This window comes from Cololabis saira, chromosome 1 (assembly GCF_033807715.1).
Source record: "Cololabis saira isolate AMF1-May2022 chromosome 1, fColSai1.1, whole genome shotgun sequence".
Lineage (NCBI taxonomy): Eukaryota > Metazoa > Chordata > Actinopteri > Beloniformes > Belonidae > Cololabis > Cololabis saira.
Window position 1 is genome coordinate 8,871,962 of NC_084587.1, and position 71,596 is coordinate 8,943,557.

Sequence of the window (71,596 nt, forward strand, 5' to 3'; positions counted from 1 at the left end):
ACTCTACTGCCCTTATTTTTAACAGCTTGTGCTTCTTATTATTTTACTTCTTTTCTTATCATCTTATCAATCTTATTTGTTATTTACTGTCTAATTATGTCTTTCCGCTTTTAATGTCAATGTAAAGCACTTTGAATTACCTTGTGTTGAATTGTGCTATATAAATAAACTTGCCTTGCCTTGCCTGCCTTTAAGTTGCGACATGATACAGGTGTGTACCGATTTTCGTGCATGTATGTCAAACCGTATTGTGGGGCTTGAGGCACAAAGATTTCTAGGGGGCGCTGTTGAGCCATTTTGACAAGCCCATTAATGCAAATTTCGTCAGAAAAAAGAAAGAAAGAAAGAAAGAAAGAAAGAAAGAAAGAAAGAAAGAAAGAAAGAAAGAAAGAAAGAAAGAAAGAAAGAAAGAAAGAAAGAAAGAAAAATTCCTACAGATACAATAGGGCCTTCGCACTGTCAGTGCTCGGGCCCTAAAAATAGATCCAGTGAGGATCAGCAGCAGGTTCCTACTCTCCAGTCTCCACGTTCAGACCTACGAGACCTGCAGCTGCAGGATGTGCTGCTTCCTCTGATGGCACAAGACAAAAATTCATGCGGACGTGTAAAGATGTAACGGGACCAGAAGCCTATCGGGAGAGAAAAAAAAATACATTGGGGGAAAATGAAAGGTCGAAGAGGCAGAAAGCAGGGGATCTGAAGGAAAAAGGGAGAAAGTGAGTGGGAGGGAAGAATATCTGTGAATCATCTGTAGTGGAAATGCTGCGATCTCTCCCTCAACCCCCGGCTGAAAAGGGCAGGACCGTCACTCCCGTCCTGTCCGTCTGCTGCTCATCTCGTGCAAGAATATGTTTTTGCGAGAAATAAATGAGGAGTATTAGAGCACCTGAGGCAGCGCTGATGAGCAGTACAGTAGCTGTCAGTGCTTCGTTACCATGGTTACGGTAACTTACGCTCTGGATGCATACCGGTCCCTGGTAATACTCTGAGGGGAAGCGAACCGCACCGTGTCAAGTAGGGTCCCAACCTGTAAAAAAAAAAAACACCTAAACAACTCCCAACCACATCTGAGAACAGATCAATGGTCCATCGCTGCACGTTTAGTGGTTTCATAAAGTGACGCTGAAGAGTGACATGGAGTATAATGGGTCTCCCCAGCTGCTTGTTACCGTGGATACCACAAGAAAAAAAAACAACTGTGACTATCATCTTCCAAAGGATGTGTTTTTTTTTTAAGTTTTTATTCCCAGGTCATCAGGCAGATGACTCTTTGGAAACGAGGAGAGCAATACGAAGTACCCCCTGATTCAGCAGCCTCTCAATCCACCTTTAGCAGCGTTAATTAAAGTCGTCACTTCCTGTACAGCGTTATAAACAGGGCTGCACATAATTATTTTGGTCTGGTGCTCAGAGGAGCCCCTGGATATGTGACTTGGGGCTCCAAAAACGCGGTGACCCGTCTCGCTGGATCGATAAAAGAGGGATGCAGGAATAAGTTATAGGCAAAATGATATTTATTCACTTATAAAGATGAATGGCTCAATATGGTCCTTTACAAAGTTAACTTATTTCAATAATTCAACTATAATATGGTGTAAAAGTTAATTTATTTCAATAATTCAACTAGAATATGGTGTAAAAGTGAATTTATTTCAATAATTCAACTTAAAAGGTGAAACTAATATATTACCTACTAGTCTTATTACATGCAAAGCATGATATGTTGAACCTTTATTTGTTACAATTTTGATGATGGAATTGTTTATTGATTTCATAAAATATTCTCTAATTTATTTTTTATTTGGGGTTTTCATAAACTGTGAGCCATAATTAGAGAGCAGCAGCTGGCGCAGGTAACTGCTGCACGCAGTGACAGACACTGGCTGATTTATGGTTCCGCGTTGCACCAACGCAGGGCTTACGGGGTAGGATACGCAGGAACGCGAACGTACGGTACGCGTCGCCGCGTAACATCATGCAGCCACTTCTCGGCGAACACACGTTTTCTGTTTCTATCCACGGGTAGTGGTTCAGTTTGGCGTCTCTTTGTAGTTGGTGGTGGTGGAACGCCAAAATAATTACTTAATGGCGCTTGCTTCTTGGACATTTTGACGAGACGTGTCAGGGTTTGTTCAGTAAAGCTGATCTTTACCTCTCTTCCTGCTCAACCCACCGCCGCAACGATCATGGAGGGGGAGTAAGGACGCGCTGTGATTGGCCAGTACCAACTTTGAGTGGCAGTTCTGGGGAAAAGCTCTCCCAATAGATTTTTTAATATTAGTATTCTGGTCTGGCCACAACCAATAATATGAGCCCCAGCTGTTGGTACGCAAAAGTGCTTCGCAGCACAAGATTGACGGCGCACTGTGGATTTTGACGGCGCATGCGCTCTGGCGGCCCACTTATGTGCAACCCTGGTTATAAAACTCTCCAGACGAGGTTTAGTGGCATCTCAGAACCAATCCACCAAAGACACGTGGCAGAGTCTGTTTTGGTCTTCAGCTGTGTCATTTTAAACACAACAGGTCGAGCTGGCAGGAAGTGGAACATGTTGAATGGGGTCAACTTTCAGATCTAAAACACCACAAGCCGCCTCTGACATCAACATCGTGTTAGTCCGTTGAAGCTAAACAATGCACTCATCTTTGTATATAAAGTAGCAGAACGGACAACAAGTGGAAAGAAACAAGCAAACTAGATTCTCACTTTGAATCACCCTTGTTGCGATAGAAATAGACTCGCCTTGCCTTGACCTTGACATCTTTGGATAAACTTATAATGCAGTAATTTCATCCAAACAGGCGGTGCTTGGAAGCCTCCCACTTCTGCAATACTCCCGGCGTAAGGAGTAAAAGGAGTAAAACGACAGCGAAGCCGGACTGTTGCCCTCACGATGGGCCCCAGAGACGAGACGTCCACTCCTCTGACCACTAACAACCGTTCCAAATGTTTTCAGCTTGTAAATAACTGTGGCATGTTGGGCCCTAAACTGTTCGATAATGTATTTTTAGGATTCTCCAGACTGATCCGCAGGAACATTAGCTTCTCTCAGGCCATAGCTTTTGTCTTTCCCTCTTGGCATTGTGTTAACATACACCAGAATGCTCCAGGCCAACAAACTTGTTGGGATTTTTTTGTTGACTCATAACGAGCAAATTACTAAAACATGAAGGGGTTTACTTCCAAGGGCCTGGATTGTTTGTCTTTTTCATTTTTGCTAAACAAATAATTCATACGTTGGGGTTCGTTAGAGGTTTGTTTGGCTATTACTTGGACTCTCTGCGATCAGATGATTGTCTTTCTTTCACTGTGTTTCTATTAAAAGCATGATATTAAAGGAGGGTGGATTCACTCGTCCACATGACTTTAATTAGAAAGAGAGCAAAAAGATGCTAAATGAAAAAACAAGGATGAAAGACGATTGTTAAGTGTTCAGACTATCGACTCGAGGAAGACGCCTATGTTGCTCATGAACTGGTCGATGTTCTTTGGATCACGGGAGACGTGCTTTGATCCCAGCAGGACCAGGATTCTGTGTCCCGGCTAATTAACAGTCCGCTGACATCTGAGCGCCGAGTCTGGCAGCTGCTGGCGTGAAACCAGCTGCCGCCTGCATGCCTCCTGTTCTTTAATGATCATTACCATGGTGATGAGTTGTACCTCCAGTTATTGTTTGCTTATTTTAGTCAAAGCAACTTTGGTTAGATCTGTGTCACACTATTTTACGACTTATTGTATAACGCTGGTACTCCTTCATGGCATCTGCCACCTCTCACCAGTCCAGCGGCTTCTGGACGACAGAAACGTTTAACGTCACCGTTTCACGTAACGAGAGACAGCTCCGACTCAGGCCTTAGTCCTTCCTCCACACCTTGAGTCTGCTCTCCATTCCTTCATCCATGCATCCCTCTCAATAAATAGGGTGGTTGACCATCTTAAGATCTCTGTGAGGATGAGGAAAAGAGAGTTGTTGTTTTGTTCTTTATTTTTTTTGCAGAAGTTGGAGTGCTGGGAACTTGTTTAGCTTTAGGTATTAGAATTATCTAATTGGGTTTTAAAATACCGTTTAGATTCAGTCCATGACAATTACTTGGTTAGGTTTTTTTCAGTTGGCAGTGAATGTTTGCTACCAGAGTTCCTGATTCAAATCTTGCCTCAGTGGCAAAATCACAAATGACTGTTGCATTTAGCCGATGCAAAGATCTCCTGCTCTGAGCTTAAGTTTGCCCCTTGGACCCTTGCTGACCAATCCACACCCAGTCGCAGTGGTCTGTTGGTGAACATCACAAGAAATCACCTAAACAGAGCCTGTCTGACAACATTAAAGGGGACCTATTATGAAAAACAAGTTTTTTCTTGTTTTAACATATATAAAGTGGTCTCCCCTCACCCTGCCAACACAGGAAAGATGAAATCCCATGAAATTCTGCAGGGTCAGTTCCCCCCGCGCGGCTGAATCTTCCAGTGTCATGTGACTTCTACGAGCCGTTCAGAATCTCGCCGTTCAGATTTCCATAGGTCGGCCTCCACGGCTGAAACCACGCCCACAACCAGCTCAGCCGGCCGGGCTTCAGCCATTGTTTAGAAGCGGTGGCTGTTTCCACCGGTTTCTACAGCGAGGGACAGTTAAAATGAGGTTTTGCATCGACATTAACCCTCATAAAAGGATCAGTAGCAACAGTACGGACCCGGCAACTGCACACGAGTCAGCGGTAGGTGACGTTACTTTTTTTATGTTATTTATATTTGTCTACAAGTATGATCTTTGCATGGGCTAAGTATTTAGCTTAGCTCCGGAGCACCGGAGGCCACACACCGGGGCCCCTCACCGGACCGGAACGGTGTGGAGCCCCGGGCCCCGGTGGCTCCGGTGTTCCCTAACGGAGTGTTAGGTAACACCGGATCTCTATTAGTACCGTAATACTTTTTTTTTTCTGTTTATGGTTTCAGATCTTCCAAGCACCTGAAGCTGTTCCGACACCTTCAGAAAACGCACGGTCCTTCCTTGAGCCAGCATACATGTTATTTATATACAACTTATGTTTTATATTTTTAACAATAAAGTTGCTATTTGTGAAAATTCAGTGTTGTGATTTCTTTACAGTTAACATGATTAATTTGTCTTGTAACATAAGAAATGAAATGATGAGGAATCTGAGTAAATAACTGTGGTGTAACTGTTTAGAATTCAATTAAATCTTACTGTGTGAAGACGAGGTGACTAAAGGCTGATTTATGGTTCCGCGTTACACCAACGCAGAGACTACGGCGTAGGTACGCGTCGATTTAACGCAGAACCGTAAATCAGGCTTTAAGATCCGTTTACAGCGTGTAACTGCATGAGAGCGTCCGACTATCGCGTCGAGCTGCGTGACATCGGACTCTCTCTGTCCACACTGAAACTGTTAAACTCGTGGCCAGTTAGGACAGTCCAATAAATAAATAAATTAGCATTTCCATAAAGCAATGGAATTTATTTTGTCGCAGAAGCTCCCTCGCATGGGACAAGCAGCCGGCTCTTCTGGCCGGAGCGAGGGTTTGTCTCCTCCCCTGCTACACGTCATTCAAGCAGCCAATCAGCACAGAGCCTCATTATCATAGTCCCGCCACCTCTCAGGATTACTCACAGAAAAAGGGGTTAGAAGCGGTAAAACTAGAGACATGGCCCACAGGCTGAATTTCTTTTTTATGTAGAAAAAACAAGCTTTAGATTGTTTTTAAGACATTCAAGGCCTGTTTAAAATATACATTAAATGCCATAATATGTCCCCTTTAAGTAGAATAAAACCTAAACATGGAACAGCGGTGAACCTTGAGTGGCCAACCTACCGAAATGACTTCAAGAGCGCAGCCACGACTAATGTAGGAGGTCACAAAAGAACCCAGGACAACATCTAAAGCACAGCAGTTTATTTATTTTTATTTACTAACCTTTATTTATACAGGTAAAATCTCATTGGGTCTCAAATTACAAGAGAGACCTGTTTCAGGTAGCAGCAGCAGCAGCAGCAACAAACACAAAGTTACAGACTAACTGAATGTACAAGAGACCAAAACAAAACAGAAATATAAGATAATTAATAATAATAAAATGAAGTAGAAAAGGATCTAGTTAAATATGCCATCTGACTGCAAGTAATTTGAAGTCCTGTAGCGAGATATAACTGGACAGCTTCAGCTTCTATTCCAGGTTCCAGGCATGGCATCAGAGAATGCCTTTTTGCCAAGTTCAGCACATGTTCAGACTGTTTCCATCTTAAGTATGTAGACAAATAGGCGGGGAGTAGTCCAATGATGGATTTATCGACAGATAGATACCAGTTCTGCACATGGAAAGTGAGGACCAGTGATGTGTGACGGGTTTACAACCAGTTATGAATCTCAAAGATCCGTGATATGCAGCATCCAGTAGATGTAGGGAGTGAGCAGAGGCGTTCATATAAACAACATCGCCGTAATCCAGGAGTGGCAAGAAAACTGGCGAGCAGTTCATGTTCCAACAATAAAGAAAGAGACTGGGCAAAAACGTCATCCATGGGAAAGCTGCAGGGTGAATACTACTGCTGACATAAAGCAGAGCAAGGGCTAGAAACATCCTGATGATACCCAAGACATCTGGGAAATTATTTTCAGGACTGACGAGACAAAAGTGAAACCTTGTGGAAGATGTTCAACCATTTACATCTGGTGTAGCTAAAACTAATACAGCATTTCAGAAGAAGAGCATCATTCTGACGGTGTGATGGAGATTGTTTTTTCACATAGGGTGAGGTTGGTTTGTGTTCTGTTTATTCCCTTAATAAATGAAAATATCCTTATAAAACAACTGAAAATAAAACCTGGAAACAGACATTGTGGCATAGAATTGTCAAGTTGGTTTAATTCACCGTACTAATTGTTACAGATTACTTTTGTAATACTGTATTTGACCCGGTCTTTGTACATTTTGACCGTATAGAAATGCAATTCTTGCCATTTTAAGAATGAGATGTGTCAAACTTAACAATAAAACTCCTGCACACCTTCTTCTCACTGTTCACTTATTTATTAGGCCAACGTTTCGGTTTCGGTTATTGCCTTGAAAAAGGTCTATGTGCGTGAATTTTATTGTTAAGTTTGGATGCTACTTTCCTCCTCCGACACACCTTTCTGCAAATCCGGTGTGCTAAAAGTTTTCCACTTAAGAATGAGATGTGTACCTACTGTACTCTACTGCCCTTACTTTTTAACAACTTTTTTTTTTTTTTTTTTTTTTTTTATATTTTTATCCCGATTCTTTCGCCATTTTATCACCGCATGCTCCTACCGAAATCAGTCCTGGTCATTTTACCTCTTTTCTAATCATTTTATTTGTTCCGTACTGTTTAATTGTGCCTTGCTGCTTTTAATGTTGACGTAAAGCACTTTACATCAACATTGTGTTGAATTGTGCTTAGGGTTGCCACCCGTCCCGTAAAATACAGAATTGTCCTTTATTTGAGAAAAAAATGTTGCGTCCCGTATTGAACTAATACGGGACACGATTTGTACCGTATTTTCATTAACTTTTACACCATATTCTAGTTGAATTATTGAAATAAATTAACTTTTACACCATATTCTAGTTGAATTATTGAAATAAAATGAACTTTTACACCATATTCTAGTTGAATTATTGAAATAAATGAACTTTTACACCATATTCTAGTTGAATTATTGAAATAAATGAACTTTTACACCATATTCTAGTTGAATTATTGAAATAAGTTAACTTTTACACCATATTCTTCACCTGTATGTATATTATACATCTGGGCTGATGTGGACATACGTAGCATAGGATGCTATTTCAGTTGCTAGTATGGTTGTCTGTCTGTACAGTCATGCAAGTTCAAAGCTATTAAAGCACTTTATTCTTTAAATCAAAGAATTTTGTTTTTTCATATAAAATAAACACTTTTTTATTCAGTTTAGAAGTTTTGGGGCTTTTTTTTTTTGGCTCCTGCGTTGCTGAAATCAGGGCGTCCCTTATTTCTATTTCTGAAAGGTGGCAACCCCTAATTGTGCTATACAAATAAACTTGCCTTGCCTTTAAAACTGCCTTTTGTATTTACTCAGGTTAGTTGTGTCAAATATTGATTTTTTGGGGAGGATTTGAGACAGGATTTTGTGATATGATAAGAAACAGAATCAGGTGAAATGTGCACCAGCACCTCGACACCTCGACACATGTCCTCGTCCAGCCGGAGTCCTCTGGCTCCCTCTGGTGGCCGAGCGGCGCCGGTGCAGCTCCGGGATGAGCGTCAGGGTGACTCTCGCCAAGTTTGGTTACACGTCAGTGCGAAACCTGTACTGGTGAGCGGACGTGTACGCGCAGCGTCAGGCGGTTCCCGGATGACATCCCGGATGACAGAAACATGGAGCGGGTGGTGGTGGAAGTGCCGATCAACAACGGTGAGATACACGCCGACCTGCGCGCCTCTAACCCGCTCACTCGGCATTACACGACTCTCTCTCTCCCTCTCTCTCTCGGCCGGTGCACGTACACGCTGCTCTTTCTCTGACGCATTGATTCAGCCTGGACGCAGCTGCAGCTGCAGCTGCAGCCGCCGAGTGGCGGCGAGCCGGAGCCCGTCCCGTGTACGTGCTGGAAACGCAGGCTGCAGGCTGCTCACTCAAGTACTCACCCCTTTACTAGTTCATGCACTCACCCCTTTACTCGTTCATGCACTCACCCATATACTCACCCCTTTACTCATTCATGTACTCACCCACATGCTCACCCATGCTCTCACCCCTTTACTCGTTCATGCACTCACCCATATACTCACCCCTTTACTCGTTCATGCACTCACCCACATGCTCACCCATGTTCTCACCCCTTTACTCGTTCATGTACTCACCCATATACTCACCCACATGCTCACCCCTGTACTCATTCATATACTCACCCACATGCTCACCCCTGTCCTCGTTCATGTACTCACCCCTGTACTCATTCATGCACTCACCCATGCACTCACCCATATACTCACCCACAGGGCTGCCCCTGACCAAATTGGGGCCCTAAGCGAAATGTTATTTGGAGCCCCCCCCCCCCGCCCTCAAACCTCTCCCCATCTCAAATGTATCATTGGTACAAAATTACTGTATCACAACATGCCATTTAACTTCACAACCCATCAATAATAACAAATGTAGACATGTAAAGATAAAGTTGTTTGACTGTATGAGTCAAATGAAATTAAAAAAAAAAATTTACCTGAAATAATAAATAAATATTAAATAAAAAACTGACATAAACAAGTCACAAATAGCGATCAATTACTCACCAAGAGAAAGTAACTTCCACCACCTCAATCCCCCACAAAAAAACTGAAAGCAGGTCTCAAAGGTCGGAAATCAGAGCTAAAGAGGCATGTGTGCCTTTACAGATGCAAATTTATCTAATTTAAAAATAGTCAAACATTTTAACAAAAGAAATTGATATAAAATTATAGCCAATTTATTATATATTGGCTAAAGTTTGTAGCTTATATACGACCAACTGGTCATTTTACGACTCTTTTTCAACAGAGGTGAATGCAGAGGGCGTTAACAAGGCGTTCAATAAATGTTAATCAGGGCTGCTGGAAAAACACAATTCTCCAGTCTAAACAGAGACTGGAGACAGATTCATATGTAATGAGTGGAAGCTCAGGTGTTTGTGATACAAAGTTTTATTTCAACAACAGACCCACTTTCCAGTGAAGCACAAGTTTCCTTGTGTTTTGCCTTTTTTCTTCTCTCGTTTGCTCCTGATTTGTGATGTCTTTTGGATGAAAAGTTGAAATCTCTGCAAGAGCCTGCCTGCACACACACCCTTCTGATTGGTCAGATTTCGGGTGCTGCCAATCAATGCACGGCCAGATTACTCCTACCATTCAGATCTCTTTTCTCCTCTCCTCCTCACGGAAGCGCATATGCGCATCCATTACACATATGCGTTGCCGAGCAAATTGCGTCCCCTTGCGCAAAACGTGGCCCCCGTTGGAAGACTCACCCATACACTCACCCCTGTACTCACTCATGCACTCACCCCTGTACTCACTCATGCACTCTGTTGGTACTCCGCTCATCTGTGCAACAAAATGCTTTCATGAACACAGGCCCACTTCGCTCCCCATCATGACCTGTTAGTCGTCGCCATGGAAATAATGTGTAATCACATAACTAGACAGACAAATATAAACTCTCTTCTCTTACACTAGTTTAATCTCACTTAACAGCTTGTACGTAAAAGTTAGATGCCAGGAATTTGAATGATAATGATTTATATAACATTGTGTGTGTGCTCCTCTTTTAAGCCTATGTTTAATCCCAATCCTGCAAATGCAGCATCAGACAAGCATTGAAATATACCTTTTACAACTGTACATTATTCATTTCGGGGGGAAAAAAACATCCCTCCCCAAGAACCAGTTTACTGGAGTTGGAAGTTGGAGCTAGTTGCTGCTGATCGTCAGCCCCCCATCAGCAGGTGCAGACCGCTATGAATACAGACATGTAATCAGTTTCCTTATCAGTTCGATTTCCGATTCATTTAAATTTTATTTATATAGTATCTATCACAACAGAAGTGGTCTCTAGGCACTTTCCAGAGCCCCCAGAACATGACCCCCGAGCAATTATTACATAAACATAAACAATGGCAGGTAAAAACTCCCCTAGTGGGAGAAAAAAACTTAAGCCAAACAGTGGCAAGAAAGACTCCCCATTAGGAAGGAAGAAACCTTGAGAGCGTCAAGCAATGGAGGAACGATTTGATAGCAGAAACACAAACACAAGCTCCTATCTGCAAAATGATCCAGGACAAGTGGGGTGAAACCTCTAATCTGTTGTAATAGACGCTATATCAATAAAAGTGAATTGAATTGTTGGTATTGTTAACACATCTGCTTCGTCTGCTGATTTCAGCTTTTCCCTTTAAGGGTCATTAGTCATTGTCTTCCACCCTCATCCTCCTCTGACACCAACAAGCTGCATGTCCTCTTCCACAGCATCCATAACTCCCCTCCTTGATCTTCCTCTTTGCCGCCTGCCTTGCAGCTCCATCATCAACATCCTTCCACCAAAACACCCCCTCTGCACACGTCCCTCTTAATCTGGCCTGTTTGACCTTTGCTCCAATGCTTCAAAAGCCATGCAACCATTTCTAAATAATATCTAGTTTACTGTTCTACAGGGAGAAAGATTGTTCACTATCAAGACTGTTACCAGTCTTGGCAGCAAATCTACCCCAAAGATAGTCAGTGGTTTGACAAAGACCCCAAATAAATATATGCAAGAGCTACAGCTGAAACCCTACAGGCATCACTGAGCTTGTTAAATGTTAAAGACCACAATGACTGAACAAGTAGAGTTTGTTTGGAAGGGGTTGACAGGAGAAAGGCCCTTTGTCTTAAAATGACGCGGAAGCCCGACTGAGCTCCACAAAACTGCATCTGAACAAGGCACAAGACCTCTGTTGACAGATGAGCTCAAAGTGGATCGGCCTTAATGCGTAGCGCCATGTTTCTTATGAACCTGCAGGCAAAAAAAAGGTCTGTTCAACAGCTAAAACTGGGTCCTGCAACAGGACGGTGATCCAAACAACCCCCATCGAATCTATATCTGAAGAGCTGAAAAAAATATAGGAATCAAGGTTCCTCCACAACTGTGGGAGCGCCTGTTAGAAGGTGCCTAGGGTTACCGCTGCTAAAGGCGGATCCACAAGATATTGAATCATGACATCAGTATCGCTAGAATGACTTTTTGTTTTTCGGCTCCTTTCTTGACGAATAAATAACGGCACAGTGAAAAAATGAATATTGCGTCTGTTTGTCTGAGGTTGTTTTTGCCTAATACAAAGTCCAACTACGGAAAGGAATAGGTTGAAGCATATTGCTTATTGTTGCCTCTCCTGTGAAGTCCAAGAAAATCCCCCAAATTAATGCATTCAATTTCCAACTTCAGGCTATTCAGTTTCCACAGCGCCTCGAAAGCGGCAGGTTCGTTTCTCAGCGCGACATGACATCATCCTTCTGCGAGAGGTCATCGCCAAGAACCCTTTCGCCTCCAAAGAGCCAGGTTTGTTGTTTTTTCATGAAACTCCACTTACAAGCTGCAGAGGGTTGCAGCTCCAGCGCGATAAACGAAGATAACACACGGTGTGAAAATCTCTGTTCCTGGAGAAAGTCATTTTTTTTCCTCAAAGTTGTCCAACGCACCAAAAGTGATCTCCATCATTGATGATGTCAGGACGAATCTGGGCCCGAGTGGGGGAGATTATCACCGCTGCCCTCCAGGAGGAAAACTTTGAGGTGGATGCTCGACGGTGTCGCGAGAGAACCATGCTGCTGCTAGACTACTACAAGAAACAGGACTTCCCCAGTCTGCGCAGGTTGGTGTGCCCAGTAGGAATGGGCGATATTTTACCGTTCACGATATACCGTCCAAAAAATTCCCCACGGTAAGAATTTATCATCTCGCGGTAAAAACGATAAATTCCTGTTGATGGCGTTTTTGTGTAAAGCCGGATTTATGGTTCTGCGTTAAATCGATGCATGTGCAGGAAGGAAGGAAGGAAGGAAGGAAGGAAGGAAGGAAGGAAGGAAGGAAGGAAGGAAGGAAGGAAGGAAGGAAGGAAGGAAGGAAGGAAGGAAGGAAGGAAGGAAGGAAGGAAGGAAGGAAGGAAGGAAGGAAGGAAGGAAGGAAGGAAGGAAATGAGCCAGGAAGGAAGGAAGGAAGGAAGGAAGGAAGGAAGGAAGGAAGGAAGGAAGGAAGGAAGGAAGGAAGGAAGGAAGGAAGGAAATGAGCCAGGAAGAAAGAAAGAAAGATATGAGCCAGAAAGAAAGAAAGAAAGAAAGAAGGAAGGAAGGAAGGAAGGAAGGAAGGAAGGAAGGAAGGAAGGAAGGAAGGAAGGAAGGAAGGAAGGAAGGAAGGAAGGAAGGAAGGAAGGAAGGAAGGAAGGAAGGAAGGAAGGAAGGAAGGAAGGAGGGGAGGGAAGGAAGGAAATGAGCCAGGAAGGAAGGAAGGAAGGAAGGAAGGAAGGAAGGAAGGAAGGAAGGAAGGAAGGAAGGAAGGAAGGAAATGAGCCAGGAAGGAAGGAAGGAAGGAAGGAAGGAAGGAAGGAAATGAGCCAGGAAGAAAGAAAGAAAGAAAGAAAGATATGAGCCAGAAAGAAAGAAGGAAGGAAGGAAGGAAGGAAGGAAGGACAGAAGGAAGGAAGGAAGGAAGGACAGAAGGAAGGAAGGAAGGAAGGAAGGAAGGAAGGAAGGAAGGAAATGAGCCAGGAAGGAAGGAAGGAAGGAAGGAAGGAAGGAAGGAAGGAAGGAAGGAAGGAAGGAAGGAAGGAAGGAAGGAAGGAAGGAAGGAAATGAGCCAGGAAGGAAGGAAGGAAGGAAGGAAGGAAGGAAGGAAGGAAGGAAGGAAGGAAGGAAGGAAGGAAATGAGCCAGAAAGAAAGAAAGAAAGAAAGATATGAGCAAGAAAGAAAGAAAGAAAGAAAGAAAGAAAGAAAGAAAGAAAGAAAGAAAGAAAGAAAGAAAGAAAGAAAGAAAGAAAGAAAGAAAGAAAGAAAGAAAGAAAGAAAAATTCCCATTGACGACGTGTTTGTGTAACAAACATGGAGGATCTGAGTCATTCCAGTTTTGCAGTACAGGTGGACTCATTTAATTTGTTTTTATTAATTCAATTTCATTGGTGTAGTTTAGTAGTATTTAGTATCTTTTAGAGCAGTGATTTGGCTCCAAGGACTGAATGTGGTGATAGATTTATAGTTACAAAGGTGGAGTTGAATTGGTATTTTTTTTATCGTAATTTTTATCGTTATCGGGATAAATCCAGTTAATGAGCGGATGTGTCTTCCTGTAACTCAGGTTTGGAACGGAGAGGTTGTACGCCCAAAAAGAGGATTTGCTCCACGACGTCCTGGAGCTGGAGGCAGAGAAAGGGCTGCTGGCCAGCGGCGACGCTCCAAAGTACCAGGTGAGTGTCTGCTGACGGAAACGGACAAGCGCCGCTCATGTGACCAGCTCAAGAAAAAGATCAAAAAGAAGATCAAAACCAACCTCCCTGAGAATCAGGAACACGGGCGAAATTCCAGAAAAATGTCCAGAAAAACCCAAACGGTACCTGCTTTCTTTGTATTTTTTTTAGTTCATAAATACTGTATAATACTTTCTGAAACATCTACGAAGTAACAGAGGGATGTAATTATGAAATAAGGTCAAATATAATCATACTTTAATTATTTGAAAGCAGCCAAACACCTACTGCATTAACCTCTCGGCCAATTCTGCAGAGCTTTTCAGAGATCGCTTACAGAGATCCAGCTTGTGCGATCAAATCGCTACGAAATGTTTAGAATGTGGCCTTTAATCACGTCAGACGAACACACGCTCCACTTCTGTTCCTTGATCTTCGCCAGATACCCCTGGCTTAAACAAAAGTGTGTCGCTTGTAGGGCTGCAACTAACGACTATTTTAATAGTCGACTAGTCACCGACTATTGAAACGATTAGTCGACTAATCGGATAATTAGTAATTTTTTAAAACTTTAGTATGAGGTTGCTTGAATTATGTGGCAAATGATAATAAACACCAGAAAGATGGTACCAGAGCCCTGATATAGCGGGACTGTTTTCTTCATCCTGCTATAGCAGGACTGTTTTTTTCCTGCTCCCGCCTGCACCCGCAAAACTCTGAGAATTCATGCCCGCACGGCGCACGATAATGGAGATGCATTGATTTAGTGTCTTCTCCCGTCCCGCAAGAGAAATGTCCAGACAAATCTATCTGATTTAATGTGTACATGATCATTGTGGAGTTTGATGGATAATTGACAGTTCATAGGCACCTGACTGAAAGTTAGATGCAAATCCATCGTCATCATCACACAAGCTTTTTCGCCTTTCGCGCAACATCAATTATGCGATTGAGGTTATAGCAACGAGAGTAGGCTGTGAGTGGCTCAAATAATACTAATAAATAACATAAAATAAACAAAGTTAACGAATGGAACGAATTAATTTAACAAATGAAAATAGGCTTAATATCTTACCAAGGCGAGTGCGTTTCGTTCGACTGTGCTTTCTCTTCAAATGCATTACCGACGTGCTCCCGTGAAAAGCAAGGTCGGCTTTGCAAACCCTGCAAGTCATCTTTTTATTCGCCGTATCGAGGCTAAAAGGCTCCCAAACTTTTGAAATTGTATTACCCGTAGCTGCGCTGAGACGTTGTCGTGCATGCGCGACTCTCGGCAGAGATTGTATTGAAGTGAGACGCCTCACTCCATTGGAAAAACACGCCTGGCGACAATTGTCGACAATGGTGATTATCGATTTTTGTCGACAACGTCGGCGAATCGTTGCACCCCTAGTCACTTGGCTACACGGTGGTCTGGGGGCCGCACCTGCGATCAAAGTGTTGCACCCCCTTCGGGACCGCTGGGCTCTTCTCAAAACGGGCCTTGGCTTCTCCTCACACAAGGGGATCTACGTTGAAACTGTTCCTCCACCAGAGAAGAGTCGTCCCCGTTTATGCTCGAGAAAGTGATGAAACCGTCGTGAACTGCGCTCCCCTTTTAACTTCCTTTTAGAGGCACAATTTACTTATTTAAATACTGTTTAACCACTTTGTGATCTATGTTACTGATTGTTTTCCTCTGTTGTAAGTCACTTTGGATAAAAGCCTTTTTTTGTTGGGGATCTTAAGAACAGAAAACCTTGAGAACAAGATCATTTTTCATGTAAAAAAAAAAAAAGAAAGTACTGAAAAAGACCCAAAATTCCCTCAACACAACAATTACCATTCCTACTAACAAGACTCTGGTTTTTTTTATGTTTTTGGCTTGTAAACATCTTTTTTTTCACAACTTTGTCAGGAAGAGGAGCGAAGAAGTCGTACCATAGACGAGCTAACTCTACCAGAACCGGACAAACCCAACATCAATCAAGTCCACGCTGCAGGTAAAGCAGATTCAGCAGAGCAAACATGGAGATAACCTGTGTTTGATACCTGCAGTGCAGCTGACAGAAAACAGAGTCGTGTTTGTTTATGCGTCGGAGTTGGTGGACGGTGAGACTCTGGCAGCTGCTACAGTTTCAGTTCAGTTTTACCAAGTTTACAGTAAGTGTAATATTGATGCCATCTGAGGTTACAGAGTCCAATAAAACACAATCAAAGTCAAACCAATTCAGTCCAGTTATATTACAGATTAACTTAATGTTAACTATAGCAGCTCATTTAATTAAAGGGGGCCTATTATGGCATCTAATACCTATTTTAAACAGGCCTTGAATGTCTTAAAAACAAGCTTTTGATTGTTTTTGCTAAATAAATTAGAAATTCAGCCTCTGAGCCATGTCTTTATCTTCCCATTCTCTAACCTCATTATCTATGCGGGATTCTGAGTGGGCGGGGCTATGATAATGAGGCTCTGTGCGGATTGGCTGCCTGAATGACGCGATACACCGCTATGAAAAAATGGCGGAAGCTCCGGCCGGCGGAGTTAGTTGTGGGCGTGGTTTCACACATCGGAGGCCAACCTATGTAAATCGCATTTTCGTTACGTAACGAAAGGGAGCAGAATCTGAACGGCTCGTAGAAGCCACAGGACACTGGATGGCTCGTACAGACGCTGCAGAATTTGGTTGCTTTGCTCCTTCTCTGAGTTGGCAGGCTGAGGGGAGACCACTTTATATATGTTAAAGCAAGAAAAAACGTGTTTTTCATAATAGGTCCCCTTTAACATACAAGTTTTTGTGTACGCAAATTTTCCCAAATGTGAGATTTAGTCAACTTTCACGATTACAGATCCAGAGCAAGAGTGCGAGCAAATAGCCGAGCTCTCAGCGGCGCCGACGGCCAAGCGGCCCTGCCAGTGCTGCTGCCAGACCTACTCGGAGATCCTGAGCTTCCTGGAGAAACGCTCGGACGCCGAGCATCGGCTCCGGGAGGAAGAGCTCGGCCTGCGCAGGGAGGAGCTGGAGATTCAGAGGAGTGCGTCTTTCTCAGACAAACACCATGTAACTGTGTTGTAATCAGGATTCCTGATTTGATGCCATTCATTTCAAAGATAGCATAAAATTGTTCTAAAACAGGGGTCGGCAACCCAAAATGTTGAAAGAACCATATTGGACCAAAAACACAAAAAACAAATATGTCTGGAGCCGTAAAAAATGAAAAGTCTTGTATAAGCCTTAGAATGAAGGCAACACATGCTGCATGTATCTATATTAGTTATAACTGGGGGGAAGATTTTTTCTTTCATTGTGCACTTCGAGAAAAAAGTCGAAATGACGAGAAAAAAGTCCAAATTTTGTGAATAAAGTCGAAATGTTGAGAAAAAAGTCAAGATGTTGAGAAAAAAGTCGAAATTTTGTGAATAAAGTCGAAATGTTGAGAAAAAAGTCGCAATGTCGAGAAAAAAGTCAAAATTTTGTGAATACAGTCGAAATGTTGAGAAAAAAGTCGAAATGTCGAGAAAAAAGTCAAAATTTTGTTAATACAGTGGAAATGTTGAGAAAAAAGTCCAAATGTTGAGAAAAAGTCGAAATGTCGAGAAAAAAGTCAAAATTTTGTGAATACAGTCGAAATGTTGAGAAAAAAGTTGAAATGTCGAGAAAAAAGTCAAAATTTTGTGAATAAAGTCGAAATGCTGAGAAAAAAGTCGAAATGTCGAGATTAAAAAGGAAAGGAAAAAGGAAGAAAAAAGAGAAAAAAAGGAGAAAAAAAAAGAAAAAAAGAAGAAGAAGAAAAAAAGGAAAAAAAAAGAACAAAAAGGTCAAACAGTTTTGAAAAAGCTCCAGGAGCCACTAGGGCGGCGCTAAAGAGCCACAGGCGGCTCTAGAGCCGCGGGTTGCCGACCCCTGTTCTAAAACATTTAATTTTTTTGGTAATCAAAGCCAAAACTGTAGAGAAACTTGAATTAAATCATTGCTATGATATAAATAGTGGCATGAGAAATGAAAATGTTTGTTATGTGAATTAAGGGGGGTTGGATTATTGCATATGCAGATGATGGTGTCATCTTCTTTCCTGCTGGTGCTGTCATCGTTGTAACGTTCCTATTTTCTTGTTTCTCATCGTCAGGTAAGATTGCTATGGAGCGGGAACGCCTGGAAGCTGAGAGGAAAGAACGAGAGCAGAGATTCGAGCTGGAGAGCCAGGAGAGGCAGGTCATCCTGGACCTGTTAAAGGAGAAGGTGCTGAAGGGATGACAAAACACACAAAACGCTGCCACCTGCAGCGCCTGCGGGTGGACGATGTGGAGAGGCTGAGCCAGCTGCTAAAAAGAGGAAGAATGACGGTGAAACTGGAAGTGAGCGGATCAAAGACGGGGAACGGCGGGTCGACATCCAGACCGGAGGGCACTGATTGGCCGTTATTTTTGTCAAGCTTAACAGTCAAACCAACAAGTGATGTTGAGCGTGTGACAGGAGGTGTGTTTGAGTTTTATCTTCCCCTCAAACTATGCTAAATTGTCCCAAAATTGAGCAGTTTTTTTTTTTTTCTTAGACATGAAAAGTGAAAAACGGACATATTTGATTTAGAGAAGTGTTCAAATCCTCCTGTGGTGGCTCTGCACTGTTTTCCTCACCAATCCACCGGAGACACCTGCAGCAAACTGAATGGTATAAACAGTTTAGCGAGGTGCAGTTCCCATAATTCACATCGTAGCAGATCTCGGCCTCTCTGACCTCGGCATCTACTGAGCGCCCATCGAAGTGGCCGGTCCAGAGAGGGAGAGCCCAGATAATAGCTCTTCCTTCTCCTGGCAAATGTCTGGATTCAAGGGAGCAAAATGGATGCAATGCAGAAGCTCGGCCTCGTCACAAAGTCCCACAAGGACAGGAAGAGGAGGATGAAGAGGAGGACTCATCAGTGTCAACCGGTGATGAGACGTCAGCCTTAGTTTAGGTAGTTAGTTTACAGGATAAAAACCTACAGGGCAGGCTCTAAAGTACTTTAACGAAGCGACTTTATATAACTTTATAAGTGCAAAGTGACTGAAAACCAGTGAAATATTGGCCTCAACGAACTGCTCAGAACTCATTCTTATAGAATGATAATAAACACTTTCTGTGGCTCCGTCTACACGAGGATTTGAAAGCGTTTCACTTCCCTGGCTGTCATCTAAGAAACCGTTTGCAGACAGGTGTGGCGGCAGCATCGTGATCTACTGAATAAAACATTGGCAGACAGGATTTACTCGAGTCTTTTGCACAGGCAGGACATACCTTTCCTCATAGGACGCTATCACCAGTAAAAACACAATTCCTATTCTTTTAGGACTAAAAACGAGACAAAAAAACCTTGACATTATATTCAAAGGTTATAAAATAGGTGAAATTGTGCATCTGAAACTCTTGAAAATCCAGTAGCATTTAGTATATTGATGAGTTTATACATGCCTAATTTTTTCATTTTATATTATGGCTTTTTTTTCCCACATATTGACACAATTTCCTGAGGTTAATATCGGGGTTTGTGCCATGCTTTGGTCAAAATACCACCGGGAAACAGTTCCGAAACCCCCTTTTTAGCCATTTCCTCACAGCTGTGTTCATGTCAGCTGGTTGAGGCGGCGGAGTTAGCCACATCACATCATTTCTTTTTACTTTTTACCTGATTTCGGTCACATGAAACAAGGTGCAACTGTTTGTGAAACCTTCTGGGTAGGAGTTTCAAAGCGGCATCGATGGAAGCGTTGGATACACGACCAAGTTTGCAGGCAGATAGGAATTTGAGAGGAGATAAATATGAGGAGGCTGGAAAATTCGAGCCTGGTCAGCACGTCTCCCGTTCACAACTATTTTCACTGATGCAGAATGAAGCAAACTATTTGCTACGAGGCAGGGGGCGGGCTCTAAGCGACGACTCGTACAGGAGGCGAGACGGCTCCTTTCACATGCTTCAGGGTTCGTATCCAAAGGTGTCCAGAGGCAGTTTCTTCTGTTCCCGCTCCAACTGCCACCCGGAATTTAAAGTAGAATCCAGAGGATGCAGACTAGATCTTTGTTTCAGTGAGGAAAAGAAGTAAAAGGACTGGCCAGGCTGGAATAATTCTCCATTAATCTGGGTCTGTGATGTCACAGTATCCTGCAAACCGGAACCTCTTATTTAATTAATTTCAGACCCAGAAGTAAAGTGACATGTCTGTGTCACTTCAGACACGTCTTTTTATTTTAACGTTGCATATATCCCCTTTAAATAGTGTGAAATAAAGACTGAAATGCTGTATTTTTTTGATTAATGAACACTTTTGTACAGAAAAACAAAACAAAGCACAAACACTTTGTCCATGTTTTTTTCTATGTCATCAGTCATCTGGCATCCATTGCATAATGCTTATTGTTTAAAAGAACAACAGTTACAAATATGACAAGGTGCCCTAAGTGATATAGAATGAAAGCGTAAAATTATTTTTTAGGATGTAACACTATAAATAAAAGAGGCCTGGAGCAGAGTTTGTGTGGATCATGATCATTTCAATCTAAAATGATGCAGTGACGACTCATTTACCAAGAACTGCTTCTGCAAATGACCTTTTGATAAGTCCCACGCCCTTAGTGACTGTTGCTAACTCGGACGAGCTATTGGCAACAAATTCTGAATACAAAAGGACCGCTTTTTGTTGAGGAGCACACAAATAGTAGTTAATACAGGACTGTCTCAGTAAATTAGAATATTGTGATAAAGTTCTTTATTTTCTGTAACGCAATTAAAAAAACAAAAATGTCATACATTCTGGATTCATTACAAATCAACTGAAATATTGCAAGCCTTTTATTATTTTAATATTGCTGATTATGGTTTACAGTTTAAGATTAAGATTCCCAGAATATTCAAATTTTTCGAGATAGGATATTTGAGTTTTCAAAAGCTGTAAGCCATGATCAGCAAATATTAAAATAATAAAAGGCTTGCAATATTTCAGTTGATTTGTAATGCATCCAGTATGTATGACATTTTTGTTTTTGTAACTGCATTACAGAAAATCACAATATTCTAATTTTCTGAGACAGTCCTGTACATCATGGAGAGATATATATGAAAATATAATCGGAGGAAAAGTCACAAAGCTAATGTGAGGTAACCCCACGAGCAGCCCGCTGTGGACCCTGATACTGTCATAAAATGTGGGGCAGGTGTGCAACATCCCAAAGCCCACAATAATTACAATGGGGCCCACCATGGGACCCTGGTGTACTGATCGGGGCCCTACAGGGCCCAAACCACATAAGCACTATATTTCACTCCAGTACGGAGCCCCACAGTGACTTGCTGCAGACGGAAACCCCAACAAAGCCTTTGACTTGTGGCACGTGCAGGACCCCATTATGTGGGCCCACAATGGTGGGCTGCCCACAGGAGCCCCAACGTGGGCCCTGATTTGGCTCGGCCTGCAACCTGTTGATTGGTTTCCACATGTACCCTTTTATATATATGTGCAGATCAGTCAAAACTGTACGGAAGAGTATTAGGGCCATGTAGGAGAAAAAATATTTGAGAGGAAGATTGTTTTTTTATTGTGCACTTTGAGAAAAAAGTTGAAATGTCGGGAAAAAAGTCGAAATGTCGAGAAAAAAGTCGAAATGTCGAGAAAAAAGTCGAAATGTGGAGATTAATGTTGAAATACAATTTCGAGAAAAAAGTCAAAATGAATGTTGAAATACAATTTCAGGAATAAAGTCAAAATTTCGCCTTTTTTCTCAACATTTCAACTTTTTTCACGAAATTTTGACTTTTTTCCCAACATTTCGACTTTTTTCTCGAAATTTTGCTTCAACATTAATCTCGACATTTCGACTTTTTTCTCGAAGTGCATAATGAAAAAAAAAATGTCCTGTAAAATATTATTTCTATTTTTCTCCTGCCTAGCCCTAATACTCTTCCGTAAAACTGCATTCAAGCTTAAAGGAAAAACACAATTTACGGGTTTGATTATGATTGTAATAATCAGAATTGTTATTCCCTTTGAGGACCCTCATCGATCATCATACAATTATAAAATGTGATCAACTCAGTGGGTTAAAACAGCAATAACAACCCTCTGTTGGTCAAAATTTGGCTCAAAACCTGATATCCAGAATGCCAGAGCGAATTAAGTTTAAGGTTGACGCTGTAAATATTATATCTTTGAATGAATCAGATCCATTCATCAATAGAAAAGCTTATAAAATTGTTTAATTCTCCAAAATAATCTTCATTATACCACAAAAAAGTGAAAAACATGATTTGGGGAAAGAAATCTGTAAAGTTTGCAAAGCACTGCCAAAACCTTTGACCAGGATTGGAGTTTTGTTTATGAGCGTGCTTCGGGATTGGTCCATTTGTGTCTGTTTCCCTTTAATTATGAGTCAGACGAAGAACGCGCTCTGATTGGTGGGATTTGCACATTGCCCCGCCTCTGTTTTTCAACCCGCGCTCTGATTGGTCCGCTCGAATGTCAGTCTCGCCCATTATCCATCCAATGAAAGCGTGCTCGTGGTTTTCTTCTTAGCTGCGATGCTGCGAAGATTTTACTGTCTATAGTTTGTGTTTCGGCTTTATTTGGTTGTAACGTCTCTGAGTTTTACCTGTGGTTCATTTTTATTTATCTTTATGCCAAAAAGACAACACGAAGGGCATCTTCTGGACATCTTAAAGAGTCTTGACTCTGTTTTAGCTCTGTTTTCCAGCTGCCGGTGGATTTAAGGTCGTGCGGGAATTTCCACTGTTTCTCGTAGATTTTAAATAACCGACACACGCGCGGTGCGTTCACGTGTCATGTGGACCATGTGCCCAAAGTGTCGTTAGTTTGTAAACTGAGTAAGATTCTAGCATTTTCCCAACATTATTATGGTGTTTTTCTAAACCTATAATAGATTTAATTTTAAGTTGCACTGCTCAAACCTCCGATCATTTTATCCGCGAAGGACCTTTTGACAATTCAGTGGTATAATTGACCACATCCCCCACAGATTCCCCAGCAACATGCCCATAAAGCGTTTTGGGAGTCACAAGTCTTTGGTTTCTTACTCTCAAGCCACAAAGTTGTCTTATGGTTACCCAAACATGAACATCTCAAGAAGTGGCTACCGTGTTTTCTCTGCAAACTCCACCACCGCCTGCACCGAGCTGGCCAAGAAGATAACTGAGTAAGTACAGCTGCAAAAACAATTTTCTACCATGTTTTGGGTTTTATTTCTACATAAATAATGCTGATGTGAGCCACAGTATAATCATGTGATTTTTTTTATTTTAGTTTCCATGAGTTTTTGCTGACCCGAGGCTAAGAGTAGCTGGTGTTGTGAATACACTGCATTTAAACTATGTAACAAAAACAAACAGGAAAATAAGGGGTCACTTATATCACTGGTCTACATGAGTGTGTGTTGATGACAGGTTAAGATGCAAAGTATATTTTGTAAGGTTATTGTGAAAGGAAGCATGAAATTTACCGGTAAAATGTCAGTACTTTTGCACTTGTGCACTTACTGCAACTGCTTTGTTGCATGTTTAGTTTACAGCTGATTAGGTAAGAATGTAAACACAAAAATGTTGGACTAAGCCAGTGAACCTGCAGCAAGTAGGATTCAACCTTGATTCAACAGTTCTGCAGCTCACAGACCTTTCTACTAAGAAGCCATACTTTTATAATTGATATAATATAGGTTTAGCATCGCCTTGCTGAAAGATGCAAAGCCTTCCCTGAAAAGATGTTGATAGGAGAGGATATGTTACACATAAAACCTGTAGATGTCCCAATGTTTTTGCTTCTGCTATCAAATTCAGTATGAGATAATCTTTTTAATGAAATGGTAAAATGTCAATGTTTTGATTATGTATAAAAAATATGGGTTCATGAGATTTGCAAATTACTTTATTCTTTGTATATTTGCAAATTACTCTGTGTCCGAAACAACATTTTGGAGTTATGATTGTGAAACCGCTGTAAAATCTCATTTTTAACCAACTGATGGTTTGATATTTATTGTTTTTTTTTGGTTTGTATAGAAAAAAGAACACAGTTTTGAACTAACCCAATAAGTCTTCAGCTGACAACGACTATGGGCCCCTGAACAAGGCCCTTAAACCCCCAACTGCTCCCCGGGTGCAGAGGAGTGATTTCAGCGTGTTTCGTTAGATACATATATAAAATGCAGATTGCAGAAGTTGAACCGCCTACACGAGCAGCTTAGTTGTCACCAGGTTTACGGTTTGGCGGCGTTGCAGAACATTAACGGGGAGGTTAAACGGACAAGTGGCTGCTGAGTCGAGTTTTCCTGTGGAGCAAAGGTTTCAATAACTGCAATAACATTGAAGTGGATGTTTACTTACTGTCTCTTTTTCACTCCAGGCTGCAACATTTTTACAGGTTTAGATTTATTATTGTTTTTAAATACGTCTGTGAACTTACTGCGTTAAACTAGACACATTCGGCGGTCTAATTTGAATCTCTGCGACCTCCAGAGTAGCTTTACACCCTCCAGAGGCCTGTAATTATTGCAGGATGACACAGTCCAGTGATTCAGAGGAGAGGTTCTTCCTGAAAACAAGTAGATTTAGTGAATTTCCAGTCTGGAAATCTTTGATCCTCTTGTCACGTTTCAGATGATGATTTGTGAAAATGCTGTAAATTCATCATAAAAACATGAAAAAAAAAACAAAAATAGACAGTTTGAATACATTTTTTATATTAACTTTTCTCTCTTGAATGCATCCTTTCGTCATAGGTAATTTAACACCCTTTTAATTTAATACCGTTATGACAGGTGGTTCACCTGTCCCAATGATGCCGATCATAAAAACGTTTAAAAAAGCATTTAAAGGTGTTTTTCACATCTATATCTTTCTATCTTCCCCAGACGTCTGGGCGTGGAGCTCGGCAAGTCGGTGGTTCATCAGGAGTCAAACTCAGGTAAAGCAAAGCAGTAGGTCGGGATAACTGGCCGCCTCTTGGAAATCTGTGCAGCTCGAACCACAGTTTGTCAGTTCTCTTGACTTTTTATTGTATTTATTTCCCCCTCGGGTCTCTTGCAGAAACTCGAGTGGACCTGAAAGAATCTGTCCGTGGACAAGATGTCTTTATCATCCAGACCATTCCCAGGTGAGACGAGGGGATAAACGTCACGTGTTGCAGCCTTTTTGGCTTTAAACTAGATAAACGAGACTAAAGATCATAAGGATCAGCCCGACTGATGCTGGCAGGAGCTTTGGGGGGCGGAGAGCAAGATGATATCTTTATAAAGGTCTCAAAAATATATCCAGCTGTATGAAAAAGTCCCCACATATTACGTAAGGAGGAAAAGTACGACAATAGTACTGAACTTTGTTTGACACACCGACGTCTGTTTGACATTTCGTCACGAGGGTTTACCTAGTCCTCCGTGGTCGATTTGTGCAGTCCAGACCGTTGTTACCACGGCGACCAGCTTGCCATCTTTGAACCCCTGACACGAAGCAAAGAGGATGATGATGAAGAGGAGCAAGTGGAGCCGTGTTTGTGAGGAGGAGATGGTGATTCCCCTCAACACGGTACTCCGCACAGCTGATCTGAACGGTTGTGCAAATATGCCGCAGCCAGAATTCTGCTTCATAATTTATCTTGCTCCACGATAAAGTGGACGTGTCTGCGAGTAAATGTTGGTGGTAGGGGTGAATGTGTGGAGAAAAGTGGATCGTTGTTCAGGTGAAAGTGATAAATCTGAATCAGAAATCACTTTATTTTGCTAAATGTACAATGTACACAGGAATTTAACCTGGTAAAAAATAAAATGACAAATTTGAAATAAAAATATAATAAGTAAGTAAGAAATATATAATATGTACAGGACTGTCTCAGAAAATTAGAATATTGTGATAAAGTTCTTTATTTTCTGTAATGCAATTTAAAAAAAAAAAAAAAAAAAAAAAAAAAAAAAAAATTCATACATTTTGGATTCATTACAAATCAACTGAAATATTGCAAGCCATTTATTATTTTAATACTGCTGATTGTGGCTTACAGTTTAAGATTAACATTCCCAGAATATTATAATTTTTTGAGTGGGGATATTTGAGTTTTCTTAAGCTGTAAGCCATGATCAGCAATATTAAAATAATAAAAGGCTTGCAATATTTCAGTTGATTTGTAATGAATCCAGAATGTATGACATTTTTGTAATTGCATTACAGAAAATCACAATATTCTAATTTTCTGAGACAGTCCTGTATGTAATATGTACAAAGACTTATTAATAATTATAATAAAGTGTTCTTTGAGTGTCTTTAGAAGTGGGGTGCTGAGATGCCTTTATTTAAGAGGTTTGTGGCCTGGGGGAAAAAACTGGTGAAGTGCCTGGTGGTTTTGGTTCTGATGGACCTGAACCTGCGACCTGATGGGGGGGTGGGGGGTTGAACAGGGAGTGAACAGGGTGAGATGGGTAAAAAGGAAAAACTAAGCCTGTCTTCATCAGACAGAATGAGTCTGGTCACAGATTGATTTCCTGTGCACTCAAACATAGTTTTTTATTTTTTATTGTCCCGTTACTCAGAGACGTGAACACGGCCATCATGGAGCTGCTGGTCATGTCCTACGCCCTGAAGACGTCCTGCGCCAAGAACATCATCGGAGTCATCCCCTACTTCCCCTACAGCAAGCAGTGCAAGATGAGGAAGAGGGGCTCCGTCGTCTGCAAGCTGCTCGCCTCCATGCTGGCGAAGGCCGGTAAGACGCACCGCAGGACCGCCGGGCCGCTTAAACCACAACCTTTGGCTTCTATTCCAGCTTTTGGGGTCTAAACATCAGTTTATTTAACCCTTTATGACCGTCTGGAGCGCCGGCGCTACCGTTTGCATATTGATTTTCAAAATGTACAATTATACCCAAATAAAACAGAGCAATAATTCTTTTTCCATGTTAAACAGGAAGAGTTTCACTTACATATCCTGCATTTAGTGTCCCAGAGTTTTAATCCAACAAATCGTTTGGAAAAATCACATAATAATCCAGTAAAATTGCAGAAATCTTCATAATTGACATTGCAGGTTATTTATAGATCCGGTATGTGTTCACAGTAGGGCTGGGCGATATGGACCAAAAGTCATATCTCGATATTTTCTAGCTAAATGGCGATACTCGATATGTATCTCGATATTTTTTCTGTGCCATAATTGGGGTTTCCCCCAAAGCATTATAGCATAGCATCTCTGTTAGCTTCATTTTTTTCTGAGGCAAACCCTTATAAAAACAGTCAGTTTTAATACAAAGCCTCGTGCCAAATGTCACACGGGTACATTTATTAACAGAGATCTGCACAATATCAAAATGTATAAAACAAATGAAATAAAAATAAACTGCCTGCATATATAGAATAAAAATGCTTCTTGAATAAAATAAAACAAATATCCCTTTCCTGCATAACAATTAAATTAAAATACACTGTACAATTAATACAATGTAGACAGTAACAGGCAGACTTTTCCACTGAGGTTGACAGCAAATAACAAAACATTTGTGCAAATCTCAAATAAAACATTCAAGTCAATTTGTCACAAAATAAGCTATATAAAATAAAAAAAAAAAAAAAAGAATTTTTTTTTTTTTATTTTTTTTTTAATCGATATAAACGATATTGTCTCGTACCATATCGCGTTTGAAAATATATCGATATATATTAAAATCTCGATATATCGCCCAGCCCTAGTTCACAGCTCGTCCTACGTTGACGTACGTTGAACCGTACATCATCACGTTGTCAGTGTGTCATCAAGTTGGATTTTTACATGTGAAAAGGGAGGTGACGTCATTCCCAGCAGTCGGGTCTTGGTCCTGTTGGGTCCAGTTTAGTCCGGAAACAAGTCTGTTTGAATTTGCGCTCTTGTTCGTGCTTTTTATCAGAGATTTTCACTAAAGATTACTCGCGACACACACACCATACACACACTACACACTCACTATACAAGCCCACACACACACACATATTATGATGAAGACATGATATCTAAACGCGATATATAAAATGATATATCTCAAAAACTAAAGTATGACTTCATTCCAGATACATTTCCTGGTGTTTGAAAGCCTTCTGTGTTACTTTTTTCCATTGACAGTTTTGAGGGATTTAGAAAAATATGTGTGAAATTAAAAAACGATTTACATATTTTTGGTAATTATTTGCACTTTTTAGCAATTTATTTATTTAGTATGGACTTGTAACATACTGTACATATTATTGAAGATGGGCTTATATGGGTTGTTTTGATGCATAGCAAATAAAAATACTCCATAAAATGGCAGTATAGCATGCAGAAATGTAAAAATATGCTTAGGTGGACTTGTTCTATGGTAGCTCATAAAGGGTTAACAACATTACGTTTTTAAGCCAGAATCATTCATTTCTGTCATTCTTTCTTTTTTTATTGAGTATCTCGGTGCTCTTTATTTTGTTGTTTTAACGCTCGTGCACGGGTCTGATGTGTCCGATGTTGCAGGTCTGACTCACATCATCACCATGGACCTTCACCAGAAGGAGATCCAGGGCTTCTTCAGCTTCCCCGTCGACAACCTGAGAGCATCTCCGTTCCTCATCCAGTACATCCAGGAGGAGGTGAGGCAGCGCCCCGTAACCCTCCCAGCAGGACACCTGCTGTAGATCTAATATACTGAATTACCTGAGTAACCCACAGGTTTTTGTTGTCGTTTTCTCCTCAGATCCCGGACTACAGGAATGCTGTCATTGTTGCAAAGTCACCTTCGGCTGCTAAAAGGTAATGAGCAAACTGAAACCTGACTAACTTTGGAGGATTCAGAATTAAATGTGCATCTTTCCCCCCCGGCTGCATGTACTATTAGTATTGTGACATCTGTACTGCGACAGGGTTCCCACACTTCCTGGAAAATGATTTAAAAAAAAAAGGTAAAATGTCCTGGAAACGGTTAAGTTGTTCTGGAAACTGATCCTCCCCCTGCCTTGTTAGTGAAAGTAAATGGGTTTAAAGTTCTGCGTATGTACATCTGTGGTCACCTGATCAGGGAAACATTAAGGCACCATGTGATGCTACCAGCCAATCAGATCTCCTCTTCTGCTCAGAGCGGTTCTCCAACCCAGAGCTTCCAGTTGAATGTAGCTGGATTAACTGACTTTTCAGACCCGGTTACGTACTAAATGCTTTTTAGAGACAAAACTAGCGGCTGAAAGTTGAAAAGTGTCGTTAGTTGTGAGGTTTTTCTCTCCCGCGGCCACAAGCTCCTCCCTCTCCCGTGTTGAGTGACAGGCAGAGCTGAAGTGGGCGTGGCCTTTACTCTGATTTCAGCAGAGCTGATTACAGATAACAGGTGATATTCAAGCTGCGCTTTATCCAGTATTTCAAACTTGTTTTATTGTCTGACAATAGAAAGTAAGTGGGGAAAAACTTTACTGTGTTTGTGCACAGATAGATGATAAGATAAGAAATTAGAGAGATTAATGATCTAACCTCATTAATTTCCAGTAAAACTAGTTCCTGGAAAATAATTTCAGGGAAATAGTGGGAACCCTGTGTGGATGTATCTGGGAGATCGGATTAGTCGGCAAATGATTTCAGAGTTTGTAACCATGCTTGGATGTGGGTTTGCTGGGTACTCATGTTCGTGCACGTGTGGCGGACAGAAGTTTGTGACATTTTAAGTAGATTTAAAAAAACAAAACAAAATATAAGTGACTTCAAAATGATCAGAAACTAGAAACAAACAGAAATCTGCGTGAACGAACTCGACTCGAGGATTAACGGCGTTTGTGACCCTGAAGTTACAAGTGTGACCCGCCTTTAAACCCAAACTGATCACATGGTGACGAATCGATCACTAATCAAACCGTCTGATCAGAGGACGTTTGGATTTTTCCTTTCTAAAATGTTACTAGCGTGTCTTTATGGCCTCTAATGACATTGCATATCGTATAATTCTGCAACGTTGCTTCTGAACTGTAACAAACAAAGATTTCTACTGAGGATTTACTGAACGCCGAGCATTGTGGGTATTTTTTTTTACTCTCTTTTCTTGTGTCAGAGCTCAGGCGTACGCTGAGAGGCTGCGGCTGGGACTGGTGGTGATACACGGGGAGGCAAACCACTCCGAGTCCGACATGGCGGACGGCCGGCAGTCCCCCCCGCTGACCCGGCCCAGCGCGGGACACACCGGCCTGGAGCTGCCCGGTGAGTCGACACGCCGCGTTTTACAGCCGCGTTTTACCCTGCAGCCAGTTCCGCCTCGACCCGAGCTGTCACCTGACCTGTGTTCTGGTACGGTGTCGGGTTCGGTTCAGGTAGGTCACGTGGAGACCGCACCCCGAGCCCGGCGAGGCCTCGGGGTTCGTCATCAGGCGCCTGATTCACTTCACCTCCTCGGCTCATTTTCATTTGTTGAACCGTCTCTGACTCCTCCCCTCCAGTTAGAAAGGTTTTTCATGTCGGTTTTATCATGTCGTTTCCTCAACGGTAAGTCCTGAGGGACATCATCAATTTCATCAACTTCATGTTTTTCTTTTTATCGCTCTTAGAGGACACGAAATTTCAAAATGAATGAATGAATGAATGGTTTATTTCCGATAGAATACATTGAGACATTTACATGTTCATTTCACAAATAAAATAAAAGGTAAATCGAAATGTCTGAAAAAGGAGTAGGCTGAAGCCAAGGGCTTATTATAGCCTATCCTGTGCAGTGTGTATCATTCACACAATATGGCATCCGGTGGATGATAAAACACAAATAAGAAAAGGAATATATAAAAATAAAACAAAGAGAAACTGTCATTGCATTATGTTATATAAAAATAGTAATACGAATAATGCAAAAAGGGGTATATAGTGGTGCTATTTTCATGTTGAGAGTGTTCAAGTTGAGATTCACAAATGTTTTTACTTCAGAAATCAAATGTTTTGTTCTTCAGAGTTTCATTTTTAGGTTTATATCGTGGTTGCTTTTTTTTTTATTAAGATTTTTTTATTTAAATAACCAAACTATACACCCCCATCACACACACACACACACACACACACGGTAAACGCCAGACACGCCTCATTTCCTGGACTAACGCTCCAAATTCTTTCCGTCTCTTTCTTTCTTTCTTTCTTTCTTTCTTTCTTTCTTTCTTCTCGATTGTTTTGCTTTACATACGTGACAACTCCGAGGGGGATGAATCTTTTTTTTCTATTAGGAGCGTTTCTATAAAGCAATACATGTTTTTCTAATATGATTGACAGTCAGGTCAGCCAATGGCTAGCTGTTATCACTTCCTTGTCGTATTCGTCATGACATCAAACTTACCGAAACAATCGGCCGGTTGTGCTAACGTAGCGTCAGCTAGACGCACCAGTCACTTCTGATTTCACCATCGAGTCTAGACGTCTCCTTAATCTGATCGTTATCGGATCTTTGTCGTCCATGTAAACGTTGATTCCTGCGTGCCACTCTTGACCCACGGAGACCTGAGGCCGCTCAAAGAACCTCAACGATGCGTCAGGTCTTAATGGACTCAGAGACTCGGTTCTGCACTCACAGGTCCGTCTACCAGAAGAAGTCGCACATTTACAGCACAAAAATCTGATCTGGATTTAGTGGAAGCACAAAATTGGTTGTTTTCTTTAACCAAACTCAGCCTCCTTGAGCGGTTCTGTGGTGGCCGGAAGGTTTTCGGGTCAGAGCGTGATGTTGGCATGGTGTTTTAACCGAATCTGTATAAACTGCTCCTGATTTGAGATTACAATAATTGACGTCCTGAAGGTAACGTTTCTTTCCCGTCTGCCAGTGATGATGGCGAAGGAGAAGCCACCGATCACCGTCGTCGGAGACGTGGGAGGAAGAATCGCCATCATCATTGTAAGAACCAGCTTTTGTTTTGTTCTTTGATTTCCGCTCTGAAGTGGGGAAATGTGAGGGGACAGAAAAGAGCTGAGAAGAAATAAAATGAAATGTATTACCGTAAATGTAAGCATGAATATATTTGATATTTCCTCTCAGCTCTTGTCTGCTCAGAAGTAAGACGATGCAGATGCAACAGCTGTTCATCGTTTTTTGCAGTTCCAGTGCAAATCAGCATAAAAATAAACATGCAAATAGAAGTTTTGTTTGTTTCCTGACTTTGAACCACAAAATGAGTCATTTCTAACCTTAAAAACTGTATTTTTTTAGGATGAATTGACCCGCTTATATTCTCCTCGTGTAAAAGTGGATACACGGTGAAGGTCCTGGCCTCACATTTAACGCCTCTCAGTCCAGCAGGGGGGGGTTCGCCTCACGTATCATGTATGATATCAAGACTTAGACTTAGACAAACTTTATTAGTCATTTTGGATTTGCATAGGAAATTAAATTTCAAAGCATGTAGCACAGTGGTGAATATGGCATATTTACAGTTTACATAAAGAGATAAATATATTTACATGGTGCAGATACAAAAATGTGATGTAATAGCGTTGTAGTTAGTCCGTATGTAATGTGTGTTTCAAAGCAGTATGGCAGATAGATCCTGAGTGAGTGAGGTTGTCCTGTGTAGGTGGGGTGGGGGCTTAGAGAGGAGGCAAATGTGAAAATATCTGGTGGGAAAAACTGGGTCCTGCAACAGAACGGTGGTCCCAAACACGGCGGTGAACCTGCAGCCGAGAGACTGAAAGATAAAATCATCACAGGGCTGCAGCCGAGCAGATCCGACCTTGGTATCATTTCAACGCTGCAGTGGGACCATTAAATTAAACTTCATTGTCATTGCACAGAGACATGTACTGAGACAACGAAATGCAGTTAATATCTAACCAGAAGTGCGGAATGTACAGTGGTATAAAATAATGAAGTACAGTGTGTGCAAAGTGAGCAGCAGTTTTGTAAACTGTGTCAAACTATGAAAGGATATATACAGTATGGAAGATATGTACGATATAGTAAAAAAAAAAGTAATGAACGAGTGAAAGAGTATCTGCAGGTCTGGAAGAGACAGGCACACAGGCAGGGGTTACATTCAGGTTGTTGTTACTAAAAGATGCTACAAGCTATGAAACCAAGGGGATGCACTTCACACCGTTCCTGTATGTCAACGATGTGGTATGCCACACGTTTGTTGTTCCTCTCTCTCACAACTGCACACCCATCCCTTTACCGAGAACCAGAAACAAGCAAGGTGAGGCAGCGTTCAGTTATTCTGCTCCTCACCGGTGGAACAAACTTCCTGTAGACCTGAGGTCTGCTCCAACTGTCAGCTCCTTTAAATCAGGATAAAAATATTACTGTTTACTGAAGCTACTCTTAAATTAAATACTTACCTGCTGTACTCTACTGCCCTTACTTTTTAACATGTGCTTTTTATTATTTTACCTCCTTTTCTTATCATTTTATTCTTTATTTAAGCGTACTCTTAAATTAAATACTCATGATTTTTGAAAACCGCGCAAAGTTACACTAGTGATGGATAAGCCCTGAATGCCGGCATTGTTACGTAGAATTGTCAAATTGGCACAGATTACTTTTGTAATACTGTATTTGACCTGGTCTTTGTACGTTTTGACTGTACAGAAATTTAATTCTTGCCATTTTAATAATGAGATGAACCTGCTGTACTTTACTGCCCTTACTTTTTAACAACTTGTGCTTTTTATTATTTTATTTACTGTTTAATTATGTCTTGCCGCTTTTAATGTTGTTGTAAAGCACTTTGAATTACCTTGTGTTGAATTATGCTGTACAAATAAACTTTCCTTGCCTTCCGTCTCCCAGGACGACATCATAGACGACGTGGAGGACTTTGTGGCGGCGGCGGAGATCCTGAAGGAGCGCGGCGCCTACAAGATCTACGTCATGGCCACGCACGGCCTGCTGTCGGCCGACGCCCCGAGGCTGATAGAGGAGTCCGCCATCGACGAGGTAAAGCCCTCACGCGTCGGTTCTGCTTCACTGGCGCTGAACAACGGCACAGAAATGGATCTGGAATATGTAAAATAAAATAAGCCGTTTGAAAAAAGAGAAGTTGAACTTTGACTTTCATGACTCTGTTTTCACGCATGTCCTCGGTCCTGAAAGAGATGAAAAGCTTAGAGAAACTAAATAAAAACAAAGTGCTTTGATCATTTTCTTCACAAAGGAGGATTTAAAACACCTTAAACGAAACGTGAGAACGAGTTGATGCCGGCAGCACGGCTCAAAAGTTAGTAGCATCCCGTCGTCTTCAGAGAACTCAGTTGATGCAGTTTTTAGAGGAATGTTGTCTTGTTTGACGAAGGAAACGGGTCATAAACGAGTATAACTTTAACTTTCAGAGGAATGAGGAGCATCACCGTGACGGTTTCAGGATTTCTAAACATCATCACCTCTGAATGACTCTGCTTCCCTGATATTCAGCTTTTATACAGCTTTTATCACCTAATTACTTCCCTTCAGCCTCCCTCACGTCCCGACTCGTTTGAGACGCCGTGCTGCCGTCAGATTCATTATGAGCTGATATTATTCATTTCAACCTGCAGTATGTTAATATGATTTTTTTTTTTTTTTTTTTTTTTTTTTTTTTTTTTTTTTTTTGAGGGATGGACATCTCTGCATTGTGTTTTTATTTGCCCATCACGCGGCTTTCATACTCTCTTGTAGTCGGGATTATTTAAAAAAAAATAAAATAAAAAAGTTGAGTACACCCTTGAAGGGCAAAGTGGGGTCAGGTTTTTATAGGCTTTATTCGTTAAAGTTTAAATGCCTTCCACCCACGATCGTTTAGTCACTTGTAATACAGTAATCCCTTGTTCCAAAAAGAACCTGTGATAAGTGAAATGCGCTAAGTAGCAACCTTTTTTTTCTTTTTTTTTTTACAATTATTATACAAGGCTTCAAATGGCGGAGATCAGTCCCGCCGCGACCCGAGTAATTGGATTTGAATGGTAATAACTACAGTAGGACAAATTGTGACTCGCAGGTATTTCACTGCTCTTCTGATGCCGCTGCATCCTGACTCGCTCTGTAGCGTCTTTTTCTTCTAAAGCCGCGGTGCAGGTGTGTTTTTTTTTGAGAGAAGAAAATAGTTATGGGTCGTTGTCGCTATTTTTTCTTCTGGCCAAAAAGATTCTTGTAAACCGACATGCCACCATCGATTATAGTTGAGACTGTAATGAACGATTCATCAAAGAGTCCCGTTCCTGAGCTGCTGCTGAAGCTCATTGGCCGTTCTCAGCATTGTTGCTAAGCGACCAACTTTATTGACACAGGAAGTGAATAAGCGGGGAGATTGTTTAGCCAATCAGAATGCAGAACACGATGCACGATGCAAATCCGTGAAGCAGCGAAACGTGAAAGGTGAATCGTGTTATAGTGAGGGATTACTGTATACGTTTTTGGAGAACTAAGATGTACCTAAAATGTGATGACTTAAAATTTGAAGATTTTCTTCATAATAACTGATTTTTAGACGTTTTTTTTTTAGATAAGGACTATTTTTAAAAAAAAGAAAAGAATTTGGCAGATTTTCCAGTAAGCGATGACCTTTTGAAAACCTTTTTTATTTTCATGTTCAAGTGTTTATTTGGCATTTTTAGAAAAGGAGAGTGGGATACTACAGTAAAGTGGGCGTGCCTCCGCGGGGACGTGAGCGGGCTTGTAACGGCCTGACTGCAGCTGTGTCTCCCCCGTCCTGCAGGTGGTGGTGACGAACACGGTTCCCCACGAGGTGCAGAAGCTGCAGTGTCCAAAGATCCAAACGGTGGACGTGAGCATGGTGCTGGCGGAGGCAATCCGCCGCATCCACAACGGCGAGTCCATGGCCTACCTGTTCCGCAACATCACCGTGGACGACTGAAACCCGGACGGACGTTTTACATTCCAGCGCACGACGCGGTCGCAACGCCGACACGTTTGTTTGTTTAGCCAAAGCCTCCGTTGACTGAATGTTCCATGTAAATCAGGCAGCATCGCCGCAGGAACCGAGGACGCTGCACCTGATCCATCACGTGCAGCTCATCGGTCCGCCGCTGCAGAATGTGATAAATAAAGCTCTTCTGATTTTAAAAGAATACTTCTGATTTTTTCTTTTCTACTTCTCTCTAACTGAAAAGCGAGATCGCAGCTGGTTCGGTCGGGTTTCAGGAACCAGAGCGGTTTCACACCTGAAGCCAAACTTTCGGTAGCGGTTTCAGTCGCCGCTCGGGCTGCAGGCCCGCTGAAGCGCGGAGGACCCGGTAAAAGAGCCCCCTTCACTTCAGGGGAACTTTATCAAGAGAAGTGACGCTACAGCGGCGGCGTGAAGCTCCGACCTGAACAGAACCGGCGTGATTAGTACTCATGTTTATATGAACCTTTTAAAATGATTAAAACTCTCATCAGTCGTGAGTTCTGCTGCTCTGGAAGCTCAGTGTTGATTTCATTCAGGATTTTAATCACATTTTAAAACAATAATGGCTCAAATTAAGTTATTACATGTAAAAAATGGTGCAGTTTATTTTTAATTCACTTCAATTCCATTCAGTTATTTATACAGTGTCTATTACAACAGAAGTTGTCTCTAGGATCCAGAGCATGACCCCTGAGTAATTACCCCAGCTGCAGCAAACATCTGTAGACAAACACATAAAACCAGTTTTACTCTTGCCGTGTTTCCGTCCAGGACCCTGAACTTGTTCTAAACGCCTCAGAGCGACATTTTAGATCTGCTGAGGAGCTTTGACCAAGTCCAGGGGCGGAGACATCGCAGGGAACCCGGCGCCGGCGCCGGACGGACGGAGGCCCGAGTCCAGGTCGGCCCGGCCGCTCCGGGACGTGAAGATGCTCCTCGATTCCTCCCAAGTCCTCGGCTCTTCATCCCAGACCTCCGTGCCGAGTAAAGCCTGACGAATCCGCCCCCCCTTCCCCTCCGGGCCCGTGAAGCTGCCGGGTCTCTCTTCTCCTGCAACTGAGCAAGAGAAGAGAGCGGAAGAATGTTTTTAAACGTGGACTGAAAGAGGAACTGCCCCGCGAACGTTTACCCGGCCACTTCCTCAAAGTTAAAACAGGAAACCTTGTTGACTGATCTGCCTGACGGACTGCAGCGGGGGGGTTGGGGGTGTGTGGACCTGATGGCTACAACTGCTTTAAAGCTTCCACAGGTACGTCTGGCAGAGGAACCGCACACCTCTGTTTCAGGAAGTAAACACTGACCCGTTCTGCAAACCGGCTCGGCAGGAGAGTGTTCAGTTGTTGCTCAGGTGCAGGTTTCATGCCCGGCTCCGTCTGCCACCCCCCTTCAGGCCCGGAGCCTGTTCGGTCGCTTGCCTTGTACACTTAATGCATGGTGGTCAGTCCAGACCAGATAAAACGGACGGAAACGTCTTGTACTACACCCCTTTATAATAAGATGACCTGTGACTATTTGACTAACACCCCCCCTCCCCCATCTGTCCATTGGCAGCAGGTGGTTTTGGGGGAGGAGTAAAACACTCAAATTCCCTTCAACCCCTCGTTCCAAAGGCCAGGTGACTTTTAAAACTGGTGTTACAGTTTTACAATAGTCTCTTCTTAGATGTCCAAACTTGGTTTTATGTGAAACTGAGGAGAGATAAACAAGGAAACTGGGTCATAATCAGAGGTGTCAAGTAACGAAGTACAAATACTTTGTTACCTTACTTAAGTAGAAATGTATCTATACTTCACTGGAGTAATTATTCTTCAGACGACTTTTTACTTTTACTACTTACATTTTCACGCAATTATCTGTACTTTTTACTCCTTACATTTTAAAAACAGCCTCGTTACTCTATTTCATTTCGGCCTTTAAAAAAACTATCCAGTTAAATTGCTCCATCCGGATAGAGTGAATTAGGTTGTGGTTGTTTCAGATGTTCTTGTCCAGTTTTGTTCTTACATCCGTTCCCTCAGATTCCTGCAACTAAACTTGGATGTACATTCCAATAAAGGTTAGGATAAATGATAACATGCCTCTGAAGTTTGACTTTTTGCACCATTACAATACTTATAGACAACTAGTCATCATATCTCCTGCTCTCTGAAACACATGTCAATGCTCAATAGTACACATATATGCTTCTTTAATATCTTTGCATTATACATTCATTCATTCATTTTCAATGGCTTTTGTCCTTAATGGCTTATTTTCCCCCTTACATTACTTTTATACTTTAAGTAGTTTTGAAACCAGTACTTTTATACTTGAGTAAAAAACTTGAGTTGATACTTCAACTTCTACAGGAGTATTTTTAAACTCTAGTATCTATACTTCTACCTGAGTAATGAATGTGAATACTGAAGACACCTCTGGTCATAATCACCTGATCTGGGTCTGTGATGTCATAAAACCCTACAAATCTGCACCGGTCACTGAATGACAGCTTTTTATTTATATTTTTTTGAAAATCTAAGTAGGCCCAGACTAAAATGACCGGATGTTTTGTGTCAGATCTTTTAATTTGGTGGACACCTCAGGTGATGTGAGAGCAGAAAGTAAGAGGTTCAGTCATCGCAGAGGGACTCTGGGTAGGACTGTCCAGCCTGGGGGAGGTCTGCAGGTAAGCCTACGCTGGGGAGTCCTCAGAACATGCTGGTGTCCTAGAAGGACTGGAGGAGGTCTGGGCCTGTCTGTTTACGCTGCTGCCCCCGGGACCCGATAGATCAGGGTTGTCCAAGGTCGGTCCTCGAGGGCCGGTGTCCTGCAGGTTTCAGATGTTTCCCTGCTTTAATGCACCCTGACAGACTTGGCTGTGCCATTATGCAAACCTTAAAGTCAAGCTGATGACAATTAATGATGATTAGAATCAGGTAGAAACAGGGAAACATCTAAAACATGTACTTTGGACACCCCTGCGATAGATGGATGGGCACTTCTGGCACTTAGATGACTTCTCAAGCACACAAAAATGGATATTTGTCTCCCTTTTAAAGGGGAAATATTGGGAAAGAATTGACCTTTTTCTGTAATCGAGATAATTTGTGTCTGATGAGACTCCCAAACCAAGAACTCCAACATAATAACCCATCTGTGTTGAACATGTCAGTCGGTGTCGGCTGGTCAGGTTTTACACCGAAAAGCTGAAGGACAGACAGAGAGAAAAAAAGTAGGAGGAAGAGTTGAGTTGCTGACTCCGCCCTAATAAAACCAGCAGTTTAGGCAGCGGTTCCAATTTTCCTTCCTGAAGCACTTGTGGAAGTGCAGTTCCTTGTAAGACCACCAGGGGTCGGCCCTGAGTCAATTTCCTCTTGAAAACCGCTTCCTTAAAAGGAACCCTGGCTATTAAGACATGTAGGTCTTAAAAGATAAATGTTGGTATCAATTATAACAATGTGATATAAAAAACCTTGTTGATGTCTTTGTTTTTATAAAATTTGAAAATATAATTTAACTCGTAGGTCGCCATTGTTGTTTACATTCTGGGTAGTGACGTCAGACGGTGGCTCCTGCTAGCCCCCGTACACTGTTTTGACACCCAGAAACAGATGAAAACACAGCTAAACAGGTGACGGCGCACCAGAAACACAGATCAAAACACAGCTAAACATTAAGGTGACGGCGCACCTACAAAAAAGTAAAAAAAAAAAAAAAAAAAAAGTACCGCACCATACAGCATGAACTACAAAAACACCATAAAACTCAGATAGACTAACCGACCACACGTTTCAACTAGCAGATAGCCGATGCTACAATAAAAACCCCAGCCAGATCTGGCGTCATTAAATTAAATAAAGATGTTCTTGCCTATTTGACGCGAAGTCTGCGCCTCCCGTTTCGTCAAAGTCCCGGGCCAGTCCCTTCAGCCTCTGGTCTGTCATCAAACGGTGGACCCAGCACCGAGGCCGGTTTTAGGGGGGGGGAGAGGGGTGGGCTATGCCCACCCAAACGTGCATCCTCCCACCGGCGTCTCCATCCCGGCGGCGGCGAGAGAGGATGGCGGTGCGCTGCAGGCTCTAGAGCCACGGCTACGGCGTAGCCTACGCCGTTGACGGCGTAGGCTAATGCACTGGTAAGATGCGCACGACATTGATCATTTTTGCAGATCTCCCTTGCATCACAGAACTTTGATCCAGTTTGCCTGAACCGAGACGTCTTATGTGCTCCCTCGTCAGCCTCCACGGCCGGGAGAGTGCTGCTCATCTATGTTTTAGATACCTGTCCCAGTTAAACTAACGCGTATCTTCCCAGAGCCACCGGACTACGTCATCGCCCCCAGAATGCATTGCACAGGTAAAACATGGCGCCTCCCGCAGGTCAAAATATGTGATAAACATTGTAGATTTTTAAAGCAATTAGATTATTGTATGTGTTTCTAACAACATATTTAAGTATAAGAGAACAATTGTGGCTAATTAGGCACTACAAGTATTAATAACCAGGGTTCCTTTTAAAATGTTTAAAACTTTAGAACAGAAACACTCTAACAGCACGGTGCAACTAAACCGTTTAGGTGTCCAGATCTGTGTCGACTGTACGGGGACATTTTTATGGTCCTATTACGGTGAAACTGTGTAGCTGAGTCTTTGGTGCAAAACGGGGGAACTTTCACCACTTTACTTACTTGGTATGTGGTATGCTGTGACGGGTTCCGGGTCGGCCTCCGAGGGGTTGGTGGTGAAGGTCACGGCCACGAGCCGGATCGGTGGCTCGCGGCACCTACGGTTGGTGACAGCTTCTGCCGAGATGGCGTCACGGCCTGTGGGGGCACGTCAGAGAGGTTCTCCGTACACCGTCTGTGGTTCTAGTGTGACATCTGGTGTGCACACGATAGTGTGCACGATAGTGTTCGTGCATACCAGCTGAGAGCTTTAATTTGGTTCGTGCAGGAAAAGTCCAGAGTAGTAAAGACTTAACGCCACAACTTTGTGCATGCATCACCCCAAGAGTTCAGTTTGACTGCAGCAGTTGAGAAGTCACCATTTCAGAGAATGTGCACGTGCCACACCAAAACCACAACTAATAATGTCTTGTTCATTATTCTGTTTGTCAAACTTCCTAATGCAGGTTTATGTCTCTCAGAAATTCACAGTGAAAACATTTTTTAAGCTCATTGAAGGATGCAGGTTGGAAAAAAATAAATTAAAAACATGTTGCCACTCTGTCTGATTCTGGGGACCCTGACTTGTGCAACAACTGTCCCCGGGCGAGGCCCCGAAATCCGCGTTGCATCCGTTACGCAAACAGGTAGAAGTCAATATGCAGAAGGGACAATGCTTCAGAAGGGTTACCTTTTATAAAGGGGGAAAAGTTGAAAAGAGAAGACAGATAGAGGGAGAGAGAGACGGGGAAATAAAAGATTGCAGGGGTTGTAATTGCTCTTGTTCGCCACCAGATGGCAGAAGAGATCCTTAAACAGCTCGCTGTGCGTTGACAAGTTTCTCTGCAGAGATGCCGTTATGACATCGAGTTTTGCCCTTTTTAATCATGTTTTTTTAAAGCTTTCTCAATAAATATGAGTAACAGATTAAGGCCATGTTGTTGACCATGATGATCAGGCGGCTGAAATAACCGAAGCTCGTGTTTGTTTTCATCTGCTTCCTGTCGACGGTCGGATGATTTTATCTCGGCACCAGATACTTACCGGTTCTGTTTCCTGGACCCACATTTTATTTAACTTTCCTCATATGATATTTTTGGGGAGTTTTATAGAGATTGTGAAAGCTCTCTAACATGAAATGTTTGACTGTAGTTTATCTGCATCGAAATAAATAAATACAATTAACTCCAGTAACAATGTCACACTTTTATTTTTGTGTGTGCTCTTTACTTACACATCTTTATTTTCCATCAAGATTCCATGTACACCACATTAGTGAATAAATGACTACATTGAAAAAAAAAAAAGAAAATTATATAAATGCAATGTTTTATATATGTACAGTATATATGAAGGAGTTTTATTTCAAAACAAAGTGCATTTAAAGCTTGATAGTTAATTTAAATTCTTGCTCAACAGAAAATTACAATTGTAAACATTATGTGCTACATGAGAATTACTAGGAAAAAAACCCGGTACATTACATATGCATGTTTTGCACAGCACTACATCGACTGTCTGCGCTCTCCCTGCTACGAGACCACATTTTGGCACCAGTCTTAATATTTTGATCTAATATGAGTTTGAAATTTGAAAAGCTACAAATCGCTGTACACACCAACAACGTTTCACCAGAGAAGCAGCAAGAACGAAACATGAAGTTTAACAACAGATTTAAAGGACGCTCGGAGCTTCGTTCAGAGTTCCCTCCTCTCCTTTCGGTTATGTCTTTGCAGGATCTCGGTCGGGCGTTTCTTCACTTCACGCCAGCAGTAACGGAAGTCCGAGCTTATTTCCGTCTTTTTTTCCCCCCCTTACCAGCAGTTGCACTGAATTCCTTTCGTTTTGACATCCACCTCTGTGAAACAAGACAACCTTTCCACCCCCCTTCCCCGTCTGCTGTTACGACAGAAGGCAGCTGTTGGTCTTGTTCATCGGCGGCCGGAAGTCGGTGTCTTTGGGGAAGGTCTCCCTCCGCCGGCGCAGCGCCGGGCTGAGCCGGCTGGGCAGGTTCACCTGCTGCAGCAGCTCCTTGAACACCTCCACCACGTTGGCGTTGTCCTTCGCCGAAGCCTCCAGGAAGCTGTTGTTCCAGTCCATCTCCACGGTGGCCAGCACGTCCTCGGTGGCCACCTGCCGCTCCTCCCCCCGGTCCACCTTGTTCCCCACCACCACGATCGGCGTGCACTTGTCCTCCTTGATCTCCAGGATCTCGTCCCGGAGGCTCTTGACGGCCTCCAGCGACTCGGGGTCGTCCACGGCGTACACCAGGGCGAAGGCGTCGCTGTTTTGGATGGAGAGCTTGCGCATGGCGGGGAAGGAGTAGCTGCCGCTGGTGTCCAGGATCTCCACGGTGATTTTGACCCCGCCGATGTCGTACTCTTTGCTGTGCAGCTCCTCCACCGTGCGCCTGTGTTTGGGCTCGAAGGTGTCCTGCAGGAAGCGTCGGATCAGCGCCGTCTTCCCGACCCCCGCCGCCCCCAGAAACACCACTCTCACCTGAGTCTTCTCCTTCACCTCCAACGACATGTCTGGGTCTTTCTGGCCAAACCTTGTTAAAACAATACAATAAAATGTCTAAAAGGCTGTTAAAGCAACTGTCAGTATCACCAGTCACTGTCTAAGTTATTGTCCATTAAAAAAAAGAAGCTTCTTTCTTATTCTTTGCACTTTGCAGATGTCCAAGCTGGTGCTGGCTCCCTGTTCAGCTGCTCACAGACCTTTATAAGTGCCCGTCGTGTCACGCTCTGCCTTTTATGCATGTTTTTGTGAGGGAGCATCCATGCCTTGCAGCCGTTGTAGCCAATCAGAGGAGAACAGCCTGTTGCAGTTGGACGTCTCAGTAGCCAATGACGGCAGAGCATGCAAATCAGTGTGTAGATCCATTTCATAAGCGTTGGGAGGCGGCTTGAGAGTAAAAAGTATTTATAGTATTGTTTAAGCCCCAATCATGAATTAAGAGATGCACTGTATATTTGAGGAAACGCATCACTCTTATGTTTCATGTCTGACACTGTGAGGACACGATGATGAGGATGTTGTGGATCAGAACAGCTGTATTGCAAAACTGCTCTTAATTATCTCGGATCCTTTCCTGAGGAAACGACTCCATGCATCACAGATTCTGGTTCCCCGTCTACAGGGCCGGTCCTCGGGTTTTGTTGGCCCTAAACAAAATTTCAAAAACACTCCGAGCTGAAACACCAGTTACAGCTGGATGAGCAGATGCATATTATAGTGATGGACACATGCATCATCAATATATCTCTTATTTTATTTGGAAGTCTTTATATATATTATAATTTCTGTTATTATTATTCTCATTTGAATCAACTTTCATACAGAACGAGTTTTGTTTTGCATGAATTTAACTCTTTATTGCCTGAAATAACACAAAAAACTAATACATGTTTTTTGACATATTCACTTTATTTTGAAATCAACATAACTTTTTTTGTATTTAAAGTTTATAAGTAAATATTTTTCTAATCATTACTAATAGATTGGCTTAGTTTACAAAGTCATATTAACGGTTGAAACAAGACGTTTACACGTTTTCTTCCATGTCGGTAAACGTGAGAAAACTTCTTGCTTCTGGTCCCTTAGACCAGTGGTTCCCAACCTTTTTTCCTTGGAGCCCCCCCTACTTGTGTCTAAGACCAGCCAGGCCCCCCGACCCGTACGTACTATCACCAAAATAGTCTTTAATTGAAAAAAATATCATTAATTATGTTTTTTTTATATATTTCTCTTTGGTTTACTCTGAATACATATGACTTTGTTTTTCTCCAATGTCAACAATGTATAAAATACGCACAAAAGGACATAAAAGGACATAAAAATATTTCTGAAAAATGTCTCTTAATATGAGACCAACATTTTTTAACATTTTTCCTTTAACAACCTGTCGGAGTAGATTAAATGTTGAGTAATGATATAATAATAAGGAATGAAATCATTTCATGTGTTTGTCACCAGTGTATAAAAAACACAAAAGAAATTCAAGACATTCATAAATTATTCCTAACAATGTCTTATGAATGACTCATTCGCAAATATAATTTTTACAACTGCATAATTTCAAAGCAGACAAAGTTTCACGCCCCCCCAGAGATCTCTGCCGCCCCCCCTGGGGTCTGGACCCCAGGGGGGCCCGGACCCCAGGTTGGGAGACACTGCCTTAGACTACGTGAAAAATGTCAGAATAATGAATAATTATTGGAGATTATATTCCTAAATGTTTTTCCTTCAGAGCCAGACAAGTTGCCTTTGGTGTCTTTTTTTTAAAGGAACAGATTGATTACTTGAATGGCAAATAAAAATGTTATAGTTATATTTTGGGGGTAATTTTATATGAATGGAAGTGATGGTTTTCAATCAACATGATATTGTCTCATATTGATCACTCGCTGCTGAATTGAATCAAATCTAAATCCTGACCTGATTCTGTGACATTGAATCATTATCCATTTAATTCAAGAAATATCATGATCAAACTTGTCATAATACTTGGTATAATTGATTTTAACTTGACTAAAATGTTTGAGAAATCCTGAGGCTTATTTATTTATTTTTTTTTTTACATCTTTCTAGACTTTACTCCTGAGTTCTGACCTTCTTGTCTGCTACTACAGGACTGAGGTCGCTGCTTTACGATGACCACTCCAGTTCCTTCATTTTGGAACTTTACAAGTGACCAACCACACTTGTGAAGGTCAATGATCGTCTTCTTGATGTCTTGGGGCAGTTGGGACCCTTGTGTTTGAGGGTTTCCTTCCAATTAACTCTTAAGATGTCAGCCGGGAGCAGAGAAAATTTAAGAAATTTGGGGCCTAAGGCAAAGGCAGGCCTCCTCTTTTCAGCACCGCTGGGGTAGCTTCTTATCATCTTAGTGTTGTGTTGTGTTTTCTCTTCTCGATTACTCTCTTCTTCCTATCTCACCACTTCGCGCCCTTTCTTTTTCGTTTTGCCACCATTTTCTTGGATTTGTTCTGCACATGCTCAGTAAGATCCACTGATCCAATGTAGTGGACCCTGAAGGGGGGGGCCCGACACACACATAATATGATACACATTCTGCTGGCATTTTTGCGAGAGGATTTTAATCATAACTAATACTTGAAAACTGTATTAACCATGAGTGTAAGAGGATTTTACGGGGCCCTAGGCAACCGCCTAGTTTTGCCTAATGGTAAGCCCCCCCCCCCCCCCCCTCGATGAGAACAACACATCTGGGTACTTGCACAATGTGCCCGCCCCTCTTTGGGTGAAAGCATCTTTTTTTTCCCTTCAATACAGTAAATCATTATGCACTTCGAGAAAAGTTGAAATGTTGAGAAAAAAGTCGAAATGTTGAGAAGAAAAGTCAAAATTTCGTGAATAAAGTCGAAATGTTGAGATTAATGTTGAAGTATAATTTTGAGAAAAAAGTCGAAATGTTGAGAAAAAAGTCAAAATTTCCTGAATAAAGTTGAAATGTGGAGAAAAAAAGGCGAAATTTCGACTTTATTCACGAAATTACGACTTTTTTCTCGAAATTGTATTTCAACATTAATCTCGACATTTTGACTTTTTTCTCAAAGTGCACAATAAAAAAAAATCTTCCACTCCCAAATTTTTTTTCTCTTGCATGGCCCTAATACTCTTCCGTAGGAAGACAGTATTAAGTTGATTTGCATCTCTTTAGCTGCACCTGTTAACAACAAATCAAGGCAAGTTTCAGCTGCAGTCATTCATTTTGTTAACTTGAGCTTGGTTGGACATACAGAACAGACCAAAAGTTTGGAAGCACTTCCCCGTTTGTTTGAATGAGAAGGTGTGTCCAAACTTTTGGTCTTTACTGTAGTTGAACAGTTTTTTTCTTTTGGAGTTTCTCGTTCCACTTTTTTTCCCAGGAAAAACTAAAAGATCACAATACTGAGCTAAAACAAAGTGATTGGCTTTCCGTGGTTAAGCAGCCTCTTATTTGTTCACAAGTACATTTAAAGTGTTCACACTCAGGCAATGGCAGCGTGGATCAGGCAGAGACGGTTGGATAACTGTCAACTGCCCTCAGTGGCTCATTAGATGCGATGCGCTGGGGGTATCCGTCTGCGACAGGATCCCGCCCGCCGCCAGGTTGTCAGTTGTCGGGTGTAGAAGAGTCTGACTTGTGATCCACCTAAATTTCCCCGGAGAGCGGCGACGCATCGCACACTGAGATCCTCCTGCCGACTTCGGTTGTGCAGCAGAGTGGAACCGCGACGGGCCTCAGGGAATAACGTCAACCCGCTCCCGTCAGCTCACACCTTTGGAGGGGGGGGGCAGAGCAGAGCAAAGCACTGTGGGAATATAAACCATGTGCCACACAGAATGAGGGACAATAATGGATTCATAAACGATGGCAGACAGTTTTAGTTTGACTGGCTTTAAACACCGGTGAAGAAACACACCTTTACGCTCAGTAGCATAGAAATGCTAAGTAGGAATTACACTTAAAAACATGAATTCCCTCTACCTAAATAGAATAAACAAACAAAATACTTAAAGCACCCAGATGGTTTCTGTCGTCTTTGGATGCCGGATGTTTCGTTGTGTTTTTGTGTCCCTTATCTTTCAACTCTGGCATTTTCGATTTACAGTGACGTTGTCCTGCAGAGATGATAATGACCAGATGCTGTTGCCCTTTGGGCTAAAATAAGACTTTTATCGTAGCAGAGTATAATGACTACATGGATCTTGCTTTGTTTTATTTTTTGGCTCAAATGATCCTTACTTATAACATGTATTTATTTCAGGTCAAAGCTTTTTGCAGAAATTATTATTTATCAAGCTATGTCTCAGTTTTGTTGATTATTGGTACCTCCTTTCGCATGTTGTTGTTTTTTTTATGTTAGCAGGGAAAGAATTCTCTTCCCAGGTCTGAGTTTCACATAGAGAGGTCTGACTGTTGTTCGTTTACGTATCATTAATCAGAACTGATTTCCTGGAAGTCCTGGCAGAGTACATTGATGGAACGTGGCCTGTGTTTTGACCCGCTGTTTGTCTGCATCTACGCTCCACCGCCATCCTGTCACAATGATGACAAGATGATGGTGCTGAAATCTGACAGATGCCAAATATAAATCTTGCCCTAAACTGATGGATGACCTTCAAAGCCCAGTAAATGATCGTCCCTCATATCTGTTCTTGCAAGAAGAAGAGGGTTGTTGATGTTCTGGTGTAGGTATGAAGGGCAGATTTGTTTTATGAAATAATGAACAACACCTGAAACCCATTCTTCCTAATTGTCTTAGTGGTACTTGAAATGCTGAAAAGAAAAGACGGACAGAATCAGCAGCTTATCTAGTTAGCTCTAGCATGGTAGTTACCTAAACAGTAAACAGTTTAGTGAATTGTTGGAATTAAGTCACGTCTTAAGCACATCAATGCCTAGCAGAGGAAGTGCCTTGTCCAATGGACAAGGAGCGCATGCTGTTAGACATTCCTTCAAGGTTAGACATGCTAACGGCTTCCTAAGCTGAAGTGTTGATCTAATGTGTAGCTACAGGTCTTCTGACGAGTGGGCTCTCTGCACACTGCTATTTTGGGAAGACCGTAATCTAATATTAGTTACGGTCCGTAACTAATATTAGGTTATTTTCACTCAAATCAAGCCTGGCGATGCGTCCTCATGTCAAATGTCCCGACCAAAACATTCACCTGAAACAGGTGCTGCGATGAAGACTAGCAGAGCTCAGTCCCACGGTCACTCAGTCCTCCTGACTGGCTTAGGTTGGGTTGCACGGCAATGTTGGTCACGGTGGCCGTTCCCTGTCACCCCAAGGTCACCCCAAGGTTGCCCTATGGTCACTCTTTAGCCCGGGAGACCGAGCCTCGGGTAGCCAAGTGTGGTGGAGTGTGATTGTCAAATGGGAATCCTGAAATGTCAAGTCAAGTCAAGTCAACTTTATTTATAAAGCACTTTAAAAACACCAACATGGTCCAAAGTGCTGGACAGGCGAATGGAAAACAAAGACAAAACACCGTAAAACACAAGACATTTATAAAACAATCATGATAAGTTAAGTCAATAAAATAGGATAGAATAGAAGATAAAAGAATACAATAAAGAATAAAAGGATAGAATAAACCCAACTGTCTTGCTAGGTGTTAAAAGCCAAGGAGAAAAGGGTGTAAAAGCTCAGAGAGGTACCGGGGCAAGACCATTCAAGGATTTAAAAGCAAATAAAAGAATTTAAAAATGAATCCTAGACTGTATGGGCAGCCAGTGGAGGGAAGCTAAAATGGGGGAAATGTGCTCATATTTACGTGTGCCAGTTAAAAGGCGTGCTGCAGCATTCTGAACCATCTGGAGATGGAGGAAGCACTAACCCCAACATAAAGGGCATTGCAATAGTCCAGGCGAGTGGTGACAAAGGCATGGATAACTATTTTGAGCTGTTGTTTTGAAAGAATTGGCTTTATTTTAGCCAGCTGGCGCAAATGATAAAAACTTGATTTGACAACCGCCCTGATCTGGCTGTCAAGCTTTAGAGCTGCATCCACTTTTACCCCTAGGTTTGTGATGGTTGGTTTTACATGCTGGGCCAAGGAGCCCAGATCTGGAAGGGGTGTTCCAGCGGCGCCACCAAAAACCATCACTTTTTTTTTGTTAAAATTAAAACTAGGCCTTTATGTCATCAAGACACTTAAAGGAGCTTGAGGCCGGATTGTGGCAAGATTTATGAAAAAAATCCGTATACATTTTAAGTTTTCTAGTAATAATGTCAGATGAAGCGTTCCAAACCCAAAACAATGAGCCCTCTACCGTATCTCTCCATTGCCTTGAACAGGCTGTGTGCTGCAAAATGTGCTGCAATTCGGTCCCGAATTTACCGCGCTGTCCTGCGGATGTGACGTCACATGACGCTGCATGTGCGTTCTCCCCGTTCTCCCGTGCCGGCTTCACTGTTGGCTGCAGTACCCCCAACGGCCGTCGTGGTGAAGGGTGGCGCTAGAGAGTCTCATTTCTTAAAAAACGGTTCCAAGGTAGCACCAACTCTTTGCTGGACTAGAGGAAAGAACCGCTTACGTAAACCGAAGGTGGCGGAGTAATTAAGACCAACGGCAATTGCAAGACTGCGAGACGGGGACATTTTCAAATAAGCCACGAATTAATCTGGATGCAGCAAAGCAGCAGTAGTCTGAGGAGGAGACAAGCTGTCTTTTAGCAATACAGTCCACAGATTCAATCAAAATAAATTTGTGGCTATGACTGTAGCTGATGAGGTACATAAAAATGAGCTGTAAAATCAAATATATATCATCACTGAATCGCTCTCGGATCTTAATTTGATCATTTTGACTCAAGCGTTTGGCTAGAAATCCAAAATTCTGGTTTGACTTGTTAAAAAGGTTATCATTTCAGCAACCGTACTTTTTCCCTCTTCCATTCAACATTTAAGTCAAAATGGTCACGTGATGCTGTTCCCCATTTTCTGACTCATCTACAATTTTATTATGATGGATGTGACTGGAGGCTCAAAGAACAGGGTAAACACATCCCAGAGAATTCCTATTCTCAATATATTTGGTTTCAAGGATGCTGAGAATGCCAAAGAGTTTTTTTTCCAACACTGGCTCTCTGTGATGTCATAGAGGGCAGAATTTCTTCTTCAATACATTGAAAAAGTCATATTCACAGCGAGGTGTGCATCCACAAGGGTGACAGCTTCAGAAGTCATTTCAAAAGGGAAATTTATGGTAAAATAAACAGCAACATCAGTTTCAGTTCATTCCAGCTGCTGTTTTCAATAATTCACAGTAAAATAATTTAAATGGATTGCGCCATAATGTTCATTATACCCATTAAAACAGCCTGAGGATTTATCAGCTAAGGATGTAAAATCATGACCAGTCTTCCAGACCTTCTAAACTCTGGGTATTTTTCCAGACCAGATGCCTAATAACAGCCTTCTGTTTGCCACCGTAAAACTTTCCACGAGGCTGAAACACTGCACTGCTTCGTGGATGTGTTTTAAATTGCGCTCCGGTCTGTAGTAACTACTTTAGAGTCGCATCTTGTAGAATCAGTGTTACTGTAGCTATACAGTTCCTATCGATGAGTAAATAGTAAGTAGTAAATGTTAATCGGAAAGATGATACCAACTTTATGGTGTTCTGACTTTATGACTGTGCAGCTGGCCTTCTGGGGCTCTTCTATTTACACTATGACTTTAAATAGAAACTAATCCTTTTTTTCTGTCACCGACATGTCATGTGACATCATTATGCACTTTGTTTATTCATTGTTATTTTTGTGCTTGGACTTCTGCCCACAAGGCGGGTATCAAATCAAATCAAATCAAACTTTATTTATAAAGCACTTTTCATACACGTGTAATGCAAAGTGCTTTACATAATAAAATCAACATTTAACACAGAAAAACACCCACAGTCATGGTTAAAAACATAAATCTGGTCATTTTGACACACATCCTCACTTTAACCCACACAGCACACATATATCCCCTCTCATAGACATTAAAACATAACCAAGAACATCATAAAAAAAATACAAATAAACCCCCAAAATACCCATCATAAATAAATAAATACCTGAATAAATAAATGAATAAATACCTGGCTTGACGCTGGGATGAGAAACGATATCTGGTATGTGGGGTTATTGTTTGATTATTGATTTTCTTCCTTTTTTTCTTCTCCAGGCCTGTCAATTTATTATTAAATTATTGTGACTTTGATCGAGATCAGATCACATTTTATTAACGTAACAAAAAGAAAGAGTTAATTCCAAGGAGCTTGTGAAAAGGCTGCTCCTCTCCCTTTTCGCTAAGCCCTGTTCTCCACATTATCATGATTTCGTGTGTTTATTTATATTTTATCATTCAAATGTTTGCATTAAAGGAGCTTGAGGCAGGATTGAGGCAGGATTTATGAAAAAAATTCATAAACGTTTTAAGTTTTCTAGTAATAATGTCAGATGAAGCGTTCCAAACCAAAAAGAATGAGCCCTCTAGTGCAGGGGTTCTTAACCTTTCTGACCTTGGGGCCCAATTTTTTCAGTACAGAGTGGCCCGGGGCCCATTAAATATAAACACTGTATAGCAGGGGTATTCAACTAAAACTTTAAGAGGTCCATTTAGAGAAAATTTACTCAAGCGAAGGTCCAGAACATCATAATATATATATATATATATATATATATATATATATATATATATATATATATATATATATATATATATATATATATATATATGTATATATGTGTGTGTGTGTGTGTGTGTGTGTGTGTGTGTGTGTGTGTGTGTGTGTGTATTCAAGTAGCCTCATAGTTGTATCAACATCTGCATCTGACTGTTATATTAAAAAAAGTACATATTTGCCAATGAACATGTTTAACTTGAATTAAACATATTTTTTTCTCTTAAAAATAAAGTAGATTTTATTTTATTTTTCAAAAGCTATCTTATTTTATTTCTCTACCAGCAGTTTGAATTTCTCCTTTTCTTTGTTAATTGTCTCAACACATTTTTATACTAAATTAATATAAACACATCTTAACAATTTAACAGTTTTGCAGTTTTTCTTTCTTCCCCTCTTATAATCTTATGCCCCCACTTTCTGTTGTTCAGTGAGAGAACTGAGCTCTAACTTCTCCTGTCAGGACTTTAAATCTGGGCTGGATGGTGTCAGGTTCTCATATGCATGTGGAGGTGCTCATTGTTGAGCCTGAAACGATATTTAGTTTTAATTATGTTCACTGTGGAGAAAGCTGCTTCACAGCTGTATCTGGACCCAAACATGGGCAGGATGTTTTAAGATGGTCAGTTTATTTTTCTGTGACTTCAGTTCAGACTTGAGTGGATATGTTGAAAAACTTTGTGTTTTGTTTCAGTGGCGTTTCACTTTCGCACTTTGAACGCCACGGTCTCTGAACGTATGAGACACTGGTTTTGTCCCAGTGGGAAGACTGAACAGGATGAATTTGTCCATTCCGGGTTGCATATTTAAAAATACAGCGAGGACAAAACTTAGTTTGATTTTACTTTAAGTTATTTACATTAATAAGTTGTCAGGACTCAGTGTGTCGGGTTCATCCGAGCCTGATCAGCTGCGACGGGCACAGCCCGCACCGCAGCTCTCTGGTCGCGCTGCAGCAGTTACTTTCCGATGCTTTTTCGAAAGCCCGAACAGTCCAGTCCAGCAGACACGACAGCCCACGCATCTACATCTACCATCCTTCAGCAGTAACGACGGAGCCCACCGCCCGAGCGGCAGCCTCAGCCGACCTCCCCGGCCGCGGGGACGCGCCGGGATAAATGATCACGCCGCGCTCGCTTGCTCTGGGCGCAGACCCAATTAATCAATCCCTAATCCTGGCGGATCTAAACCTACTCTTTGCAAAATAAAGGATTTTCTCTGTAAAGACACACCATTTCTCTTACTATTACACGTACAGCTAGCTGAGTGTCTTCTTCTCCTCATTTGGTTGGGAGTTGCTATGCAGTCCCGCGGCCCTCGCGGCCCACACGTACAAAACTGAATTTTTTTTGGCGGCCCACTAGATGGCGCTCGCGGCCCAAGTGTGGGCCGCGGCCCTATGGTTAAGAATCACTGCTCTAGTGTATCTCTCCGTTGCCTTGAACAGGCTGTGTGCTGCAAAATGTGCTGCAATTGTGGGGGCGAGTTTCCCGCGCTGGGCTGCGGATGTGACGTCACATGACGCTGCATGCACGTTCTCCCCGTTCTCCCGTGCCGGCTTCGCTGTTGGCTGCAGTACCCCCCGACAGCCGTTGTGGGGAATGGTGGCGCTAGAGAGTCTCATTTCTTAAAAGGAGCCTCATGCTCCTTTAATTTGTTGGGTTTTGGATGAGTGAATACATTGGTTGTTTTGGGGGGGGGGGGGGGGGGTATCTTTGTTTACAGGTTTATCTGTTAGAAGGGTCAGCCCACTCTGTATGTTTTCAGCTGTCCTGGCTGGGTTGTTGTGGGTAGATCAGCTGCTCAATCAGGGAGAGTGCAAGCAGGTTTGCATCATTAGGTCTTCTTAGGCCACGTTTACACATAGCCGGGTATTTACAAAAACGGATATTTCCCCCTCTACGTTTTGAAAAATACCATCATTTACACAAACCCGCAAAAATACGCTGTTAAGGTGCTATGAGCAGCCAAACCTACAGGGGGCAGTGTAACGAGAAGCATAAAGTCATGCTAGCCAATCAGAATCCTGGAGAAAAACGTCAACAAATGACACGAGTAACTTCCAGTTACTTCCAAGATGGAACGAGAGTCTTTTAAGTGTGACATTAGAATATAAAACAGGTAAAATACAAGAAAATATTGACGGTGGCCAAACAAATTGTAAACACAGGTCGCACACATGACGCTGGTGACGTTTTTGTTGCATAATGTGACGTTCTGAAGCCTAAATGTCCGTTTCCCTCCGTTTACAAGCAAACGTGAAGACGGAGTTTTTGCAAATCTGCACTTTGGTTGAAGTTTTCAGAAATTATCGTTTTTGTTGACTTTGAACTGTGTTTTCGTGTAAACGAACGGCCAAAACGCATGAAATCACCACCGTTTTTGCTCCGTGTAAACGGGGCCTTAGTAGTGAGGACCTGGGCCTGGTTAAGAGGTGGAGAGACGAGGTGGCAGCTGGCTGTGAGGCTGCAGGTTTTATTTTTTTGATGTTATGACCTGAGTCAATTTTGTTGAATTTCCCGAGATTAATTTTTGCCTTCTTTTTTGCCTTTGTTTCATTAATATTTTTGTTAATAAACATCACTTTTTGAGCACATACTCCAGCAGCCTGCCGACCTGTTTTTTAGCAAGTATTAGGGCTAGGTAGGAGAAAAATACAAATTATATTTTAGAGGAGGAAGATTTTTCTTTCATTATGCACTTTGAGAAAAAAGTCGAAATGTTGAGAAAATAATCAACATTTTGTGTGTGACTACTTGGAATTATGTTAGGTTGGTAACAACAAGGTTCAGAATACAAGAATTGGCTTTACGATATTGATTTGAAACACATATCACACATATGCAGTTGCATAACTTCAGAAACGTCCCCTTAACCTTCCACTCCAAGGAGGTAAGTTAGTTGCATAGCTGTCAGTCACTCTCCTAACTGGATTTGATGGGCCAGAGGAGACATTTCGACTTTATTCCTGTAATTTCAACTTTATTCTTGAAATTGTATTTCAACATTAATCTTAACATTTTGCCTTTTTTCCACAAAATTGTAGATCAACATTAATCTCGACATTTCGACTTTCATAAGGGGCTTCAAAGCCCCTTATGAAAGAAAAAACAACAAGGAAGTGTACGTCGCCCGGACTGGCGTCACCGGGGCCCCACCCTGGAGCCAGGCCTGGGGTCGGGGCTCGCAGGCGAGCGTCTGGTGGCCGGGTCTTGGCCCACGGGACCCGGCCGGGCGCAGCCCGAACGAGCGACGTGGGCCCGCTCTCCCGTAGGCCCACCACCCGCGGGAGGGTTCATAAGGGGACACAGGTGCCGTGTGATTTGGGTGGCAGCCGTGGGCGGGGGCCCCGGCGACCCAATCCCCGGATGACAACTCTGGCTTTAGGGACATGGAATGTCACCTCGCTGGGGGGGAAGGAGCCTGAGCTTGTGCGGGAGGCTGAGAGGTATCGACTAGAGATAGTCGGGCTCACCTCCACGCACAGCCTGGGCTCTGGAACCCAACTCCTTGAGAGAGGTTGGACTCTCTTCCACTCTGGAGCTGCCCATGGTGAGAGGCGGCGAGCTGGTGTGGGCTTGCTCATAGCTCCCCAGCTCAGCCGCCATGTGTTGGAGTTCTCCCCACTTAACGAGAGGGTCGCTTCCCTGCGCCTTCGGGTCGGGGATAGGTCTCTCACTGTCGTTTCGGCCTACGGGCCGAACGGCAGTGCAGAGTACCCGGCCTTCCTGGAGGCCCTGGGAGGGGTGCTGGAAAGTGCCCCAACTGGGGACTCCATCGTTCTGTTGGGGGACTTCAACGCTCACGTGGGCAGCGACAGTGTTACCTGGAGAGGTGTGATTGGGAGGAACGGCCTCCCCGATCTGAACCCGAGCGGTGTTTTGTTGTTGGACTTCTGTGCGAGTCACAGTTTGTCCATCACGAACACCATGTTCGAGCATAAGGGTGTCCATCAGTGCACGTGGCACCAGGACACCCTAGGCCGGAGGTCAATGATCGACTTTGTTGTCGTTTCATCTGACCTCCGGCCGTATGTCTTGGACACTCGGGTGAAGAGAGGGGCTGAGCTGTCAACCGATCACCACCTGGTGGTGAGTTGGATCCGCTGGCAGGGGAGGAAGCTGGTCAGACCTGGAAGACCCAAGCGTATCGTGAGGGTCTGCCGGGAACGTCTGGCAGATTCCCCTGTCAGGGGGGTCTTCAACTCCCACCTCCGGGAGAGCTTTGACCGGATTCCGAGGGAGGCCGGAGACATTGAGTCCGAATGGACCATGTTCTCCACTTCCATTGTTGACGCGGCCGTCCGGAGCTGCGGCCGTAAGGTCTCCGGCGCCTGTCGCGGCGGCAATCCCCGAACCCGGTGGTGGACACCGGAAGTAAGGGATGCCGTCAAGCTGAAGAAGGAGTCCTACCGAGCCTGGCTAGCTTGGCGGACTCCCGAGGCAGCTGACGGGTACCGGCAGGCCAAGCGGGTTGCGGCCCGGGCGGTCGCGGAAGCAAAAACTCGGGTCTGGGAAAAGTTCGGGGAGACCATGGAGGAGGACTACCGGTCGGCCTCGAGGAAATTCTGGCAAACCATCCGGCGCCTCAAGAGGGGGAAGCAGTGCTCCGCCAACACTGTTTACAGTGGAGGAGGGGAGCTGTTGACCTCGACTGGGGACATCGTCGGGCGGTGGAAGGAATACTTCGAGGATCTCCTCAATCCCGCTGACACGCCTTCCGTCGAGGAAGCAGAGGCTGAGGATTCAGAGGTTGATTCATTCATCACCCAAGCTGAAGTCACCGAGGTAGTTCGGAAGCTCCTCGGTGGCAAGGCACCGGGGGTGGATGAGATCCGCCCTGAGTACCTCAAGTCTCTGGATGTTGCGGGGCTGTCGTGGCTGACACGCCTCTGCAGCATCGCGTGGCAGTCGGGGACAGTGCCTCTGGACTGGCAGACCGGGGTGGTGGTCCCTCTCTTCAAAAAGGGGGACCGGAGGGTGTGTTCCAACTACCGGGGAATCACACTCCTCAGCCTCCCGGGGAAAGTCTATTCCAGGGTGCTGGAGAGGAGAATTCGGCCGATAGTCGAACCTCGGATTCAAGAGGAACAATGCGGTTTTCGCCCTGGCCGTGGAACGCTGGACCAGCTCTACACCCTCCGCAGGGTGCTCGAGGGCGCATGGGAGTTTGCCCAACCAGTCTACATGTGTTTTGTGGACCTGGAGAAGGCTTTCGACCGTGTCCCACGTGGCATCCTGTGGGGGGTGCTCCGAGAGTATGGGGTCAGAGGCCCTCTGCTGAGGGCTGTACGGTCCCTGTATGACCGGAGCAGGAGTCTGGTTCGCATTGCCGGCAGTAAGTCAGACCTGTTCCCGGTGCGTGTTGGACTCCGGCAGGGCTGCCCTTTGTCACCGGTTCTGTTCATTATTTTTATGGACAGAATTTCTAGGCGCAGCCAGGGGCCGGAGGGGGTACGGTTCGGGAGCCACTTGATTTCATCTCTGCTTTTTGCAGATGATGTGGTCTTGTTGGCTCCCTCGAGCCAGGACCTTCAGCATGCACTGGGGCGGTTTGCAGCCGAGTGTGAAGCGGCTGGGATGAGAATCAGCACCTCTAGGTCTGAGGCCATGGTTCTCGACCGGAAAAAGGTGGCTTGCACCCTCCAGGTCGGGGGAGAGTTCCTGCCTCAGGTGGAGGAGTTTAAGTATCTTGGGGTCTTGTTCACGAGTGAGGGGAGAACGGAGCGCGAGATCGACAGGCGGATCGGTGCGGCGGCCGCAGTAATGCGGTCATTGTATCGGTCCGTCGTGGTGAAGAGGGAGCTGAGCCGAAAGGCAAAGCTCTCGGTTTACCGGTCGATCTACGTTCCCACCCTCACCTATGGTCATGAACTCTGGGTCATGACCGAAAGAACGGGATCCCGGATACAAGCGGCCGAAATGAGTCTCCTCCGCAGGGTGGCGGGGCGCTCCCTTAGAGATAGGGTGAGGAGCTCTGTCACCCGGGAGGAGCTCGGAGTAGAGCCGCTGCTCCTCCACATCGAGAGGAGCCAGCTGAGGTGGCTCGGGCACCTGTATAGGATGCCCCCTGGACGCCTCCCTCGTGAGGTGTTCCGGGCATGTCCCACCGGGAGGAGGCCCCGAGGAAGACCCAGGACACGCTGGAGTGACTACGTCGCTCGGCTGGCCTGGGAACGCCTTGGAGTCCCCCCGGAAGAGCTGGAGGAAGTGTCCGGGGAGAGGGAAGTCTGGGGATCCCTGCTCCGACTGCTGCCCCCGCGACCCGGACTCGGATAATGCGGTGGACAATGGATGGATGGATGGATGGATGGATTTCGACTTTTTTCTCGACATTTTGACTTTTTTCTCGAAGTGCACAATAAAAAAAAATCTTCCCCTCTCAAATATTTTTTCTCCTGCATGGCCCTACTACTCTTCCGTAGATTTCCAGTGCCGAATATCACCATTAGCCCTGTGTACGGGGCGGTGGCACTACAGAGCTCATGCAAGGTCAGACACAGAAATTCATCATATTATTACTAAAATATTTCTAAAAATCTATTCCGTTATGGAAAATACTGCGTTTATCTATACAACACTCAATGTGCCGTGTAAAGTACATCATGTGGTCACTATGAGGGGAGGTCTTTGTAGGGGAATATGCTTATCAGCATAATGGACCTTTGGATGCCACTAGCAGTTTTTTGTGCTGGTGCTGTTCATCACGCGGCTGCTGTTACACAAATAACATTTAACAGATCTTTGCAGGCTGGTCAGTACCTCCTAGCCCAAGGTTCCTTTCAGTTGTAGACATGAACTGTGGAAAAAGACGGTACCAGGGTGGGGGCTACAATCACCCTTATAGTACCTTCATGCAGAATTGTGTCCGAGGTGCTAAACGGCCGGCGCATAATGTTCTGTACCAGTTCACACTGCATTTTAAAATGTTTACCTTTTATTGCATTAATGTACTTTGCTCAGTGTGATACATTAATATTTAATGTGAAAGGCTCTATAATAATTGTCAATCATTCTGATGTTTAGGTTTTACTTTAAAATAATGATAAAACTGGATCATAGTGACCCATTCTTTGAGTAACACAAACGCAATCTGTAATAATATGTTGCAAAACATTAATATATATATACTAAAGTAAGTATTGCATTGAGAATAAAATATAAAACTCTGGTTTTAGTCCTTCACATGTTTTTCTAGTTACTGTTTGAAACTAGAACTGTAATCAGCAAGTTTCTTATGTGTAACCCTATTAGTTTAAAAAGCTGTGAATTTCTTAAAACATGTACATTTTTATTGTAAATAGAAAAGTTCTTTTTTAAATCTACTTATTTGTTTTCTCTTCATTAGTAGTGTGGACTGTATTGTGCAGTTTTTTTTTATTAATGTATTTGTTATGACATCACAAATAGTCTTTGATTGTTATGGTGTGCCTCTGATGAGGTCTGTAAAAGCTTCCTCGTGGGCCAAAGGCACTCATGTTTGCCCTCTTTTCTCTCCTATTTCAGTAAAATTCACAAACACAGAAGAGAAAATGTTTTTTTTTTTTCTTCTTCATATATCCTGCAGGTTGCACTTTTTTCTATTCTTGGTTGTCCACTTTCATGTCTCTTATCTGCGTTGTGACAGAGGCAGCAAAGCGCGACATCACCTCGGTGGTGATTTTCACTGCACGCCAACTGTTACTGTCCCCTTTTCAAAATATTCCTACTTGACCGGATTAGGGTTGTTTCCTGAAGCGATGTCTTCAGCTTCAGTTGTTCCGTTGTGTCTTTTGGACACTCAAATGTTGCTCTAAAATAAGCTTCCTCTCCGGCATCCGTCTGTCACAGTGTTTTGCAGATATTTGGAGCGATAACATGGTCAAATGTGTCGGGACATTTGTTTCTTTAGAGAAATTCAGCTGGTGCTTTGTTGAAATTTGCACAGAGAAACTTACAGGAACGTAATTAAGTGATCTTTCTTGATTAGCGCCCCAGCAGAAGGATGCTCAGAAATTACCAGGGAGCTGTATGAAGCATACACCCCCCCGGAACGTAAACATGTCAGCTGCCTAACCGTCCTACACATGCATACATCTCCTAGGTATAAAAAGTCACATCTGTCACTGCAACAGCACACAACATAAAAGCCTCCAACATCAAAATGCACAGATTAATGTGACTAAATAATTGCTATCTGGTGTTGGTTACAAAGCAGCATGTGTGGGGGGGCAAAGAGGAAATTACCTACAAGCATTATGCTAATGTGAGTATTTCATGTCCTACAAATACAGAATACTAATTCTCAAATGCCGTTTGGAGGATGAAAAGATGTAGATCAGAGTATAGAATAAAGACCCAAGCAAAAATATTCAGTAAATTTAATTTGTTTAGGATATACTAATAATAATGATTATTATTGTTTTAATAACTCATGAAAAATGAATAAATACGTTTTAGGGTTCAAGCAGGGAAGCTGCAGGACTTCTCATGTTTTTCTAAATATTATTATTATATTGTTATTATAGTTTGCTTAAAAGTCAATGCACAGAAAAAACTATACATCGCACATTAATCAATCTGGGTATACAGGTTCCAGTCTATCTCAAGTTCAAGTTCAAGTTGACTTTATTAGTACCCGTAGGTCAAGGTGCCTCTTGGTGGCACTACAATGGGAGAAGTTGTTTTGCTTCATATCTCAAAAACCTCTTTCAGATCTTTCAGCCATGTTGGCCTCAGAAACGGAATCTGCTTTTTGCAGATGATGTGATTTTGTTACCTCCAACTCTCACTGGAGCAGTGGGATGTGAGACGGCTGGGATGAGAATCGATACCTCCAATCGATACCTCCGGTCTTCGCCCAGAACGCCCTCTCCAGGTCGGCGATCAGAACCTGCCCCAAGTGGGGGGGCTGAAATGCCTCAGCGTCTTGTTTGTGACTGAGGGAAGATAAGAGCGGGAGATTGACAGGCGGGTCGGTGCAGCATCAGCTAAGATGCTCAATTTACCAGTTGATCTACTTTGCTACCTTCACCAATGGTTGTGAGCTGTGGGTAGTGGCCCAAAGAACCAGATTGTGGATACAGGGGGCCAGAATCGATAGGAGCGATGAGCTGGCTCGGGTATCTGGTTAGGATGCCTCAGGGAGCCGACCTGGTGAAGTTTTTATGAACATGTCCCACTGGGAGGAGACCCTGAGGAAGAAAAAAAAAGAGATGGACATGTCCATAAAGCGAAATAATAATTTGATTGGACAATCACTTAGAAACTATATTAAGACTATTTAGAAAACTGCTGATCCAGGCAACGTCAACTCAGCACCAACGTTTCGAACACCAAAGTGAAAACTTAATTTTAGGTCTGGGACATCTGGAAATCCCTGTAAGGTCACGTCAATCAGATACGCTGATTTTTTGGCATTCTGTAAGCTTTAATGTCGCTTGTATCTAAAATTATATTTTTTCACTCCTCCTCCTTTTAATTGAGTTTAAACATCTTAGTACAAAACCTGTGTAGCAGAGCGAGTGCCACGGGGGCCCGACCGACAGGATAGAGGAGCACACGGAGTTTTGTGCAGACCCTTTTATTTGCTCAGATCACCCAGATCACCGCCACACACGTGCAGAAGCACCTTCTCCCACAGCATCCACCAGCAGCTCCTCCGAACCCCAGTCTCAGCAGCAGCTTCTCCTCTTATAAGGCTGGCAGGGTGGAGAGGCTGACGGGCCACACCTGTGTCCCGTCAGCCTGAGTGGCTGCAGCTCCTCCACTCCTCCACACACCCCCAACGCCAAACTCGCGCCGGGGTCCGTCCGGCCGAGCCTACTCCCCCCCCGCCCCCCTCGGAGAGGAAGCCGTCTGCGCCCCCGGGCCTTCCTGGTTCAGACGGCCGCCGAGCCCCGTCGGGAGGTCGCCCTCGGCGTCGGGCCGACCAGCGGGAACGGTCGGGCCGCCGTCCTCGGCGACGGGCCGACCGCCGAGAAAGCCGCTCTCGGGACCGGGCCCATGGTGGCCTCGGGTCAGACGGTGCGTCCAGGACCACCCCCTCCTCCGTGACGCGGACCCGCGCCGGCCGCTGGTCCACCTCCAGGACCGCTTCCTCCACGGCGCAGCCCTGGTCTGGAGCTGGTGTGTCCAGGACCGGCTCCTCCGTCACGGTGCCCTGCTGGTCCGCCTCCACCTCTGCAGCCGACTCCGCCTCCGACTCGGACTCCGTTCCAGGAGCCGTCGCCTGGCGGCCTGCAGCTACTGCCTCCCGGCCGGTCGGCTGCAGCGCCGCCAGCGCTGCCGCGTCGAACCTCAGGCGTGGAGCCGGGGTGGGCCGCTCCGTTGGCCCCGCCGTCTTGGGAGCCGTCGCTTGGCGGCCCGCAGCTTCTGCCTCCCAGGCCAGCCGAGAGACATAGTCTCTCCAGCGTGTCCTGGATCTTCCCCGGGGTCTCCTCCCAGTGGGACATGCCTGGAACACCTCCCTAGGGAGGAGGGACATGCCTGGAACACCTCTCTAGGAAGGCGTCCAGGAGGCATCCGATACAGATGTCCAAGCCACCTCAGCTGACTCAATGTGAAGGAGCAGCGGCTCGACTCCGAGCTCCTCCCGGGTGACCGAACTCCCCACCCTACCTCTAAGGGAGCGTCCAGCCACCCTGCGGAGGAAACTCATCTCTAAGGGAGCGTCAAGCCGCCCTGCGGAGGAAACTCATCTCGGCCGCTTGTATCCGCGATCTTGTCCTTTCGGTCACTACCCAAAGTTCATGACCATAGGTGAGGGTAGGTGCGTAGATTGACCGGTAAATCGAGAGCTTCGCCTTTCAACTCAGCTCCTTCTTGACCACGATGGTCCGGTACATCGACCACATAACTGCGGACGCTGCACCGATCCGTCTGTCAATCTCACGCTCCATCATTCCCTCACTCGTGAACAAGACCCCAAGATACTTGAACTCCTCCACCTGAGGCAGGACTTCTCCACCCACCCGGAGAAGGCACGCCACCCTTTCCCGTTGGAGAACCATGGCCTCGGTCTTGGAGGTGCTGATTCTCATCCCTGCCGCGTCGCACTCGGCCGCAAACCGCCCCAGCACATGCTGAAGGTCCCGGTCCGATGAAGCCAACAGGACAACATCATCTGCAAAAAGCAGAGATGAAATCCTGTGGTTCCCAAACAGGATCCCCTCCGGCCCCTGGCTGCGCCTAGAAATCCTGTCCATAAAAATTATGAACAGGACCGGTGACAAAGGGCAGCCCTGCCGGAGTCCAACATGCACCGGGAACAAGTCTGATCTAGTGCCGGCAATGTGAACCAGACTTTATCATACAGTGAAATTAAAATGATTCCCAAGCTGATTTTTTTCAGCTTTAACAGTTTTCTAATTATTATTTATTTTCATCTATGAATACATTGGATTTTTTAGGGGTGTATTAAACTATATTTTTATTGTTTTGATTATGGTTGCAGAGTTCTCAGAAATGTATCAAATACAACGAATCAGGTATTAAATGAATAAGCATCATTGAATTGAGCTGAAGTAAACCGAAACATTGAAAAGTTGTCCATAATCAAATGTGTTGGTGCGTCATCTTTAGTTTTCAAACAGATATGGGCTTTCTGAGTTGAGAGTCAACAGGAAAACCGATCGAGCCGGCAGTTCAACACCGTGACTCGCCACCAAATGTATCCTGTTAATCAGCTTGTTGATTCAGCGCTGACTCAGAGCTGAGATATTCCTGGAAACGACACAAGCGGCATTCAATTACTGCATAAATGTCTGTGTTTGTATGTGGGTTTATGTCAAAGTCAGAAAAGGGGAAAAACAGGAAAAGTTTGCCTTTTCATTTCAGCCCACGATGGCTGTGACAGGCAGGTGACTAAATAACAACAATGTGAAAAAGGTACAACATGTAATGTAAGGTGAATGACAAATGTTCGAAACTTGATAAACATGTTCATAGCATGTCAAAAACACCCAAAGATACCCAAAGTCAAGAGAAACCAAGGAGCAACATCTGGCTTTTAAAGCATACGCTACTGCAGTTCATTGATTGACCACTACAGGCTTAAATTAGCATATTTACAGGCAGGAAATTTAGAAAAAAAAGGTTTTGTTCTCCATAATTGGATTTTACGCCCATGACAGCTGTCCAGGAGGTGGATTTTTGTGTATCTCATCAGGTAAGATTAATTAAAGCCAAAAATGCGTGCATAATTAGGGGAACGTTGTGGTTTTGAATGTCGTCTATGGTTCTGTTTCTGTTATGGTTTTGATAGTTCCTGTTTTATTTAGTTTCGTTTTTTTTTATTTTACTTTTTTTTGGAATCACATGTCAACAAGACATACATCTTTATTGCATAGTTACTTGTTCCAACACTGTGCTCTAATTTGTTTTTTTCCATTCACAAAACATGTTATAACAGAACACATGAACATGTGGTGTTTACTATTATAGTAATACAAGAAAATAGATACTTACACAAATCTTGTTTAAAAGAGGTAAAAGAAAAGAAAATTAAACAAAAGCAGGGCGTTTCAGGGAAATATACATTTTCCATTGCTCCCAGATGTCTTTGAATTTAGATTGCTGCAGGTTCATTGAGAAAGTAATTATTTCCATCACAAATATATCATAAATGATATTATACCATTCATCTATAGATTGGATGTGTGGCTTAAGCCATTTCTTTGTTATTGCTTTTCTTGCAGCTAAGCTCAGTATTCCAAATAAGGGTTTAGTTTCAGAACTTACAGTGGTCAATTAGCATATTTACAGGCAGGAATTTAGAAAAAAAAAAAAAGGTTTTGTTCTCCATAATTGGATTTTACTCCCATGACAGCTGTCCAGGAGGTGGATTTTTGAGTATCTCATCAGGTAAGATTAAATAAAGACAAAAATGCATGCATAATTAGGGGAACGTTGTGGTTTTGAATGTCGTCTAAAGGCTGTTTCTGTTATGGTTTTGATAGTTCCATCCATATAGTCTACATATATCTATATATAGCGTGCACATCTTCTGTTTCCTATTTCACCATAGATCACACTTTGGGAAGCCTTCTTTATATTTCGGCGTTATTTCCGCATAGATAAGAGTGAGCTATTGCTCCCGGTAAACGGTGCAGTCTCTCTGCGCTGATCACTGACACACCAGGTCGTAGCGGATTTGGTCATATTGTTTAAACTGTATTTTGTGATTAATAAGCACGGTTTTTTATTATTTTGCGTTGGATCGATGTAGCAAATAAAATCATTCGGACCATCCAGCTCCTCAACCATCAGTTACGTGTTTCACATGAGCAGAGTTCAGGTAAAAACGGCAGTCAAATCAGCAAAAATGTCAGTTTGCTGGATGAAATATATTAATTCCTGATAAAATAAGTTTGTTAGTGCACAGCTATGCTCATGTATGCATGTGAATGAGTGTACGTTTGTGTGTACATGAAAGTACAATCTGCATTGAGGCTTCTTGCTTTGGGAATCCCGGTCTGTGATTGGACGCTGCCTCGGCGTCGCCGCTGTTCATTTGCATAAAGTTGAGATTTCTCAACTTCAAACTGACACTCTGGACGCCTCCAACGCGCTGCTCCCGACACCTCCAATACTTCCGACGCCTCTCGCAGCACGCTTTCCTAGAAAATGAATGACACATGTGCTGCTTTCAGTGTGAATCCAGGGTAACACTCGGCATGATAAACTAAACTAAAATAGCTACTAGTTACTGGGCTTGTTCATTCTAGCTGTTAATCCCACTTTTGGATTAGGTAGAATCGATTCCTGCCATGATGATGTTCCACTAAACCTGCAAAATGGGTTTCAAACCACTCTGGAAAACCTGGATGAGACTGCAGAGGTTTTGTCCAGTTCTTTTTTTTTATACAGTCCAAGGTTTTAACCTTCAGCAACAACGTTGAAGTGCAGCTAACTGAAATAAATGAATCGTTTGACATTGAAGCTCTCGTTATGTGGCCTTAAAGGTATATTCTGTAATCGTATTCAAAAACATTTATTGTTATACTGGGTGAAATGGTCCTTCCATCCTGAGAGTAGCCAGTGAATAATGTGTTCAGAAAAAGGAAAGAAAAAAATCCGACCTCTCTGACAGCTTTAATCCTGTAAAAACTCTGACCAATCTGTTTTTTGCGCACCGAGTGGCACGATTTGGTCAGAGGACCAGAGGATTGGCAGGGGGGAAAGAACCGAATCAGATGCCTTCATTTAAGTGCGCGCACTCGTCACGTCGAAAATCTTGCCGGAAAACTTCACACACTCGAGTCACGTTTGCTGAAGAATGGCGCAGAAAAAGAGAAAACGCAACCAAAAATACCACCTCCCCAGTATATGGGTCCGTGGGGATGGGGGCGTCTCCATCCCGGCTAGGGCGGAGAGCGCCGGTGCGGCTGGCGGTGCGCTAAGGTGCGGCTGGCGGTGCGCTAAGGTGCCGTGCAGGCTCTGTTGCCACGGCTACGCCTTAGGGTACGCCGTAGCCTACGCCGTAGGGTACGCCGTAGCCTACGGCGTAGGGTATGCGGCAACGTGCACCATTCTGCGTTGGTGTAACGCGGAACCATTATTATTTCGTTTATTTCGTCATGTTTATATAGACACATTTCATCTCCAGAACATTATACATTGCATACTCAGCACATGACGAAAAGGGTACGGGAGAAGCTGACGCTTATCAAAGTCCCGCCCCGTTCTATGTAAGATTCCTGATCACATCAACAACAGAATTCAGTAAGATACATAGTTTACCACATAGCAATTTGTCTAATTTCATCCTTCACAGTCCAGATAGCATGTATGTTTGTACACGTGTCCAGTCCACTCATCCTGATCACCGTTCCTGTGATTTACTACTGTGTCCACTGTTCAGTTATTTTTATGTCCAAGCCTCTTTTTGCATGCAATCCACTTTGCAATGGAGGTGCGTGTGTCAATGCAGATTTTGATTAGTCGCTGTCCTCTGGCTCTCTAGCCGCCACAGCCTTTGCCCCCTCCGCTCGTACTGACTTCATCTCCTCCCGAGCTTTGGACACATCCGACCATACACTGGTCAGTCTCCCCTGGATGTCAGCGAGGCCAGAGAGCAGCTTTGCCTGATCAGCTCTCACTTTTCTCAACTTTTGTAGCATCCAGACCCCGCCAAGCCCTAGGATCACCAGGCCCACCGTCATGCCCGTGAATATATAGACGTCTTCCACGTCTTCCATATCCAGCACCCCAAGACACACCACTTTCCATTTATTCCAACTGTCCATAGTGTATCCCGCCAAGAATGTCCCATCTGGACAGGCTGGTTCCCCTGTCCCAGCACGCCGTGTAGAAAAAATCTTGTCAATAGCATTTACTGACCAGTTCAGAATCTCCATTCTTGATTTTATGTTCTGCTTGGTCGTGATATCTGCTGTGCTTTGATAGAGCTCAATGTCACACACACACATTTTATAGTGACTTTGTTTTGTTTGCATGTTTTGTTTCCATGCCAGGTGTTCCAGTGCTGAATTTCCCACATTGCCATTGTTTTGTACACATAGCCAGACATTGCCATTCCTGTACCTAGTTTTGATATTCCTTCAATAACAGCTTCTTTAACTCACGTTTGAAAACAGTTAAATTTCTTGCTAACTTTAATTCATTGTTTAGGCTATTCCACATTTTCACACCAGCTACTGACAAACTATGGCTTCCCATCGTTGTCCTTATCTTTTTCTGTTTAAACTGCAGCAAGCTGCGCATGCTGTGAGGACCTTGACTAAGAGTGAACAATTTCTGAACATTTACTGGTAATGCCGCCTGTGTTGCTTTGTAAATTGTTTGTAGCATCTGAAAATGAAGTATCTCTCTTAGTTTTAGATATTTCGTCTTTATGAACAGTTCGTTCGTATGTGCCCTGGCTGGGACAGAATGAATGATGCGAAGCGCTTTTTTTTGCAATTTAAATATTGGTTCTGTAATGCCCTTGTAAGTGAAACCCCAATTTTCTACACAGTACCTCATATGTGGGACTATTAGTGCCGAATATATGGTCTTAAGCGAGTTTAAATTGAGAGATTTCTGCAATTTCCACAGAATAGACACACTCCTTGCCATCTTATTTTGAATTATTTTTACATGTGGTCGCCATGTCAAGAGGTCATCCACTAATATACCCAGAACCTTATGTTCCCTCACTCTTTCTATATTGTTTCCATTAACTTGCAAGTTTATGCTTTTCTTTACATTATTTCTCCCAAATAACATGAATTTGGTCTTTGCCAGATTTAGTGATAATTTGTTTATATTAAACCATGTATTTAGTTTTGTCATTTCTCTGTTAATCGCTTTTTCCAGTATATTCAAGTCGTTTCCTGAGCAGAAAATATTTGTATCATCAGCAAATAATATAAGTTTTAATACATCAGATGTTTTGATTATGTCATTGATATATAGAGTAAATAGCTTAGGGCCTAAGACTGACCCCTGTGGGACCCCACAGACGACATCCAGGCATGTAGACCTATTTGTTCCCATCTGGACATATTGGACTCTACCAGATAGATAGCTTTTGATCCATCTTAAAGCTGTATCTCTGATACCGTAATCATATAATTTTTCAATCAAAATATCGTGATTTATAGTGTCAAAAGCTTTTTTGAAGTCAATAAAGATGCCTACTATATATAATTTGTGGTCAAGCGCATCTTTAATCAGTTCTAAGGACTCTGTGAGGGCAAGTGCTGTCGAATGTTGCTTTCTGAACCCGTATTGGCTATCACACAGGATGTTGTGTTCAGTCATGAACTTTTCCAATCTGCTATTATAGAGTTTTTCTAAAATCTTTGAACACTGCGGCAATAAGGAGACCGGGCGATAGTTTGTAGTCATATTTATATCACCACTTTTATACAATGGTAATACCTTTGCTATTTTCATTTTGTCTGGAAATACACCGGTTTTGAAGGATAAGTTACATATGTGCGTGAGTGGTGTTATAATTCCTTTTTGTAACGCCTTCAACAGTCTCATGTCAATTTCGTCTACATCTACAGAAGATTTAGATTTGCACTGTGTGAGGGCATTTACAACTTCTGCTTCAGTGACTGGTTCAAGTAACAGACATGAATTTTTAGTGATTGTATTCTTATCAGAGTCAAAATGGTCCCAGCGCAATGGTGATTCAGGGATGTCCTTGGCCAGCTGTGGGCCAACATTTACAAAGAATTTATTGAATTGATCCACAATCAGCTTCCCGTCAGACACCGTCTCATTATCTATAATAAGGTGGTCTGGGAGTGTGACCTTTGGTTTCCGACCTGATACTGAGTTTACTATACTCCAGAGTTTCTTGTTATGATTCTTGTTATCTGATAGTAGTTTTTCATAGTAATCCTTTTTTTGCTTTCTTAGTGCACTATTTATCTTATTTCTATATTTTTTATATTTGGATTCAGCTATTTCTGTTCTGTCTCTGAGAAATTGTTTATATAAAAGGTTTTTTTTCCTACATGCATTCACAAGTGATTTCGTAAGCCACGGTGTGGCTTTCTTTTTTGTTTTGTCTGTTACCTCCCTTGTAGGGCAATTTTTATGGTACAGTCCTGTGAGAGTCTTCAGGAATTCACCATACGCTTTGTTTGTTTCTGTTTCAGAGAGCACATGTCTCCATGTCTGTGTTAACAGCTGACTCTCCAATGCGTTCATATTCTTTTCATTTCTTATCCTAATTAACTTTCTTTTTTTCGTCTCGCTCTTTACAATATGATTCCACTCACACATTGCAAAGACTGGTAGATGATCAGAGATATCGCATATCAATAGTCCACTCACTGGATCTGCTTCTAAGACATTTGTAAATATATTGTCAATTAGTGTGGCACTATGTTTGGTAATTCTGCTGGCCATTGTAATTAAGGGATGCATACCTGCCGCATACATACTATTTAGAAAGTCATCTGTCCCAGCGTTGTTGTTTGGGTTGAGGATATCGATATTAAAGTCTCCACATATGAAAACATTTTTATGCTTTGTCAGAGAGAGTAGTTCTGTCACACTATCACTGAATAATTCTAACTTTGAATCCGGGGCTCTATACAGACAGGATATTACAGTATTTCTCCCTTTACACATAGATAATTCTACAGTTATGCATTCCATTACATTGTCAATAGCTTTTGACACATTTTCCAATATGACAAAATTAATGCTCTCTTTAATAAAAAGAGAAACTCCTCCACCAGTCTTTTTTTTCTATTTTTACACACAAATTCATACCCATTTAAGATGAAGTCCATTCCCTTTTCTTCATTAATCCAGGTTTCTGACACCGCAATGATATCAAAGGATGTAGAAAAACCTTCCAAGTATTCCAATATGTGATCAAAATTTGCATATAAACTCCTGCTGTTGAAATGAATGATTGACAGCCTCTGATCCATCACAATGTCCTCATTGAACTGCTCCCTTGTATAATATCCACAATTTAGTGCTCTGCTGTAGTAGAAGTGGATACCCGCGTCAATTTCTTCATTCGAGTCCTCTGATCCAAGGTGTTGTTTTAAAGATAGGTTCCTTTTTTCATAATTGGCAATCCTGCCTTTAAGTTTATTCATCTTTGTTTTTTGTGAGTAGGTAATCCATTCTTTTTGTAGAGGTTTCATGATGGGCTTTGACATATTTAGCCGGTAAGTTTCTCCAACTCCTCTACCTCCCTGATCAGCACCGGTCTGGTATTTTCTGGCCCATTTTGTTTGATGTAGACTCTGCAGTTTGCCGTCCAGGTATTTTGTATTTTTCCAGCCTTCTTCAGTTGACGAGCTTTCCAGGCGATGGTGGCGTTTTTCTTGCTGAGATTCTCGTTTATAAACACACTGGTATTTTTCAGCTTACTGCCTTGTTTTAGCAGCGCTATTTTGTGTTTTCTGTTGGTGAATTTCAGCAGAACAGCCCTGTTTACATCTTCACGTTCTCCCACCTTTTTTTTCTTGGGCAGCAGTTGACATGTATCCACATGTTCAAGATCGATCTTAATGTTTTTGGAGGTTAGGAAATCCTGTACCTGCTTTTCCACAGATTGGATGTCTTCCTCCTTCATCTCCTCCTGTCCTCTCGTCGCTGCTGCATAGCTCCTGGGCTTGATCTCAATACCCGTAATGATCACATCATTTAGCTTGTTTTGTTGATCAAGCTCCTCCATTTTGTTGTTTAGAGCTATTATCAGCCCATCTTTTTTCTCATTTTCCTCTTTGAGGTGTTGAATCTCTTTCATCAGGCCTTGCATCCCTTGTAGTTGGCTCTTTATCTCCTTCAAGCATTCCAACTGAACCTTTATCTCCTCCAAGCCTTCCAGCTGAAGCTTTACTCCCTCCAGGGTCTCACCTATTTGGGTCAGGTCCTGTGGATTGAACTGGTTCCCCTTTTTTGGTGCCATTTTCCTTGGATTATCCGATTCTGTCGCTATTTAAACTTTTCGTATAGCTTTTCGCATAGCGGCTCAGTAGCCCGCTATTGTTATGTTTGAGCTTATCACTCCTTCGAGGCCAAGCTCACCAGCTGTGTCGAGGAGCTGTGTCTTGTCCCACGTCTAGCTCAGAACTGAACCTCAGAACCATAAATCATACTTCAGTGTGTGTGCTGTTCTGAACTTCTCTGTTGTGCTCATTTTGCTGGGACGTCGGGTCCTCCGCCGAGACACAACTTTTGCGGTATGCGTTCATTGTTGTGTCAAAAAATGATGCGCAGTGCCCACCCAATCAGAAACGGTACAGATATTCTGTGATATTTTTTTATATTTATAAAAAAAATAAATTATAAAAAAAATAAAGGATCCCCATAACTTTGATTAGGTGGGCAGGATGCACGTTTATGAAAACATACTAGTTTCATAGCTGTGCTTGCTGCAACTTTTGTGGTGTTCTGAGTTTGCCCTTGCAGCTCTTTATGAGATCATCCATCCATCCATCCATCCATCCATCCATCCATCCATCCATCCATCCATGTCTTCAGGTGAAAGACTCC

General features: G+C 42.9%; 3 protein-coding genes across 4 annotated transcripts; 2 read left to right on the forward strand and 1 right to left on the reverse strand.

Moving 5' to 3' along the window:
* Window positions 1-8,345: 8,345 nt before the first annotated feature.
* si:dkey-45d16.4 (uncharacterized) lies at window positions 8,346-20,459 on the forward strand. 2 transcript variants are annotated; one of them, XM_061734706.1, is made up of 7 exons: window positions 8,346-8,433; window positions 11,974-12,087; window positions 12,259-12,400; window positions 13,877-13,985; window positions 15,883-15,967; window positions 16,815-17,000; window positions 18,093-20,459. In XM_061734706.1, the coding sequence occupies exons 1-7, from the start codon at window positions 8,397-8,399 to the stop codon at window positions 18,218-18,220; spliced, it is 801 nt and encodes a 266-aa protein (XP_061590690.1). In that variant the 5' UTR covers window positions 8,346-8,396; the 3' UTR covers window positions 18,221-20,459. The 2 variants fall into 2 exon arrangements, with proteins under 2 accessions (XP_061590690.1, XP_061590769.1); XM_061734785.1 differs by having other exon boundaries at window positions 8,422-8,433; window positions 12,215-12,400.
* Window positions 20,460-22,474: 2,015 nt separating this feature from the next.
* LOC133456078 (phosphoribosyl pyrophosphate synthase-associated protein 1-like) lies at window positions 22,475-35,962 on the forward strand. The gene is made up of 10 exons (XM_061734641.1): window positions 22,475-23,143; window positions 24,854-24,906; window positions 25,029-25,095; window positions 26,522-26,694; window positions 28,461-28,576; window positions 28,681-28,736; window positions 30,016-30,161; window positions 31,757-31,827; window positions 33,715-33,861; window positions 35,615-35,962. The coding sequence occupies exons 1-10, from the start codon at window positions 22,980-22,982 to the stop codon at window positions 35,771-35,773; spliced, it is 1,152 nt and encodes a 383-aa protein (XP_061590625.1). The 5' UTR covers window positions 22,475-22,979; the 3' UTR covers window positions 35,774-35,962.
* A 5,714-nt stretch (window positions 35,963-41,676) lies between these two features.
* On the reverse strand, window positions 41,677-43,159 carry LOC133450658 (GTP-binding protein Rhes-like). The gene has a single exon (XM_061729453.1). The coding sequence runs from the start codon at window positions 42,975-42,977 to the stop codon at window positions 42,351-42,353; it is 627 nt and encodes a 208-aa protein (XP_061585437.1). The 5' UTR covers window positions 42,978-43,159; the 3' UTR covers window positions 41,677-42,350.
* Between the last annotated feature and the right edge of the window lie 28,437 nt (window positions 43,160-71,596).

What these genes read in the sequence shown, in the direction of transcription:
- si:dkey-45d16.4 (XM_061734706.1), top strand. Translation starts at nt 8,397, where the DNA reads ATGGAGCGGGTGGTGGTGGAAGTGCCGATCAACAACG. An exon ending in GGAAGTGCCGATCAACAACG is followed by an intron (nt 8,434 to 11,973) that starts GTGAGATACACG and finishes TTCCAACTTCAG; the next exon opens with GCTATTCAGTTTCCACAGCG. An exon ending in GACTTCCCCAGTCTGCGCAG is followed by an intron (nt 12,401 to 13,876) that starts GTTGGTGTGCCC and finishes CCTGTAACTCAG; the next exon opens with GTTTGGAACGGAGAGGTTGT.
- LOC133456078 (XM_061734641.1), top strand. Translation starts at nt 22,980, where the DNA reads ATGCCCATAAAGCGTTTTGGGAGTCACAAGTCTTTGGTTTCTTACTCT. An exon ending in TCATCAGGAGTCAAACTCAG is followed by an intron (nt 24,907 to 25,028) that starts GTAAAGCAAAGC and finishes GGTCTCTTGCAG; the next exon opens with AAACTCGAGTGGACCTGAAA. An exon ending in CACCGGCCTGGAGCTGCCCG is followed by an intron (nt 30,162 to 31,756) that starts GTGAGTCGACAC and finishes CCCGTCTGCCAG; the next exon opens with TGATGATGGCGAAGGAGAAG.
- LOC133450658 (XM_061729453.1), bottom strand. Translation starts at nt 42,977, where the DNA reads ATGTCGTTGGAGGTGAAGGAGAAGACTCAGGTGAGAGTGGTGTTTCTG.